Here is a 72,089-nt window from a genome sequence, read left to right as displayed (position 1 = left end):
AACAAAATGACAGGTATTTCTAAATGTAATAAGCTGTAACCTATTAGTATTTGTTGAAGACCAGCATTTCTACCATGTAGTAAGGACAGCTCCACCCCTGCTGCCTAAATCCTACGTTAGCAGAGCTCATCAGTTCAGTTATTTAATACTAGAGCTAAGAAAGACTGATTCATTTAGAACGGGTTAGAAAAAAAGTAGATTGAGGGGGCAAATTATTAGGTGGTGTTAGTAAGATAGTAGTAGAGTAATAAACAGTACTGAGGAGGAAAGTCAAGGAGAGAAGGTGGAAGGAAGGGAAGAAAGGAAGGAAGGAAGGAGAAAAAAAGATGGGGAAAAAGGAAGGGAGAGAGGTATGCTGTGTGGGAGAGACTAGGCCCTACTAAGGATTTATTCAATATTCACTGTTGAAGGAGTAGGGCCTGAAAATAGGGGGTGAATCACATATCCAGTAACTTTCTTTTTTTGAGACAGGGTCTCTGTCACCAGGCTAGAGTGCAGTGGCACCATCTCGGCTCACTGCAACCTCCACCTCTCAGGTTCAAGCAATTCCCCTGCCTCAGCCTCCCAAGTAGATGGGACTACAGATGCCCACCACCATGCCCGGCTAATTTTTTGTATTTTAGTAGACATGGGGTTTCACCATGTTGGCCAGGATGGTCTCGATCTCTTGACCTTGTGATCCGCCCACCTCAGCCTCCCAAAGTGCTGGGATTACAGGCGTGAACCACTGTGCCTGGCCATATCCGGTAAGTTTCTAATTATGGCATTGATTCATTGCATTCCAAGTACCACAGCATGATTCTCATGTGTGTTCTGTTCATTGCTATAAACTCAAGGCCTAGAACAGAGTAAATACTTTGTAAATATTTGTTGAACAAACAATTGTATTACTTTCACAAAGACGGGTCACATTATCTCTGTTTTCCATGTTTTAAAACAGATGCGGAACTCTCTTCATCCGTCATGGTAACATGTGACTGAAGGCCCACAGCAAGGGTACAGCTGACCTGGCTTTTCAGGAATCTTGTACTGGGAAGGGTAGCTGAAAGCACCCAGAGCACGGCTCACAGGTCTGCCTACCCTTTGCAATTCAGGAGAAGCAAAGAGTAGACAGTCTTGGAGTGAGAATTTTCAATGTAGCTGTGCAAATTCCTCCACACACTCTTTGTAGAAACCAGGATGATGGTCTCCTTAGTTATGAAGCATGCTGTTGGTCAGACTGTCTCATCTGAAGGCAGAAATGGCCTCATTGACAGTCACCAGAACTATTACTGTGTGAAAAATATCTGTAGCTAGTTCCCTAGATTTCCAGTGGAGGATGGGCAACTACTAATTACCCATTTCCTTTGATGAGAAAATATAAATAATGAGCTCATATAAGAATGGGGCAGATGAGGGAAATACTGGGTTGTGTCTGGCTGGAGCAGAGGCCCTATACATTGGATGCCATGAAACTTGGCATGCTTGGACAGGCAGCGTACACCCATGTGACAAAGAGATGCAGTACTTTTCTTTAGGGTAGGAAGAGATCCTTGCCAGGACAAATAATAATAATGATAGCTAACATTTACCAGGCTTTACTATGTGCCAGGCACTGTTGTAAGCGTGTACAGGTATTAACACATTTAATCTTCACAACAACCTCATGGGGTCTAGTAGAGTTATCACTGTCATTTTATAGGGAAAAAAACTGAGACTGAGAAAGGGTAGACACTTGCTCGAGTCACACACAGAGCTGGTAGCCCTCTCTACTGATGGGGAAGGGAAATGGAACCAATTTATTGAGTACCAGCACCAGAAAAAAAATGGAGGTCTAAAATCCTAGCAGGCATCTGCTTCCATTCCAAAAGGAGTCAGAAGCTCACCCCTGGGAGTGTGACTTTGAGCAGTTTGCCAACTTTATAACCTCCCGTGTTGTCTATCCTCATCATTCTTCTCAATTTCCCTGTAAAAATGCTCTTTACCACATTTTAAGTGAAAAGAACTTGGGTGCTTATTTCTGGGGATAGTGAAGAGAATAGAACTTGGGACCAAGAAATAGGTCAGGGATGATGGCTGCGTCCCTAGGGTCCCACAGGGCACAGGTTTGGGTGTACATGGAGGTCTTGCAGATAAGCAGATAATTCCAGGAAATGCAGACTATTTAAATTGTGGAACAGACCCTAGTCATTACTGAAGGAGGGTGTGGAACATTCTTTTCTGAAGATGTTCAGATTTTGGAAGCTCCTCGGCTACGTTTCCTAGATTTGTGTTTTTATGTTATCACTAAGAAGAAGGTGTGATTTCCTGTCTTGTGACCACAGCACCTCCAGGTCTCTGCCCACCCCTGCGGCCACTCCCAACCTGGGTAGTTTGGCCTAACAGAAGCAGCTGCTTCCCCTCAACTTGCTTCTGAAGTGTTGCTAAGTCTGGGTTTAATGAAAGATAATTTAATTTCTTCTATGATTTTTATGAATAAACATTAGTTGTACAAAGCTATTGTCCGAAAACTGACAGAAAATAATTATAAAGATCAAAACCCTGCATTTTCTTCTGAAAATTATGGGTGAATTAGAGTGAGATAATTATCAAATAAGTCTGGTATATGTAATTAACTTGATGTAACTATGTCTGGTCTGCGCAGGGCTATAAAAACATAATGATCTTTCATTATATTTTAACTAGTCTTATGATGGTTTGAACACAGTGTTGCTTCAAAGCAAGATAATATGTAAGATTACAACCAGTTTGATATTCTATTTCCATTATATTATAATTAATTATATAATTATAATAACATAATTATGTAACATTATAATGTTAATTATATATTGCTGTGTATCTCCAGTCTAAGTCCGTTGGACCTGAGTTCTGCAAGCCAATATTTATGAGCCACCTTCACCACAGCTCACTTTTCTAGGAATCTATGTAATAAGTTCACTTGACAAAAATGTAACAATGAAATGTGTATGAGAACCTATATCAAAGAGAAGTATAAAAATATATATCATAAAATTTGTCCTTCAGAAATTTTACTATTACTATAAGAAGACAATAAAGGCAATAATAAAAATCTCATTTTAATGAACAGGCATGAAAAGTTGAAGGAGTAAACAAATGAAATTAATGGAAATTTTATAGACTATTATGTGATAAAATGCTAAATAAGTCAAACAGACAATAAGTTCATAAAGAAATTCAGGAATTGAGTTGACTTATCCTTAAAACTTTATTATTAAAATTACTTGTTTGACATTAAGGCTAGAACTTACCTAAGGTTTGTACCATTTTCATCTTACCATTTATCGTATTTTACCCTCAAAACAGCCTTTTGATGTAGAATGAGAAAGGACTATTACGTCTCTTTTACCGAGGTAAGAGAAGTTCAATGATTCACCCAAGGTCAAGATGTTATATATTTGGTGGAGTTTTGAGTAACTTCTAATGTTGCTGTCCCTTTACGTTACAGTGAGTGAAGACTGTATTATGACCTAATTAATGAATGACTCGGCCATTCATTCATTAATTCTTGCAACATATATTTTTTGAATGCCTATAGGGTGCCTGGCTCTTTCATAGGCACAAGAACAAAATGGATATATCACTGTCTTCATTGGAATTTACATTCTAGGGGAAGAAAGTAGACAATAAAATAAATACACGAATTATGTAGAAGGTGATGAGAGTTATGGAGAAAAGTAAATCAGTGGAAGAGAAGGGATAAAGAGGGCCATGGGGACTGGGCATATTTACCTTTTCAAATAGGGTAGTCAGGGTCGGTTCCATTGAGAAGTTAACATTTAAGTGAAAACATTAAAGAGGTATAGGGATGAGTCACATGGACATCTGGAGAAAGAGCACTGCAGACCGAGGGATCAGCAAGGGAAAAATCAATGACTCAGGAGCATTCTCCTTCCCAATGTGTTCAAAACACAGTCAGCAACATATGTGCTAAGGTGGAATGAATGAGGGGACGGGTAGTGGGGGCGAAGTCAGAGAACAGAGGGAAGAGGTAGATCTTGTGGGCCACTGTAGACTTTGATGTTTGCTTTAAGTGAAAGTAAAGGACATTGAAGGAGTCACATTGATCTAATTCATGTTTTTAAAGTATCAATCTATAAATTACAGATTAGTCTGTAAGGAGCTGAAAATGGAAGCAGGGAGACTAGTTAGAAGACTACTGCAATAATCTAGACTTGAACCACTGGGCTAACATGGAGTAATGAGAGATGGAGAGATGGCCAGATGGCCAGAATTTTACATATTTTGAAGGTAGAGTTAAAAGGAAGAATGACTCCAAGGATTTCAGCCTGAACAACTGAAAGGAAGGAGCTACTGTAACTGAGATTGGAAAGATTGTTAGTGGGCCAGTTTTTAAATTTTTAATTATTTTGTTTTGGGGTGGAAGTGGTGGTGAAAGATCAGGAGCACAATTTAGGGCATGTAAAATTTAAGATGTTTATTAGATATCCAAGTGGAAATGTGGAGTAGAGTTCAGGGGCAAAATCTGGGCAAGAGACATAAATCTGGACATTAACAGTTTTTAGATAGAATATAAAGCTGTGAGATTGGATGAAATCACCAAGGGAGTGAGTATAGAGAAAAGAAGTGTATCAAAGACTGAACTCTGAGGCCTTCCAACATTAAGAAATTATGAAGATGAGGCTCTTGAGGGTCATCTCCTAGGGTATCCAAATGGCCTGCCATCACCACCACCACCATCATCATCACCTCCATGACCACATGACTGTTATGTGATGTTGATTATGTGAACTGGATTTGTTGTAATTGTGTTTTGCAGAGAAAATTTATACTTGACCTCCTTCATATCTATGAGAGTGGTGAATTTTCTGGGTGGAGAAATTACTTAGCTGACTCTTCCGCATAACAAGGAGGCAACCTCTTGTTCTACAACTATCACATATTGTTTCAGAAAGTCTTTGCTCTGAATTAACATGCCTCAAATACAAAAGATACAGAAGGCAGTTCCAGAGGAAAAGAATATATTCTCATTTCGATTATAGATACGAATAATCTACTACGAGAACAACACACTGCAAAGAATAGTGGGACATAAGAGTTAGGGTATGGCCCTCAACCTTGAAGCACCAGAAGTTAATATATGCATTTACATTAAGGGTTAATATGATTAAGTGACATAGCTGTGACAAGTGAGGATTTAGCAGAGTTTTTTTGAGCAATGATTCATGAATTGGACAGCATTCAGAACCAGGACTGAACCATGAGGCCCTTTGACATTAAGAAATCCTGGGCCAGGAGCAGTGGCTCATGCCTGTAATTGCCGCACTTTGGGAGGCCAAGGCAGGGAGATCACCTGAGATGGGGAGTTCGAGACCAGGCTGACCAACATGGAGAAACCCCGTCTCTACTAAGAATACAAAATTAGCTGGGTGTGGTGGTACCTGCCTGTAATCCCAGCTACTTGGGAAGCTGAGGCAGGAGAATTCCTTGAACCTGGGTGGTGGAGGTTGCAGTGAGCTGAGATCATTCTATTGCACTCCAGCCTGGGCAACAAGAGCAAAACTCCATCCCCCCCCCCAAAAAAGTAGAAATCATGGAGATGAGGATTTCCAGGAGGTTCAGAGAGCTCTATCCAGCAATGTGGAACAACGTGGCAGGCAATATTTATAGCTTGAAAAGGGAAATAATGTACAGAAACAGCATGATTGGTTACAGCTTGGCATTTGCCTTATTTGAGCATGGACTGATTAGTTGGCAGCCTGTAATTGGCTGAAGTTTGGCTACTATGATTTGCTAAGATTCAGCTACTTGCTACACAAGTGTTGGCCTGCATTTTGTTTATATGCTGTTATGTTGCAGTTTGCTACAGAGAAATAAAGTAAGGAGGCAGAAACAAAAGTAAGGAGGTGGCCTTGGCCAAATTTAGTTTAATTTAGCAGTATTGAGAAACAGCTGTGTGTTGGCTTGGAGAGAAGAATAGAATGGGTTCTATGGAAGGGGCATACAGTCCAAGAGCAGAAGGACCCTTGGTGTGGTGGTGGTGGTTGGGGAGCATGGGCTAAACAAGGGGAGAATGTTAGGGGTCTGAGGATCCTGAGTCAACTCTCTACAGGGCTTTGATTAAAACTTCAAAGGATAAGTCTCAGTCCCATTTCTTATGCCTCTTTGAAGAAGCATGAGTTTGGGGAAGGCTAGACACCAAGACTGGGTACCTCCTAATGCTGGAGATTGGTTCTGAGCAGCCCCTCTGACCTTCTGGGTCCTCTCTGAAGCGCTATGAAGGGCACAGAGGGTGACTTCCAGGGGCTGCTTTATTTCTTCCCTTTACCTTGGATTTAACCTCACAAGGAAAATGTGTTGTGAAATTAAAATATATATATATTTTTTATCTCAAAATATTCTGAAAGAACAAAAGTTACTAAACTTAAAAAAAAAAAAGACACATGTTCTATTTTTTCATTCACTCACTAATTCTCATTCACATTACAATCTACACTTACTGAACATCCATGGTATTTAAGGTACCATACTGAAGAAACAAGACAGATGGAGCTCAGTCTCTCCTTTCTCTGAAGGTCCCTGACTTGTGCTCACATCATGTTATGTTGTGGTTGGAACACTTCCTGGTGTTACAGGATTCCTTCAGTGCCACTTCACCAGACAGAAATCTCTGCAGCTGCTGTGACCTCTGCTCAGGGCCTCACTCAGCCCCTGGGGCTCACTCCACCCACTTGGCCCACAGGCTGTGCTCATCTTGTGCCCCTGCCCAGATCCCACATCCAAACAGGGACTCTGCCCTCAACCCTTAGCTGGACCAGGTGTGCCATGTGTGGCTTTCCAATTGGGTGCCAGAGTCTAGATGAGGGGAATGTGGTGGCATCTGAAAACTCAGAGATGCCAGCAACTGCAGAGCCCCAGTGGGTGTCACACCTCTCGCTCAGGGAGTCTGAGGTCTGAGCCTCCAAGAAATGTGGTTTTGGTAGTTTGGCAAGCCAGCCAGGAGGGAATGGCGCCCAACTGCTTTGCTTCTTTATGCCTCAGCTAGGCAAACAGGGATTTGTTACAGCTCTCTCTGATGCCCACAGCTTGGCAGATGGGGGTGTGTTATAGCTCGTTTGTTCCTGCCACCCACTGCTTGGTGAACGGGGACGTGTGGTGCCCAGTGGTTTTTCCACTCCCTAGCTTGGGGAACGGGAATGCCTGTTACAGCTCTTTTTGCACCTACCATTTGGCAGTTCCAGGTTCTTGTCCCACAAACAAGAAGAATGAGGTGTGTGGACACCAGAGAGTGAGCAAGGCAGAGAAGAATTTTATTGAGCAACAGAAAAGCTCTTGACATGAGAGGGCACCTGAAGTGGGTAGCCCTCTGTGTGAGAGGAAACCTGAAAGCAGGTAGCCACCTGTGAGGCTGAGTCTAGGGTTTTTATGGGTTCAGAATGGGGGAGTGCGTGCTGATTGGTCCATGGGCAGGCCTGGAAAAAGACCATTCCACTGGCTAAAAGGCATGGAGGAAGTTCTCACTCTGGTGGTGGATGCCACCCGAAAGTGGCAGCTCAGTTTTCAGGCTTCAGGCTATCTTTAACTTGAATGTTAGATTTCACTGGGAACCTGTCCTTGCCTACCTAAGAATTTGTCTGTCTCCTGTCTCCTTCCTATCACTCATAGGAAAATAAAAATCATTAGGATATGTGTCCCATCACATTCATTTTTCATAACCTCAAAGAGTGGGTTCAGTTTTATACAGCTACTCTCTGCTCCTGTGTGCCTGAAAGGAGAAAGTAATGACCAAACACTTCGTTAAATATGCCAAATTGTTATTTATTTATTTATTTATTTATTTCGAGACAGAGTCTTACTGTGTCACCCAGGCTGGAGTGCAGTGGCGTGATCTCGGCTCACTGCAACCTCCACCCCCTGGGTTCAAGTGATTCTTCTGCCTCAGCTTCCTGAGTAGCTGGGATTATAGGCATCTGCCACTGTGCCAGGCTAATTTTTGTATTTTTAGTAGAGACAGGGTTTCACCATCTTGGCCAGCCTGGTCTTGAACTCCTGACCTTGTGATCCACCCACCTCGGCCTCCCAAAGTGCTGGGATTACAGGCATGAGCCACCATGCCCGGCCCAAATTGTTCTTTTTATTGCAGTCAGTTACAGGGCTTAAATTGTCCATGTGCTCATCCTGAAGGATGATGATCTACAGAAAATCCTAGTGTTAAAGTTATTTAATTTTATTCCAATAACAAGTGATGTGTTCCACTGAGCAGGAAAGGAGCATAAAGCATTTGGTGGAGTAGGTCGTTTTAAGACTCTTCTAGTCAAAGCATCTGATTTCATTATTAGCAGTGTTAGATTTTCTTCCAAAAGCCTTTTTGTGGAAAGATTAAGTTGAACTTCACAACATATCTGAAGTGTCATAATTGCTCTCACAAAACAAAAGATAAACCTATGACTATTTTCATAAATTTTAACATTCACTTCATGTCTTTGCCACCCAACAAAACTAAAAGGAAATGAATGAGCTCCAGAACTTCTGGTATAATTAATCTAAGTTTTTGTTTGTTTGCTTTCTGAATCTTCAGGGAGATAACCCCTACATTATCCCTTTAGGACTAGGCAAATTCAGCAATACTGACTTTGGCAAAAAGCTTATTTTTTCAGAGGTTGTAAATTCTGGAACATTTTCAAAACATTACACTAAATAACCTTTAATTGGTAGCAATCAGGTTTTACTTAAGTTCAGCCATTTGATATTTTATGTCTATGTGAAAAAAAACTGCATAATATGCATTGATGCATCCATCAAAGAGCATTCATTCCAAAAATATGCCATGTTAAACAAAACGGCAGTGTGGGAGAATTTTCAAGTCAACATAATATTTAATGGGTTTTGGGGAAATACTTAATGTAAATAATTTATTACAGAATCTTAAATTTAGATTGGTAAATTAATCATACTGCAATGGGAAGTCTAAGTCTAAAGCTCTTCTTATTAATTTACTTTAAATCAATCAAATAGGTATAAAATTTGTTGCTGGATATTCACAGAGTTTGAAGAGGTTTATAAATTAAACATTAAAATCTTTTTCTTTAGAATAGAATGTCTGTCTAAAGAGTTGCTTTGGTCATTTAATTCAATTTTAAGGCTCCTGTCTTCTCTTCCTATCAAGCTGTGCTTCATAAATAAAGGCTACAGGCAGATCTTAGCTATGGTTGATTGCATCATTCACAAGTATAGACTGACTTGCCTTTCCTAGAGGCCATAGTAATGAGACATGGAATCTAATCCTAACCTTATGACGATTAATTTGTCAAATCAGGACCATCTAATCAGAGTTAGAAAGAAGGAAGAAGGTAGTGTTGATAAATAGCTGATGAAACTGGCTGGGAAGGCTCTTTCCTTCTCCCTGTTTCTGCTGCAAACTAATTCCCAATCCCAGACAGTTTCTCTATGTCTCCATGACCTGCTTTTTTTCTCCTTCCTCTTTCTACCCTAAATTATCACCAGTGAAAAAATTAATATATACTTCTGATCAAATAGTGATTTAAGCTACAAAAATATCATCGAGAGTTGGTTTATCATTGAAAATAAATTTTTAAAATCCTGACACCATGTGCAAACAACCAGGTAGGTCAAAATTCAGTTATATTCAGCTTAGCTTTTTGTTAACTAGTCAAATTTCTTTATTAGTATATAGATTCAATCATAGAAATGGGTAAATTGTTTCTGTCTTTTAAGAACTTAAAATGTAGATATAGTACTGATCTAAAAATAAGTAGAGACCATAGAAAGAACTGAGTATATAGATCTGTGTATATAGATCTATGTATATATATGTATGTATAGTGAGATAAAAAGAAGAAAGAGGAGAGAGAGAGAGAGAAACCCTGGGTTTGGTGAGCAAATGGGGTTCGAAGGTCACAAGGGTGGAGGGCTTTTGCAACCTCTGGAACATTTGCAAATGTAAATCATTTCCAGACCATGCCCACTCTCAAGAACAAAGATTCATTTTGAAGTTTTTAGTTTCAGTTTTTCTCTGCTCTTCTGGTATGTTCTCCTTTATTAGTTTAAGTTATGTGCTCTATTGTTTTTGTGGTGGCTACTTGAGACACATTTTGAAGGACATATTTCGCCTCACACAGTCTAATGTCAATAATTAGACAAGCAGATAATCCTTTCAAACAATGAAGGATTTTAGAATGCCTTAATGCTACTCACCACTCCCTTTGGGATTACATGATTATTGTTATCTAGTAAATACATATTTATGTGTGGACATGCTCTTAAAAAAAAAGAAATTGGGAGAAATCAGTTAATGATTACCCAGATATAAATCTTCATAAACATTGTATAATACTAATGAATAATGGAAGTATATAGATATTTTTACCCCAAAACATAACGATTTTGTAACCATTTCATATCACCAGGGAACATATTTATGACTGAAGTCTTGGTTCATAGGCTCATGTGAACGCTCTTGGAATTCATTACTTTTATCAGTGGGGAGTTGCAAATAAAACAAGCAGGAAAGTCTTGGTGACAGTATTACAAACCTGGAAGGACACATGTTGAATTACAAGCAGATTCACTGAAACGCTCAGCCGTTTTCATGGACCTTGCCTCAGGATCTTAGAATATTTTATGGCATTAACCACAGTACATATCAGGTTCCCGACAATACTCATATTATAAAAATGTGTAATACACCTTTGGCCTTATAAAAACATACAGTATGTCAAAAGCAACTTTAGTCCTGGATTTTCTGAGGGATGTAGGGAATGGGGGTTGTTCAGCGCACCATCTGTTCTATCTTATATGTATGTAGTACTTAATCTCGAGGGCATTTTTATTTATAGAAAAGCAAAGAACAGGTAATAGGAGAGGAAAATTGGTTGGGGAGGGGCCATGGCATACATGAGAGAAAAAAAAAATTGTGAGAGTTGAAGCCCTAGTAAACAGTATTTTATATTCTATTATTGTGTGACTTACTTGTTCTTTGTGATACTACTTATAAAAATAACCATTAGGGATCCAGCCATTCCACTTCTGGCCGTATATCCAAAGGAACTGAAATCAGTATGTCATAGACAAGTCTGAACTACCATGTTCATTGCAGCATTATTCAGAACAGCCGAGATATGAAAACAACGGAAGTGCTCATCAACAGATGAATGGATTAAAAATGTGATATATATATATACACAATGAAATACTATTCAGCCTTTTAAAAAAACTGGAAATTCTGTCATTGGCAACAACATGTATGGGCCTACAGGACATTATGTTGAGTGAAATAAGACAGGTAGAGAGAGACGAATGCCACATGATCTCACTTATATGTGGAACCTAAAAATGTCGATCTCATCATAGTAGAGAGCCCAATGGTGGTTACCAGAGACTGGGGAGGCGGGCGTAGATGGGAAAGGGGAGCACTTGGTCTAAGGGTACAAAGTTTAGTGAGACAAGAGAAATAGGTTTTCATCTATTTCGCAGCATGTGACTATTTCGTCTGTTACACAACATGTGACTATTGTCAATAATAATGCGTTGTATATTTAAAAATTGCCGAAAGAATGCATTTGAAATGTTTTCACCACAAAGAAATGATAAGTATTTGAGGTGATGGATATATTAATTAGCCTGATTTGATCATTCCACAATGTATATCCATATCAAAACATCACATTTTACCCTAAATATATAAAATTATTATTTGTCAATTAAAAATAAAATTCAGGAAAAGTAACCAATATTACTGTAAAGAAAAGAATAGTATTTTAGGATCAAAGCATCTCTTTGGAATTGTATCCGTTTTGGTGCTGTCTCCCTGAGAGGGTCTGCACAGAGGTCTCATTACCATCCACACTATAGAGGAACTAGACTCTAGGGGTATGCGCGATCCCTGAGGGCTACAGGATGAAATTAGACTCCTGGTAAATCTTGAAGGGGCCCAGTAAGCAAACACCTCTTTTACCAATCCAAATTAAAAACTAATTGAAACAAAAGTCACAGCAGATTAACTGACTGATGTTATTACTAATACAAAGTTGGTTGGAGAATGTGACTTTAGATATGTGACTAACAGGTTTTGCTAATTTTTGATCCCAGGATTCGTAAGAATTAAGTACCCAGTCATGGGTGTGCTGGACCACTGCAGGGCTCCTCTGCAGGCTGAGCTACCCCTAGAAGTGACCACACAGGGCACCTGAAAAGTGGTGAAGAGTTCCAAAGGAGAGAGGTAAGCCCAGATGTCTTCCTTCGCTCAGATTTACAGGTCTGAAAACACCTCCATTCAGGTTCCTCCCATGTTGTTTTTAGTCCTGGGGAGAAGAGTGGATGTTTCCTCCTCTCTGTGGAAATACATTCTTGTTTCCTCATTAAAGTTAAACTCATCCCTAGCATCCTGCAATCTTGTTTTGCTACACTTCTTTTCATTTCCTTTGTTCTTTCCACATCTGTTTTTCTCTGTTTGGCGGGTTCATACTGTATTGATCACGGGAAGCCATCACACATTTTTCTCTGCCCTTTGTCTTAATTTATTTCAATCATATATAGTAACCACAGTGATATAATAGTAATATTGAGGCCGGGCGCGGTGGCTCAAGCCTGTAATCCCAGCACTTTGGGAGGCCGAGACGGGCGGATCACGAGGTCAGGAGATCAAGACCATCCTGGCTAACACGGTGAAACCCCGTCTCTACTAAAAAATACAAAAAACTAGCCGGGCGAGGTGGCGGGCGCCTGTAGTCCTAGCTACTCGGAAGGCTGAGGCAGGAGAATGGCGTAAACTCGGGCGGCGGAGCTTGCAGTGAGCTGAGATCCGGCCACTGCACTCCAGCTTGGGCGACAGAGCGAGACTCCGTCTCAAAAAAAAAAAAAAAAAGAAAATAGTAATATTGGTTACAACCACCTACCAGAGCAAAGAAAATATGTAATTTATATATTTTTAGATCTATATGTGAAATGAAACAAATCTTCATTCTCCGTATTCAGGAAAGAAAAAGTAAATTTGCATTTAGGTTGAAACATTGAATGTGTGAATACCTAAGGAACATTACATTTATTAAAAAGATAGAATAAATTCATTTATAAACAGAACCTAGAGCTAGTCAGAGCTAGATAGAAGCAATTGATTTGTAGTCTATTTGCATAATTTTTTCCTTTCTACATGTGATCGAACTCTTTTCTGCGTAAAGCCATTTCTTGACTGCTTTTAGTTCCTTTGTCATAGTCTTACTGTGAATTAAGTGTTATAATTTTACAGCCTTCTGTTTGGTTCTTCTTAAATACTTGAGGGAAAATTTTAGCCTGTTGTTGGCTTTACCCCATTTTTCAGAGAAAAACAAGCTCGAAAACAAAATGCACAGCAGATGTAAAGCACTGTAGAGTTCCCCACTGAACCTTCCACCAGAAATGATGTTTTTAACACTAGGCAGCACCAATTGTTGATGTGGCACCAAGTAACAGAGAGTTCCTTGAAGCCTATACAAACCTGGCAATAGTGGTTTTACAGTTACTTGTAGTTAAAAATTGTTTATACCTAGAAGAGGAAAATGTAATTTTCTGCAAAATGCGTGTTCATGGGTAATGTGAGATGAGAAATACAAATAAAATGAAAATATGGACCTATAACTTGGTGAAATGAAACATCAAATTTGTCACCTGCAGGACAAATAGTTATTTTAAATATACACATTTGGGCTCTTACTAAATGAAAAATGACGAAATAAATATATGCCAACCTTGACATACGTTGGTGAGAGGTAAGCAGTTTTTCAAAAGCAGTTTATAGGCACTATCAAAAATGCCCAATTAATCGTATTCCACCTGCCAGTTCTTTTAAAGCCCTGTCTCCCAACCTCCCTCCTTCCACATTAGGTTTATGGCCTTTCTGAAGAAAACTGATGTACATGGCCTCGCTCGCAGGGTGGTGTCGTCTAAACCCTTTGAAGAGAAAAGTATTCTGTCATTCTACATAACTTAATTTTTGAAAAATCAAGTTCAGGAATTTACCAACTTCTGCACTAGAACATTCTTCAAATCTGGTGTAAATCTTCTCCACTATAACATAAACAACGTCGTAACTTAGTTTTCCCTCAGTTAAGATATAGGACTGACCTGTTTATAGTTCTTTCCATCTTGTAAAGTAAACTTATTAGAGTTTAAGTTTTATGATGGCCCAGACCCTGCTTTGTTTATTGAGTTATCTCAGCAACCTAAAATTGTCTGGTAATTAGAAGGTGAGCAATAAACGTTCAATGAATGAATTGGGTGAATTATCTTTTTCAGAATAACAATATTATTTTAAACCTTCCTCAGAGATTATATTCCACTTCCTTCCCCAAAGAGGCTTCATAGTTTCTTCTGTATCCTGTCCAGTTTGGTCCTACTAGACACAGTATTCTACACCTTAATAGCTGTATTTTCATTGTGTTAATCACCATGATTATCATCATCACAAACATTAAAATAAAACAGTATAAATGGACTCCAGTGGACATTCCACTCCAATGCCCTCTTGGGAGACCTTTGAATGTTTTCATTCAAAGCAGATTATATTTTACTTACAAATTAAATTTGTTCTAGTTTCAAATCTGGAATAAAGGAAATCTAAAAAAGAGATGTGATTTCTTACTCTTGCAAAATATTTAAAGAATTCAAATTGGTTTTGTTTGGCAATTACTAATGATTTGTCAACATCGGAACTTCTATCAAGAGAGATGAAGAATTTATAGAAATTGTGTACTGCAGGCCAGGCGCGGTGGCTCATGCCTGTAATCCCAGCACTTTGGGAAGTGGAGAGAGTGGATCACTTGAGGTCAGGATTTTGAGATCAGCCTGGCCAACATGGTGAAAACCCATCTCTCCTAAAAATACAAAATCAGCTAGACGTGGTGGCATGCACCTGTAATCCCAGTTACTCGGGAGGCTAGGGCAGGAGAATCACTTGAACCTGGGAGGTGGAGGTTGCAGTGAGCCAAGATTGTACCACTGCATTGCAGCCTGGGCGACAAAGTGAGACTCCATCTCAAAAAAAGAAAAAGAGGAAAGGAAGGAAGAAAGGAAGGAAGGAAGGAAGGAAGCAAGGAAGAAGGGAGGGAGGAAGGAAGGAAGGAAGGGAGGAAGGAAGGAAGGAAGGAAGGAAAGAAGGAAGGAAGGAAAGAAATTGTGTATGGCCTTCAAAGTGCAAAAGAAATGCAAATCAAAAACACAATTAAATCCCACTTTATACCCACTAGGATGGCTATAATAAAAAAGACTATCTAAATGTTGTATCTTTAAGTGTTGACAAGGATGTGGAGAAGTTGGAACTTTTATAAGTTGCTAGTAGGACTACAAAATGGCACAGTCACTTTGAAAAAATCTGTGTAGCCTTAACTTATCTTCATGTGGGTGTTATTTTCAAAGCTTTGCCAGGTTCTATCTTTATCAGGCCAAGAGAAAGGATGGCTGATATTCTGTCCCCATCTCTCTTTCCACCTCAGAGAGAATAATTGAGTGATGTCACTCCAGGTAACATTCTTTCCTGATACTCTCTCTGAGAATCTCTCCCATTATGCTGCCTTTTACATGACATGTTACTGTAGGGGAAGGGGGAAGTTTCTCAGAAGGCCTATGTGCAAAGTCCTATCAAATTCTAAGCCTCATCAAGTCAATTAAAGAATTGTTGAGACTCTCACTTTTTCTTACTATCTTTATTCTGTCAAACTCAACATTGTAATAATCAGACTGACAGCCAAGATTGAGGATCAAAACAAATATTTATTATAAATTATAGTCATGGATATAATTTTCTAGAGAGCCTTGGAAACTATCTCTTACGAAGGAAATAAGTAAAAGCAGATTTTTATTTAAAGATAGAAGATATAATCCTCCCCTAGATGTATTCCATAACATCATAATGTAGTAATTAAGCAGTTGGACCAGATGTTTTTCCTTTAGGCTCAAGAAATTATTTATTGTTCCATTCAGTTAATAATATTGTATTGATCTCATATCAGTCATATGTTCAAGGTAGAATTTGGAAACTACAACCTTCCTGTCTTTCCTTTCCTGAGAGATTGCTCAAGGGTGACAGGCTTTGCAAGACACATTTACTAAGATCAAACCAATCTTATTGTTAAGGTCTCTACGAAATATCTTCAGATTGAATTAAGATATCTAGGGAATTAATGGAATGAAATCAAAAGTCCAAAAATATGTTCAACTGATTTTTTTTTTTTTTGAGACAGGGTCCCTCTCTGTCACCCAGGCTGGAGTGCAGTGGCATGATATTGGCTCATTGCAACCTGCACCTCCTGGGCTCAAGCAATCCTCCAACCTCAGACCCCTAAGTGTCTGGGACCTCAGGCATGCATCACCATGCCTGGCTTATTTCTATGTAATTTTTGTAGAGACAGGGTTTCACCATGTTGCCTAGGCTGGTCTTGAACTCCTGGACTCAATTGATCGGCCTGCTTCAGCCTCCCAAAGTGCATGGATTACAGGTGTGAGGCACCATTCCTGGCTTGTAAACTGATTTTTGACAAGGGGGCCAAGACAATGAAATGAGGGAAACAAACAATATTTGAACAAGTAATTGCTGAGACAACTAGATAGTAGCATGTAAAAGAATGAAGTGCAACCACTTCCTTACATCATGCATAAAAACTCACCCAAAATGGATTATAGACCTAAAGATAAGAGATGAAACTATTAAAAATTCTTAGAAGAAAACAAAGGAGCCAATCTTTGTGACCTTGGCTTCTTAGATATGACACTAAAAGTACAAGAGACAAAATAAAAAAAGATAAATTGAACTTCATCAATATTAAAAACTTTTGTGCTTCAAAAGATACCATTAATAAAATGAAAAGACAATCTATAAAATGATAAAATATATTTTCTAATCACATATCTAATAAGGGACTTGTATGTGGAATATATAAAGAACTCTTAAAACTCAAAAACAAGACAAGTAACTCAATTAAAAAGTGGCAAATGTTTTAACAGTAACACAGACCAAAAAGAAAAAAAAAAGTGGCAAAGAATTTGAATAGCGATTTCCCCAAGGAAGTTGTACAAATAGCCAATGAGCATTTGAAAAGATATTCAGCATCATCAGTCATTAAGAAACTGCAAATCAAAAGCACAATGAAATGCCACTTTACACCCACTAGGATGACTATAATAAAAAAGACTATATAAATGTTGTGTCTGTAAGTGTTGACAAGGATGTGGAGAAATTGGAACTTTTATATTTGCTAGTAGGACTACAAAATGGCACAGTCACCTTGAAAACAGTTTGAGAGTTCCTAAAAATGTTAAAATAGAGTCACCATGTGATCCAGCAATTTCACTCCTAGGTATATACCCAAGAGAAATGAAAGTGTGTATGAATGCAAAAACTTGTACACAAGTGTTCATGCCAGCATTATTCATAATAGCCATAAAGGTAAAAACAATACAAATGTGTATCAACTGATAAATGGATAAGCAAAATGAGACATATCCATTCAGTAGAATCTATTCAGCAGTAGAAAGAAATTAAGTTCTGATACACGCTACAACATAGATCAACCTAAAAGCACTATGTAAAGTGAAAGAAGCTATTTACAAAGACAACAAATTGTATGAGTCTCTTTATATAAATAGGCATATATATGTCCAGAAAGGCAAGTCCATAGAGATAGATTAATGGCTGTCTAGGGCTGGAGGTATGGGGGAGAAATTGGAGTGACTGCTAATGGGTATGAAGTTTCATTTTGGGGGGTGATAAAAATGTTCTGAAATTGTTTGTGGTGTTGATTACACAACTATGTGAATAAAAAAAGAACCACTGAATCACATACTTTAAAAGGGTAAACTTTATGGAAATCAAATTGTGTCTCAATGCAGCTGTTATAAAAAAAGATATCTGAGGGATTGGCAGCAATTTAGTAGGTGAGGCATTTAAACTAAAACATGCCAGACTTTTTCTAGTGGGCACTGGGTTAAGACTGAAGGAGTAAATTTCCATGCAGAGGGAATGCAGTGCTGTGATGGGAAGCACAGAATCTGCAGCCAGATTGTCTGGATTTTAATCCTGACATGACCTCTTATTAAGTCATGGGATCTTGGGAAAATTATTCTGTGACCTAGTGTCCTCATTCACAAAGTGGGAATAATAATAATGGTACTATGTTTTAGAGTTGTGGTGATTAAATATAAGCTTTAACAGGGCCTGGTACATAAAAAATCATAGTAAATGCTATTAGGTTGGGGCAAAAGTAGTTGCGGGTTTTTTTTTTTTTTTCTCATTACTTTTACTGCAATTACTTTTGCACCAACCTAAATATGTAAGTATTTGCTATTATTATACAGGCTACCAAATTCAAAGCATAACCTTCTGGAGCTGACTAAATTTCAACTCTGTTTCCAAATGAGTGAGTAATCACATGAAAAACGGAGCCAAAATTTTAATAAGGAAAAATGGATTTCTAAGGAGTAGATTTGAAAGAGATAATAAAATACAGAGGAATAATAAAATATTTGTATTTGTCCTCTCATACAGCTACATTTTAAGAATAGTATCTTGTATCTGTGAAATGTGATTAAATATACCCCAAGAAAAAGGCAAGCAGTCTGCATTCACCTTTTGGGACTTATAATTAGGAAATTCTCTAGCTACTAAATTAACTATTGAGTTACTAAGGTTGTTAGCATTGCGTGAATCCCACTCTTCTGGCCTGAGTTACATTACAATAGTTCAGTTCCTTGTGATGGAAGAATGGACAGAAATATTGAATGAGTATTAGCCAGAGGTAGAGTTATTACCCAGTGATGGGAAGAGTGAGATAGATAGCTGAGAGCCACCTTGAGGATCAGGGCCTCAATTAGAAAAGATCTTGGAGGAAAAATTTCACAGGATGGTTCATGTTCTTGGGTTAGCAAGAGGAGCAGCAGGTCAGGATTCCCAGGTGGGGCCAATTTGTTGACTGGTGATACAGTGGTACTAAACCTATTCCCAGGGAAGGTTCTGTGAGCACTAGGAGGATCCATCTTAAGATGTAGGTCCTTTACATTGGCAAATTTATTTTGAAATATCTCGCTTTACCCCTAAAAAACTTTCAATAGGCACTTCTGACATTCTGATTAGCATTTGTTCTTCAAAACTGAGGACAAAAGTTTCGATTTGAAAAAGTGCATTGGATGTAATGCTTTATGTGGTTACCAAGTTGGCAGGTTAGTTTTCTCATTATTTGTATATCAATGAAAGAGACTGATTCGCCTTCCATATTAAACATAAGGTGTATGACTCACATTTAACAAATCAGAGATGAATGAGGATTAACCTGGTTATTGCTTTTTTTTTTTAGATGAAGGCTTGGTCTGTTGCCCCAGCTGGAGTGCAGCGGTGCAATCTCAGCTCACTGCAACCTCTCCCTCCTGGGTTCAAGTGATTCTCCTGCCTCAGTCTCCCAAGAAGCTGGGATAACAGGTGCATGCCATCACGCCCAGCTAATTTTTGTATTTTTATGGAGACGGGGCTTCACCATGTTGGCCAGGCTGGTCGTGAACTCCTGATCTCAAGTAATCCGCCTGCCTTGGTCTCCCAAAGTGTTGGGATTACTGGCGTGAGCCACTGTGCCCAGCCCTTTTGAGTATTCTGTTGGATTTATAGTCTTGTTAGGGATCATTTTAAGGCCAGTTTCTAATTTGGCCTTGGTCACAATGAATTATTTAGGTGTCTACATTATAACTGAAGCATAAAACTCATGTTGGAATGACCTGTATGCTACTTGGTTGCTCCTCTGTTACCATAAGGAGAAATGAGCAATAAAATAAAGCTTTAAAAGCTATGATAATACAAAAGATGTGGCAAAACATGTAGGTCTATTCTAGAGTAAGATGGTAGAAAGGGTGTTTTAGAAATTATCTGCAATTATATTTTGTTAAAGGGAGCTTAGAAAGAAATTCAGAATCATCTGGGTTTCAACTGACATGGGGAGAGCCTACAGTGTGGGCTCTTGGATGTGCCCCACACTTACCCTTCCAGACCCTGAAAACCTTTTGGACTGCTTGGAAAGTCTAGATTATTTTAAGGTATTACATAAACTGAAACCATTATGTTAATTATCAGATATATTTCTATAGTCATTTTCTGTTTCCAGGTATATAAGAAAAACACACTACCAATAGAGAAGGAGAAAGGTGTAAGTAGATCAAACTAGCAAACACTCTTAACTGTTTTAGTCCGTTCTCACATGCTATGAAAAAATACCCAAAGCTGGGTAATTTTTATTTTCTTTTTCTTTTTGTTTTATATGAACTTCATTTTTCAGTAAACATTAAATAAAATGTAAGTTTTTTTTATTATACTTTAAATTCTGGGATACATGTGCAGAATGTGCAGGTTTGTTACGTAGGTATACATGTGTCATAGTGGTTTGCTGCACCCATCAACCCGTCATCTACATTAGGTATTTCTCCAATGCTATCCCTCCCCTAGCCTTCCACCTCCCTCAAAAGGCCCCAGTGTATGATATTCCCCTCCGTGTCCATGTGTTCCCATTGTTCAACTCCCACTTATGAGTGAGAACATGCGGTATTTGGTTTTCTGATCCTGTGTTAGTTTGCTGAGAATAATGGTTTCCAGCTTTATCTACGTTCCTGCAAAGGACATGAAGTCATACTTTTTTATGGCTGCATAGTATTCCACGGCGTATATGTGCCACATTTTCTTTATCCAGTCTATCATTGATGGGCGTTTGTGTTGGTTCCAAGTCTTTGCTATTGTAAATAGTGCCTCAATAAACATATGTGTGCTTGTGTCTTCATAGTAGAATGATTTATAATCCTTTGGGTATATACCCAGTAATGGGACTGCTGTGTCACATGGTATTTCTGGTTCTAGATCCTTGAGGAATTGCCACACTGTCTTCAACAATGGTTGAACTAATTTACACTCCCACCAACAGTGTAAAAGCATTCCTATTTCTCCACATCCTCTCCAGCATCTGTTGTTTCCTGACTTTTTAATAATCGCCATTCTAACTGGCATGAGATGGTACCTCATGGTGGTTTTGATTTGCATTTCTCTAATGACCAGTGATGATGAACTTTTCTTCATATGTTTTTTGGCCACATAAATGTCTTCTTTTGAGATGTGTCTGTTCATATTCTTCACCCACTTTTTGATGGAGTTGTTTTTTTCTTGTAAATTTGTTTAAGTTCCTTGTAGATTTGCATATTAGCCCTTTGTCAGATGGATAGATTGCAAAAATTTTCTCCCATTCTGTAGGTTGCTTGTTCACTCTGATAATAGTTTCTTTGGCTGTGCATTTTGGCTTCTGTTGCCATTGCTTTTGGTGTTTTAGTCATGAAGTCTTTGCCCATGCCTATGTCCTGGATGGTACTGCCTAGGTTTTCTTCTAGGGTTTTTATGAGTTTAGGTCTTAGGTTTAACTCTTTAATATATCTTGAGTTAATTTTTGTATAAGGTGTAAGGAAGGGGTCCAGTTCTAGTTTTCTGCATATGGCTAGCCAGTTTTCCCAACACCATTTATTAAATAGGGAATCCTTTACGCATTCCTTGTTTTTGTCAGGTTTGTCAAAGATCAGATGGTTGTAGATGTGTGGCATTATTTCTGAGGCCTGTGTTCTGTTCCATTGGTCTATATCTCTGTTTTGGTACCAGTACCATGTTGTTTTGGTTACCGGAGCCTTATAGTGTAGTTTGAAGTGAGGTAGCCTCATGCCTCCAGCTTTGTTCTTTTTCCTTAGGATTGTCTTAGCTATATGGGCTCTCTTTTGGTTCCATATGAAATTTAGAGTAGTTTTTCTAATTCTGTGAAGAAAGTCAATGGTAGCTTGATGGGGATAGCATTGAATCTATAAATAACTTTGGGCAGTATGGCTATTTTCACGATATTGATTCTTCCTATTCATAAGCATGGAATGTTTTTCCATTTGTTTGTGTCCTCTCTTGCTTCCTTGAGCAGTGGTTTGTAGTTCTCCTTGAAGAGGTCCTTCACATCCCTTATAAGTTGAATTCCTAGGTATTTTATTCTCTCGGTAGCAATTGTGAATGGGAGTTCACTCATGATTTGGCTCTCTGTCTATTATTGGTGTATAGGAATGTTTGTGATTTTGGCACATTAATTTTGTATCCTGAGATTTTGTTGACATTGCTTATAGCTTAAGGAGATTTGGGGCTGAAACAATGGGGTTTTCTAAATATACAATCATGTCATCTGCAAACAGGGACAATTTGACTTCCTCTCTGCCCTTGACACGTACGGGTTATGAAGATTACAATTCATGGTGAGATTTACTGGGGACAGAGGGGACACAGCCAAACCATATGAGTTGCTGTGTCACGCCAGAACCCTACTGACTTCGGTAAGAATGGTGCCATGTTCAAGAAGCTGAAGAAGGGACCCAGAGGCAGCAAACGAGACATGGAGTTTATTGAGGGAACTTGCATACAGGGTAGTCCAGTGGCAGTGGGCTGGACAGGAGAACCACTACCATTTGTAGAAAGCACGCTGTTTATATAGAATTTTCACTTGGCACCCTCTCCTTAGGAACCCCTACCTGACAACCTTCATTTAACCCGAAACAAACAGCCTCAATCCCCGGTATGGCCTGCGTTCCATGGGATGGGCTGGGGGTTCATAGGTTCCTCATAAATAATGAATTAATCTCTGGATTGGTCACTTTTGAATTCCTTAGCTCACAACTCCGAACACACCTTGTTTTAGACCACACCTTGTCATTCTCAGGGCATGCTTAAGTTATTGCTGCTGGTAGGTACGTCTGCCATACGTGCCATTAACTTCATGATTTTGGGTAAGTGATTTTATCTCGAGTCTTCTCTTCAAATTAAGGTATGGTGGGGAGGGCTACGAGGTTGCAGAGGTGAAAGAGGTGCGTGGATTAGATTGCTGAGATTCATTCCACCACTAAGATATTAAGGTTCCTTCTGCAACTTCTTTGAAGCTGGATCTATCATTCTTCTTCTGCAATGGGGGTGGAGTGATGCTGTGACCCTTAGGACAGTACATGAAGGCCAGAGGGCCAGTTGATTGTAAGGCCAAGTCTCACTGGGGCTATTATTATGACCTTTGAGTGGTAGAGGTATCTAGACAAACTTTAGAGAGTCATTTAGCTATTAGGCTGCTTTATTAACATTTTGTTTCCAATTTTCCTATGAGAAAAGATAAAAAGAGATCAAATCATGAAATCTTTATAGCATGAAAAGCATTTACTCGGGGTAAATCAAAGCTTACTATCTAGTTCAAAAGAGTGATTTTAAAGTGTTGTTCCTGGACAGCAGTATTAGGATCACCTGATAACTTATTTGAAATGCAAATTCTTACCTTATCAGAAATTCTGGATGAAGCCCAGCAACCTATGTTTTCAGAAGCCTTCCAGGGGATTCTGCTGCATGATTCAGTTTGAGAATCATTGCCCTAAGGTTGCTGCATCGAACAGCTGGGAAGATTTTATTGGTTTGCGTGGAGATGGGAAAGGGTAAGATCTTCTTCCTAAGACAGAACTCAAGGAATTACTAGGTCTGCAGAATACTTCAGGTACAGGCTATGAGCAACGAGGTCTCCCCATCTGAAATCCAAAGCTTCTCATTGGGTTTGACATCTTGACATCTTTCTATTCTTTTTTTTTTTTTTTTTTTTGAGATGGGGTCTCTGTCACCCAGACTGGAGTACAGTGGCTTGATCTCTGCTCCCTAAAACCTCCACCTCTCGGGTTCAAGCAATTCTCCTGCCTCAGCCTCCTGAGTAGCTGGGATTACAGGCGCGCGCCACCATGCCCGGCTAATTTTTTTTTTTTTTAGTAGAGACGGGGTTTCAGCATGTTTTTGGTCAGGCTGGTCTTGAACTCCTGACCTCGTGATACACCTGTGTTGGCCTCCCAAAGTGCTGGGATTACAGGCGTGAGCCAGCGCACCCGGCCAACATCTTTCTATTCTTAAGAAGATAGAGCCAATATCTGACAGTTGGTGTGGTCAGGGTGCAGGCTGAGACCCAGGCTCACAGAGATCCCTGGTTTTTCCCTTTCCCTGGCTCTTTTCTGCATATGAAGCAGATAATTTGAATTGTTAAAAGAGCCTGGATTCAAATCTCACTCTGCCAGGCCCTTATCTATCTGTGATAACTTTGGGAAACTTCATCTTATGGAGCCTTATTTTCTTCATCTTTGGAACTAATACCTTGTGCAGTTTATGTGCTTAAAAAGTGGTTTATGTACCTCACATAAAATACTCGCAAGTACTCAATGAACACTAATTCCTTGCTCCTTGATACCCTGATAGTATAGAATGGGCCTGGCCACAGCCATTCTGACTCGCTGGTGTTCAACTGTACCAGTCGTTAACTATTTTACACATTAGCTCTGCTTGTGAAAATGTAAGAATATTTTCTTTTGTATTTTTTGCAAACACATTTTCTTATAGCAAAAATGTGGGTAGACTTATTAACACAAACCTAGGGTAGGTTTACAGTTTATTCAAACAGATGAAAAAATAATGTGAATATTTAAATTACTGACAAAAAAAGACATTGCAAAATTGGGGCAGGGAGGGGGAAATTGGCCAACTTTGAATTTTGGTAATATGGCCGTATCAAAGTAATATACTCTAGCATGATGTTTTTCTTGACATTGCCACAGGAACACCAACCTGTCAGGAAGTTAAACCAAATGCCAGTGATCATGGTATCATCACTCATCCTGAGAAGCTTGACTGGCCATCACTGGGTCTGGGCGCACTTCCTAAGCAGTGGTTGAGCCTAGAATTAACCCACAGTCCCAACTAGGTGCTAGGGGGCGCTATGCTGCAGCTCTCAGACAGCCAGGTGTCCTCACCTGGATATGCCTTGTGTGGAGCCCATAAAAAAGAATGAAATAATGTATTTTGCAGCAGTTTGGATGGAGCTGGAGGCCATTATACTAGGTGATGTAACTCAGGAATGGAAAACGAAATACTGTATGTTCTCACTTATAAATGAGAACAAAGCTATGGGTACACGAAGGCATACCTTTGAGTGGTATAATAGACTTTGGAGACTCACAAGTGGAGAGCTTATGAGTCTACTAGGGAGACTGAGGCAGGAGAATCTCTTGAAGCCGGGAGGTGGAGGTTGCAGTGAGCCAATATAGCGCCACTGCGCTCCAGCCTGGGCAACAAGAGCAAAACTCCTTCTCAAAAAAAAAAAAAAAAAAAAAAAAAAAAGAATAATTTGTAAAAACAAACACTGTTCAAGGATAACTAACCAGAAAAATGAACACAACTAGACAAAGTACTCAAAAGGGCTTCCTCAAGACAGTGACATTTATTTTGGGCTTTTTAAAAAACAAATTTGGATTAAAGTTGTAAGGAGACCTATTAGACGAAGAGGATAGTTGACTTTTGTGCAGGGGAAGGGAAACAGACTTTGTTTCAAATAGTTGCAGAACCTTTCAAACTATTGGCACCTTTCTTCTTACACTGTAAGACTTTTAAGATGAACAGAAAAATGTATTTAGCAAACAATTTACTACATCTACTCCTGATGTTTTTTCTTCTAATTTAAGAAAATCTCAGCTCTATTTTTATGACACAGAATAGCCCCCAAATGTTCTAATGTTGACTGTCTTCTAAAGTTGTTTTTCCTCTAAATTTTACTTGGTAAATCATTTTAAATTCGTTTGTACAATTTTTGAATTTGTTCTCTTACATGACACTAGATAATTGCAGACCAGGCAAAGTTTGTATACTAACTGACTCCCTGTCTACCATCTGGTGTTTCCCGCCCCCGCCACCATAAGTGGAACAAACTTCCTTCCAAAAAAATTTACTGCAGTCACAAACTGCTGTTTATGGTCATTTTAGAGATAAAATTCCATAACTCAAGTTAGCGTTGACATTTTATAGGTGCTGTCAGGTCACTCTAGGGAATGGAAACGAGCATCTCACTACGTGCTCTGAAGTGAGGACATATTTTCTCTGCTTGTTATGGACGGTGAGAGATGGCTAAATTAAAGCAGAGAAATATTTCAGTGATGCAGAGCAAAGGTGACTTCCTGTTTTGCTTCAGGTTTTGTTTCCTTCTCCTCTCAATGAAGGCTGTGTTTTCTGACATTCGGCAATCCTTTTGCTCAGTGATTTCCCATTGAGAGGGCATAGTGTGAAGGCCTCTGCAGGTCATTCCATTTACAATATAAGCTGAAAGGGGAGGGTGGGGCGGAGGTGGGGGAAGGGGGGCTCATTAGTGGAAGGAGCAGACCAGGAGGGGATCTGTTTTCCATTTTCTCCTCCAGATTGAACTCATCTGGATGGAAAGGGTTTGATTGTTGTTATAATCATCATTATTACCTGCGTGATGTCGTTTTCCTATACTTTTTTTTTTTAAGTGTCGGGCAAAATTGTTGCTGAGAAGAGTTATTAACAGATAATATCTGCCATATTATTCGTGAGCAAAATCAGAAGAAAAAAAAAGTCCAAGTGCATTAGAGCTGTTAGTTTCCGTATTAATGCTTAAGGAGCAAAACTCAGAAGTTCTAATTCCACTGGGGGAAACAAATAGAAGAAAAAAAACCCCTGTTCCTTGCTTCTGGTGGCCTATTTGTAATCATGCGCAGCATTTCTTTCCTTCTTTCTTTTTTGAAAGGCAATCCTCCCCCCGCCCCCCCACCTCCTCCCCCGCAGTTATTGAAAATGGAGAGCTCTGTAGTCACTAGCTCTGGGTTGATAAGGCTCCACCGCTGCTCGCAGGGGTCTGTCTTTTCCGCTACTTGGACAAAGTGACATTGCTTAAGCCTTTCGGCCACCAGGTATGACTCTCTGCAGAGACAGTGATTGCAAGGAAAAGCTGCAGTTTGCTTAAGGGAAATACCTCCAGGAAGGAGGGTCTCGGGTGGGATCCCAAGTGGGGAACTAGGGGGACTTTTTCGTAGGGAGTTGGGGTGGGCTCTTGAGTGAGGGGCTAGGGGCTCGTCTCTGGGGTCAAAGACAGGTTCCCTCGTGTGAGGGCGCGGATCGACTGGGCGCTGTCTTGGGGTCTCGCACTCTCACAGCTTCGCACGGCTTCGCGCCCCACCGCCTGCGACCCCCAGGCCTTCTCTCCCCCGGGCGCCCACTCCTTTCTTGGGAAGAGCAGCCGGTGCTGGAGGGCAGAGACTGCCCCAGGGGCGGAGCTCCCTCTCGGGCCGGAGGTAGGAAAGTGCAGAGCTGCCGGGGCCGAGGCACAGACCTCCAGGCGAGGCTCCTCCCGAGCGTCCCTCTTGCCAGCCAGGGTCGCAGTCGCAGCGGCGGCCGCAGCTCTTAGCCCACAGGATTTGCAAACTCTTACTGCACCCTTCTCTCCCATTAGGAGCTTTTCCTCCCTCTTTCTCCCCAACCCCTCTGTCCTCCTCACTTTGGGGAATTTAATGCTTTCTTTAGCATCTTTTTGTGTGCTTGATCTAGGGGACGTGACACCCCAGAGTTCCAACTATCTCTCAGCTGAATTCTACTTTTGTTTTTATGTCTTCCTCGCCTCCTCTCGTGTCCCTCTTATCTGACTGATCTGCGAAGTCTGATGCTTCTGCCAGAGGGAGAGGAATAAATAGATGCTGCTGCCTCCGAAGGCTTAGAAGTTGGGAAAGAGCAGCCTGGGCGGCAGGGGCGGCGGCTGGAGCTCGGTAAAGCTCGTGGGACCTCATTGGGGGAATTTGATCCAAGGAAGCGGTGATTGCCGGGGGAGGAGAAACTCCCAGATCCTTGTGTCCACTTGCAGCGGGGGAGGCGGAGACGGCGGAGCGGGCCTCTCGGCGTCCACTGCGCGGCTGCACCCTGCCCCATCCTGCCGGGATCATGGTCTGCGGCAGCCCGGGAGGGATGCTGCTGCTGAGGGCCGGGCTGCTTGCCCTGGCTGCTCTCTGCCTACTCCGGGTGCCCGGGGCTCGGGCTGCAGCCTGTGAGCCCGTCCGCATCCCCCTGTGCAAGTCCTTGCCCTGGAACATGACCAAGATGCCCAACCACCTGCACCACAGCACTCAGGCCAACGCCATCCTGGCCATCGAGCAGTTCGAAGGTCTGCTGGGCACCCACTGCAGCCCCGATCTGCTCTTCTTCCTCTGTGCCATGTACGCGCCCATCTGCACCATTGACTTCCAGCACGAGCCCATCAAGCCCTGTAAGTCTGTGTGCGAGCGGGCCCGGCAGGGCTGCGAGCCCATCCTCATCAAGTACCGCCACACGTGGCCGGAGAGCCTGGCCTGCGAGGAGCTGCCGGTGTACGACCGGGGCGTGTGCATCTCTCCCGAGGCCATCGTTACTGCGGACGGAACTGGTGAGTTTTGACACGGCCCACCATTCCCTTACCCTACACCTCCTCACTTCTTGGAGTCCTTGTTACTAGCCTTTACTCTAATTTTTTTCTCTTCGGATCACTTATCTTAATCTCTCCCTTAACTGCTCCTCTATCAAACACCCTTCTTCTTTCTTCTTTCTTTTTACAAAAACAAAAAAAGCCCTCACCTTATCACCTTCCACACTGATGCATTCTTGCACTCTGTTCCAATAGGTGATCTTTTTAAAACAATCCATGCATTCCAAACCCATCACACTTATACTCCACAGGAATCCTTCACTTCAACTCTTTACATGTGGAAGTAGCCACATTTTGTAAAGTGATGCTCTTTTTCTTTTAAAATTTGTTTATAATCATTGGGTTTTCTTTGCTGATTCTCAGGCAATCTCAGTCATCAGGTTTCTGTATCTTTAGTGTCTTAGATGCTTGTTAAGATTGTATGGAGGAAACAGAAAACTGAAGCCCCATTTTCTTCTAATTAAAAATGCCAAGATAATTTCAATAACCTTACTCTAACCGACAGATGTTAGGGGTATGTGTTTGCTCAAGATTCAATTTGAGCAATTACCTTCACCTTAAATTTCCCCCTCCTTTCAATGAGATAAATTGTTCTTCCATTCCAGAATGAAACAACTGTGAAACATTGCTATGCACTGTTAATTAGCTCCTGTGCTTGCCATAGAGCTGGCAGACTGAAATTACTGGGCTCTTTTCACATGCCCACACGCCTTCAAGTCATTTTATAAGTGGCACACAGATGAAAGGAATTATATTTAAGGTGTGTTATCATACACTCACGTAATGTTATTTTAAATCTCACCCCTTATTCCACTCTCATATTTGGGAAAAAAATTGTCTTTAATACCTTATTTCATGCTCCTTTTCCATGTGTGCACCAACCACAGTCATTTCAGTCTTTCTCTACCATAAAACTTTATTGCAGCTCTAAATTTAATGGAGTCAATCACAAGTTGTTTTCTCACTAGTGTTTAGTCTAATTATGACATTTGTAACTTTAAGACTGCAACTAAACCTACTTCATTATGGTCCATTTAATTCTAACTCAGTATTACTTCTACCAACTAACCCAAACCTCAAATTTTTACCCTTCATATATTTTACAAAGAAGGCAATCTTTTTCACTAGCGGTCCTCTTTCATACCCTGCCCCAACAACTCTGTTCTTAGATGTGTTGACTTGGTTACTTGGTTGCCTCCATCTGTTTATTTCTTGGGCATCAACTTCCTTCCTCTTTCAACTTGCACAGTCTAAGCACATGTCCCCAGTCCATTTCCAGGTAGTAATTCTTAGTTATCAGGGTATTGATTTGGAAAAAGTACTTTCTGTGCACATTGACTCATTTAACAAAGTGAGAGAGAAGTAATTGTAAAAATAGCCAAAGGAAAAAAAGCAAACAGAAAAATTTCAAGAACTTTTTAAATGGTGACCTTGCTTAGTTTATCACTTTTTGAATATACCTATTGTCTTCTTGATTTTAATCAAGAACCAAAAGCTGGTTGTGTAAAATCATCACAGAAATGTATTCCTTATTAATCTTTGCTAAAAGAGCATGCTTGAGGCTTCGTACTCATTGAAGTCACAGACTGCAAAGTCTGTAAGTGCCCAGTGCAGTTGCCGCTCTGGTTTGCCAGGCACTTAGAATCAGTTAAATGCAAGTGCTCCTCTCAGGCCAAGGGCTAGGAATGAGGTGGCAGTGGTTCAGGCTGAAATGCATTCCTCCCCGTAAAGCACAAAACTTGCTCTTAAACCTCCCTTAGAGGTGGACCTAGAGTGAGTGAGGTTTGGCAAGGTTAATGGCTCTCAAAAAGCCATAGTCAATATGGATGGGAAGCAGTTTCATTAAGTGTCCCTGAGTTACCCATCATTGTGGAACAAACATAGAAACAGTTGCCTCACTGAAGCACTCAAATAGGACATGCATGGAAACAATTTGTCAGTTCATGGGACCTGATTTCTAAGCTTCTTTAAAATGCCAGAATATTTGCTTTACTGACAGCATCCTTGCTAGAAAAATAGGTGGTAGTTGGAATCATAGTTAGTGATGGCGTTCCTGCTCCTTTCCATAAGCTTCAGTGTGAACCAGAGGCTGTGGTGGCAAGGGGAGCTGAAAGGTGTGGGGAGGTGGGAATTGAGAATGAAGTGGGTAGATTGTAGCCTGAAGGGTCTCCTGGCTTCCAGGGCCAGCTTGTTGAAAATTACATTCCCTATGCTGGGTCAAACTGTCAGACACCTGGAATTACTTAGGAACTACCACATGTGGCCAGTGTAATTTACGATGCAATATCCAATATACTCTTTGATTCAGTGGGAAGTGATAGTTCACAAAGCAAGGTTTTTTTCTTGTTCATTTGGGTATAAACAGAATCCCTGTGTCTTTTGACTAGTATCTGTCCAACTAGATACAAAAATGAGGTCTCCCTGAATAAAATAGGACAATATTTCAAATTCTTTCTATGCCAAGAGGATTTTCAAATCCTACCCATTCATCTGTTCTCTCATAGTATATCATGACTGCACAAACAATAAAGCTTAGGACCTTTTCCAAAGCAGTCTTATTGAAATGGAGTAATGCTTGAAACTACTTTTTTCCTTTCAAAATACTAAGGGTAAACATAGTTTTGAAAAGAACGTGTTCCATCCTGGCCATTATTATTCATCTTACACATTTTATATTTGCTATAGTGTGACTACATGTACAACTGATTATCTGAAAACTCAGCTCAATTTAGTCATTCAGCAAGTTAGTGATGACATTCAGTCAAATCCTTAATATTGTATGGTGAGTAAAGAGGATAGGCTTGGAGTGGGGCAAACCAGGTGTTGAATGACTCTGCCCCCACATCAACTATTGTTTTAGGAAATTTATATGACCTCTGTAATTCAAAGTTTTCTTATCTGTAAAATCAGGACAAAACTATCTACATCCCAAGGGCATGGTAAAGATGAAATTAAAGCTGGTGCAGTGGCTCACTCCTGTAATCTCAGCACTTTGGGAGGCCAAGGCGTGTGGATCACTTGAGGTCAGGAGTAGAGACCAGCCTGGCCAACATGGTGAAACCCTGTCTCTACTGAAAATACAAAAATTAGCCTGGGATGGTGGTACACGCCTATAGTCCCAGCTACTGCAGGAAGCTGAGGCAGGAGACTCACTTGAACTCGGGAGGCGGAGGTTGCAGTGACCTGAGATGGCGCCACTGTACTCCAGATTGAGTGACAGAGCCAGACTCTGTTTCAAAGAAAAGAAAAGAAAAGAAATTAAACAGCATATAAAGCATTGCTTTAGTACCTAGTAAGCACTGAAAAAATTGCTGCTGCTGTTTTACTATTATCACTGTTAAAACAAATTGACTAACATTTTCTATTTTGTTTTTGAAATGGTTATGTTGGTAAATGCAGATGCAGCCTAGAACTTTTATTAGTTCATCTCTGGGGAAGAACAAAACAAAAAAGCTTTACACTGGGACCTAACTGGAAAAAACAAATCTTATTTCTTCTAAAAATATAAAGGTAGTATTTCATTTTACACAAATTGACCTAGACCTCAGGCTCAAGAGCAGATCCCTTTGGGAGCGACAGAAAAAAGAATGAGTCTGATGGATGAGTTAATTACAAATAATTTATCTCAGAAACCCAGGAATCAAGCAGTTAAGAAAATTTATGGTATGATATTTCACAGCTATTTCCACAACACCTACAGTTTGCCGTGCCAAGGGCTTCATAATCATTCCTCAGTCAGTGCTGGCTTCTGTGGCAGTGCTAACTTTTCTCCCCAGCTCTTGCTCAACGCGTTTCTGCAGGCCTTCTCTCTCCTGGCAGAGCCGTGCCAACTTTCATATGCAGGAGCTGCCATTTAATCATTTCTCCACTCCCAGAGAAACAGGCAGTCTTTTCTTTAGCCCTGGTCTACAAATATTTGAGGGGCCAAGTACCAAGAAGGAAGAATTATTTAGTGTGATATGAGGAGGAAAATGGAAAGGAGAAATGGAAATTTTAGATTAGAATGAAAGGGAAAACATGCTTCTCAGGATCCTTCATTGTGTAAAATTCTGAAAGGCACTCTGGATGGATTAGGGAAGGGTATCTCAGTGTTTTACTAATAGTGTTTAATTTATTTAGAGCAACCCCCATTATCAGGAGTAATCTTATGTCATCTCCAAATCTTATTTTAATAATTTACTTTTTATCTCATTCCCACTAAACCTTCAGATAGTTGTTGCTACAAACTGTGAAACTGATTAGGTTATATTTGGCTCTTCTGGTTCTACTTTGAGTCTAGAATGAGGAGACCAAGAGCTAACAGATAGACATAGTTTTGAATAATTAAGAATTGGCTACATCTCCTCAATTTAGGAAAAACCACACTTTTAGAGTTACAGGCCCTTAGTTGGAATTCTAGATTTGCCATTAATTTTGTACATTGAACTAGTCACTTGACATTGACATTGATTGAGGACTGTGAAGAACAAAAGAAATATTAACATGAAATTACTGATAAACGGTAAAGCACAATATAAATGTTTAACAACATCATTGGGGAGAGGACGTGTCATCCTGAGGACAGGAACCATTAGCATCACAATAAAAGCAACCAACACTTATGTTCTAGGTGCTGTCATGAGTGCATTTTGCACATTCACTTAATTCTCATGACCACATGGTAGGGGCTATTATTCCCATTTTGGAGAAAAGGAAACCAAGGCATGTAGAGAAGCGAAGTGACTGTCCGAGTTAGCAGAGCTAGTAAGAAAAAGAGAATTCAAAGCAGAGCCTGTTCTACACTACACTTCCTCCCTTAAGAAATGTAATTCCTAACTTTCTAGAGAATCTGTTATTCTTTGCCTAGCAGGTTGCAGTTAAAGGAACAAAGGTTTTCTCATTGTATTTTGAAGTCAGCTTATATATGGCTTAAGAGAATAAAAGGTGGTTTCTAGAAAATGGATTCAAAGAGATAAGAGATTCTGACTTCACTGCAATTTTGAGATAGTAGAGATTATACATTCCAGATTCTCATGTCCCTACTCTCTCTGTCTTAGCATGCCCCAGAGTGAACTCATCATTTCCCCATCGTCATACACTTGTTTCTTTCTAGCATTTTCTATATTGTTGAAAGGTACCACCATACTTCAGTAGTCCAGGCCTGGGAGGCAGTCTTTTTTTTTTTTTTTTTTTTTTTTTTGAGACAGAATCTCACTCTGTCACCCAGGCTCGAGTGCAGTGGCATGATCTTGGCTCACTGCAACCTCTGCCTCCCAGGTTCAAGCAATTCTCCTGCCTCAGCCTCCTGAATAGCTGGGACTCCAGGGGCATGCCACCACGCCCAGCTAATTTTTGTATTTCTGTTAGAGATGGGTTTTCGCCATGTTGACCAGGCTGGTCTCAAACTCCTGACCTCAGGTGATCTGCCCACCTTGGCCTCACAGTGCTGAGATTACAGGTGTAAACCACTGCACCTGGCTGTGGGAAGCAGTCTTGATTCTACCTTTTTCCTCATTCCCCTCACTCAATAGATATCACATGCTGTTGGGTCTACTCTGACTCAAATTCCCTTCCCTCCCTCTCTAATGCTACTTTCTTAGTTTGGACCTCACCATTTCTCACTGGGATTATGGCCATAGGATAATAATGGTCTCTCTTATCTCCAGTGTTTCCCCTCCATATTCCAATAGATATTTTTTCTGAAATGCAAATCTCTTGCTTAAAATCCTTGGGTGTCTTCCTTTGGCCTGCGTGATTTCACCCTTCTGACTCCTCTAGCTTGTTTCTCTCTGTTTAGACTGGTCTCGTTTCAGCCACGTTTGCAGGCATCTTACCCCAGTACATTTGCAGTGCTATTCTCTATCTGGAAAGCTCTCCCTACATTTCCTAACTCCTTAGGACTCCTCTGGAAACCTCTGTGACCTCCACTAGAAATCCTGGGGCATAAAACTTACTAATAATATCTATTTTCATTTAAGGTAATTTGTTGTTAGAATTCCTGAGTTTAACTTTCTGATAATATTTTTTTGATCAATTATTAGAAACTTTTTGTTTTCTGTCTTTCAGTTCTAACAATTGACTTCTAAGCATTTGTAAAAGTGTAGAAACATTTTCCTTTGAAGAATGAAAGATGTAAAACAGTCTCCTTGGCTTAGCTATTTTGAAGTGATTCCCTTTTACCAAGCAAAGTTTCATTTTTCACTCTTATTTCTACCTTTGAATAATAAACATTTCAAATGTGGGCCAACATAATTTCTTCCTTTATAAAGACATTATTTTTGTATGCATTTTATCATATGATTATTCAGAAATAGAAAAACCACTAGCACGTTACTGTAATACTTGGGTACATTTATCATGAATGAATGTTTGAATATAATGAAAGTATTAGTAATTAATAGTTTATGCCCAAGTTGAGGCAAATGTTTTAGAATTAGTGTTTGTTACCTGCTTATCTGTTTGTTTGCTGACTGCTATCTTTTCTTGGATGTTGCTTTTTAAATACTTGCAGATGATTACTAAACCTGGGAAAGTAATTCATTAATTGTAATTGTGGGAGTTATTGTCCTAAAATAGTATTAACCCCTTGTTTAATTTATTCCTGATAGGACTTATAAACAAAAAGGACAAAGGAAGAATACTATTTTCTCTGAGAATAAATAGAGGCATTAAACTAGTTTAGCATAAAGTGTTACTACAAATGTAAAACTCATAAAAGTACTGAATTGGAGTGTCGATAAAGATATATTGCTAGGTCCAGCATCTCTCAGCATGGAGCTCTGCTGATACACTAAGTATTATTCATTAGAGGCTGCTTTCTTAATTAGAACACAGAAAACCTTTATCATTACCATTTTCTGGGATTACGGCATCATAGAAAGAATCAATAGCAATTTCTAATTGTTGTCGCATCTATAAATTGCACTGGCTTGAATAGTCCCTAAATAGTAGTTTTCTTTTCGACTGAAGAACTATTTAGCCTGCAGTTAAATGACATGAGAATGATTTCTGAGTGTTCGTTTAGGAACTAAGGATTTAAATATATACCAGTTCAGTGTGATATGTCTATTTATTGAAGATGTGTTTGGTTCTTTTTGTCATCAAGTCATAAGTGTTGGATGAGTGCCTAATATTTGCATAGGTTTGATTGTGATAGGATGCTTATCATTTATAAATTTTGTGAAATTCAAATAAATTATTCTAAAATTTTATGCACAGTTGATGAGTATTCAGAAGAGTATTTCCTTATAACCACATGAAAAAATAGATCTCACCCATACCCAAAGCCCACAAACGATAAGAATGCCAACCTCATGACATTAATAAGAGTCTACTTCCTTCAGACAATTGGATTCTTACCCAAATCAAACTTGGGGCTGAGTTAGATTTTTATCTTTAGGAATTCTTGAAATAAAACAAATATGTTATGGTTCTTTGTCCTGTCACTTCCTTTCAGATTTTCCTATGGATTCTAGTAACGGAAACTGTAGAGGGGCAAGCAGTGGTGAGTATATCATTATCTTCCTGGTTTTCATTTGTGGTCAGATTAGTCATTGATATAATCTAGATACTCAAGTCATTCTTGGGGAAGCTTGTGCCCTATATTTTACAAGTAAACTTTTTGTAAATATACACTTTTTAAAATTTCCTTATTTATATTAATTTTATTTTTAAAATTAGCATGTAGTAAAATTGACCTTTTCTACTGTTTCATTTTCTGTTTGTGCCCTCTCCTTTTTATTGACATTCCCTTCTTTCTTTTGAATTGAGTCTCTCTCTCTCTCTTACACACACACACACACACACACACACGCATGTATGACAGATACATATATATCCTCATGAGATAATTTTGTATTTTTTCTTTCAACCCTTACTTATCTTTTAAACAACTTGAGAACAGTGGCCTACTGTATTTATATGGATGTTTTAATTTCTATTATTCTTCCTTCTTTTCCAACATTCCATGCTTCCTTCATTCTTTCTCTTCTGTTCTTCAGACAGAACTTTTGTCTGAAGAACTTTTCTTAAGTATTTTTTGTACTTGTTTTAAAGCAGTTCTGCTGGCAAGAACTTCTTTTTTCCTTTACCTGTAAATATCCTCATTTCACCTTCATTCCTAAAGGATATTTTCACTGCATACAGAATTCTAGGTTTACAGTACATTTAGCGCATAAAAAATATTCCACTTCCTTCTGTCTTCAATGTTTTTCATGGAAAATTGGCCATCTTGCAAATAATTATTTCCCTGTAAGTAATACATCAGTTTTCTTTGGTTGCATTTGATATTTTTTTCTGTGTCTTTAGTTTTTAGCACTTTAATTATTACATGTCTGAGCATTGATTCCTTGAGTTTACCCTATTTAGGGTTAACTGAGCTTCTTGAATCTATAAACTTATAATGTTAGCCAAATTTGAGAAGTGCTTAGGAATTATTTCTTCAAATACTTGCTTTTTACACAATAGTCTCTCCTATGATGATATGAATGTTAGATCTTCTGATATTGTTCCACAGACTCTAGAGGCTCTGTTAACTTTTTCTTCTAATCTTTTTTCTCTCTTGTTTAGGTTAGGTAATTTCTATTGGCCTAGCTACAAGTTCATTGACTCTTTCGTTGGTTATGTTCAATCTCCTACTGTCTGAAGCACATCCAGTTAGTTTTTTATTTGTTAGTAGCTTTTTCAAAGTTAAAAGTTCCATTTGATTCTTCATTATGCTTTGTATTTCTTTGGTAAGATTTTCTATCTTTCCATTTATTTCAAGGGTATTCGCCCTTAATTTGTCAGGGATTTTAATGATAGCTACTGTAAAGTCATCTGTGTCAACTAATTGTCTTGTCCCACTCAAGTCAACTTTTTTTTTCCCCCCTAATTCTTCATGTGTAGAATAATTTTGGATTGAATCCTGGACATTTTGAGTATCATGCAATAGAGCTTTGGGTCTTGTTTACTTAAAGTTATATGGAAAAATGTTGATTTTGTTGCTTTTTTCAATTTTAGCAACAGGTAACCTAGTTATGATTAGGCTGCAAATTCTGACTAGTCTTCTGTGGATTATGATTTCAATGTCAGTTCCATTTCCAAAGCCTTTGAAGTACCTTCCATATCTATCCCATGTGTACACCACTCAGTGGCCAGTATGAAGTCAGAGCAATACTTTATCCCACAGTGCAGTTTTTGAATTCTGTGATATACTGTTTTATGTCAGAGTCACACATGCCCAGGGGTGAGTTCAGTAGTTCATAAACAGCTTTACAAAATCCTTTCCCAGGCTCCTTTCTCTCTCTGATCTCCTTGGCACTTTTCAGTTCCTTGGAATTCCCCTGTTTTGGTCCTTTGGCTAGAAAGCTGGAGCTTTATCCCACTCTGTGATTTGCTTCTTGTGACTGCTCCTTCGTATGGGGCCAAGTGGTGGGAGGACAGAGAGAGAGAGAGAGAGAGAGAGAGAGAAAGAGAGAAAGTAATGGGGCTTTGCCCCAGTCTTTTGGAACTACAAGTCCTCCAATCAGATAGTAAGGTTCTCTCCTTCATCAGAGTTTTGGGCTCCTGAGGGTCTCCCTTGTTGCAATTGTTGCTGTTACCACAGTCCCAGGATGCCTTGAGGAATGGAATGCAAGAGGCCAATATGTTAGAGATCCTTTCCACTTCTTGAGCTAGAACTAGAGGGCTTCTCCTGGAGTGTACTCTGTCTGCACAATGCTCACCTCTAGGATACAGGCTGTGTTGACACCAGACTGGTGGATACTGGAGGGAAAAAATGATGAGCCCACTATTAGTTTTATGGTGTTATTTTCCCCCCAGTCTTCCTATTATGCTTGTATTTCCTTTTAGAGTTCTTATGTTGCTGCTTCATGCACTCTGTTCAGGTTTCAGATCTGCTTTCAGTGGGAGAAACAAGATGGAATCTACTTATTCCATCTTACCATAAAATAAACCATTAAAGTATAATGTGCATGCAGAAAAGTGCACAAATCATAAATGTGCATTTTCACAAAGTAAAATATCTCTGCAACCAAGATATATAACATTACCAGCACTCCAGAAGCCTCCAAGTCACTACCCCCACCCTTCTTTTCCAAGGTAAATACTACCAGGAATTCTAGTACTATAGATTCATTTTGCCTGATCTTGAACTTTATATAAATGGAATTCTACACTATGTATTTTTGTATATGCATGTGACTTCCTTTGCTTTTCATTAGGCTGTGTATAGCAGTAGTTTTTCACTTTAGTTGCTATATTGAATTCTATCATTGAATGTGGTACACTTTATTCATTCTAATGTTCCTGGATATTTGAGTTGTTTTCAGTTTTTGTTACTATGACTAATGCTGCATTTGGTTCTACAATATGATAGCTGCAATGAGTACCATATATTCCATTCCACTTTCCTCTAGTATTTCCCACTGATTTTGGTCAGTAAGTCCGGCCTTATAAGGTGTCTTATCTGTGGAAATGAAACATTTAGTTTATTAAGTTGTAAATATGTTTGAAATATCAACTTTCATTACATTGGGACAGTTTGTTGACTTCCACTGAATCTTACCAGGGTGGCGTGTTTGATCTGAGGGAATGTCTATCAAAAGTGTCCCAACAAATAATTATCCCATTAAAAACATAAGTAAATTAAAATTATTTTAGAATTGTTTTGTTGCTTTATGTAATTGGTAATGTTTTTCACTATCATCAAATCAGTTGGAAATCATTGGTGTCCAGTAATGTTGCTATTTGAAGGGTCACTCCTTCTATTGTGTTTTCTCAACCCAAACTGAAAAGCTCATTTGTATAAAAATGCAATTGGTGAGTCAAAATTTCTGGTCAAAGACGTGTATATGTTTCCAATTTGTTCCAAAGTTATGGTTAGAGTAATATAGCACTTCAATGTGTGAAAGAAAGGAAATACGTCAACAACACTATCAACAATATACAAAAAAACAGTTCAACATGTAAAACTACCTAGAACCAATGTGGTCTTCTCAGAGTCACTGTTTACTGTTCCTCTTTCAAAAATATTTTCCAGTTCTCTGTATAATGAGAGTGATGAAAACAAATAGGCAAAACCAAAGCTCATTCTGTTTGTGAAAAAAACACTAACATATTCACATGTTCTGAAAAGAAAATATAATTTGTTCACACTAAAAAATGTATGCTTTGGAGAAATAAAACAGCTGAGGTTGATCATGATAAAACAGGAAATGAGGAAGGCAGGAAAACACTGTAACCCACATAAGGACCTCTTTCCAAAGTGTCAAGCTGTTTCTGTCTGGAATTTGGAAAAGAAATTCTTTCACTCTAGTTAATTTATTCTTTGCCTCAAAGCTTAACAATTTTTTCTTTTTCTTTTTTTTGAGATAATGACTCTGAACACCATCCAATTGTAGTTTTACTGTTGCAAATCCACTATTGTAATAAGGAATAGATGCTCTTTATTTCCATAGCATGGAATATGGAGGAAAACAATTTTTGTTCTATTTCACCTAGTCACTTGATTTATCAAATCAGCACATGGAAAATTAAGGCAGATATTCAAGTGGTCCAATGTAAAGGGTTTTTTTAAAAAAAATTAAAATAATTCCAAAAAGTAATTCTTCCGATTTTCTGCTTTGTGATGTGACCAATTTATGAACGTTTACGTTTGAAAAACACAAATTTCTCCAGAGTGGAGATAGAGTTGGTAAATTCTGACACTAAATATACAAGTGTGACCAAATTATATCTTGGGGCCTGTTTCCTAATATAAAATCAGATTGTATTGATCTCTGAGTTCCCTTCTGATTTATCTTAAATTAGGGAAAAATTAGTGTAAGTCAGATGCTCTCCCAGAGTTTTCACTAACCTCTTCTTGGCCGTGTTCCAAAGGTGCTCTGGAGAAGCTCCTCTGCGTAGCTGCCTGGTGGCCACTGAGCAACTGGAGATTCCTGGTGACTGCAGCTGCCAGGCCTGCCCAGCCACTCCCTCTTTTGCTGACATGATTTATGCTTAGCTTGGGTGGTATAGACCCATTCCCTCTCTTTCTTTCTCTTAAACTTCTTTCCTCCCTTTTGGCTTACTATCAATTTTGGGAAGGAATTCAGTTTTTTTCTTTGGTACAAATGTTTACTGACTGTAGAGCCAACTTCTACACCTTATTGGAAAAAAAAATATGATAGACAAATAGTAATTTTGTGATTATACAGTAGCTTAAAACTATAGGATTTTTTCCCCATTACTTTTGCAACAACTGATACTTTTGACCAGTTCTCTTTCCTAAGTATTCCTCTCCTTGAGCTATTATCCCAATTGTCCTAGTTCTCCGCCTGTCCCTCAGCTGTAGACAGTCACTGAGGCTCTGTGCTTGGCTTCTGTTCTTCTCTCCTCATAGGGATTCCTCTATTGGAGTTCATCAAGCTACATAGGCTGAATTGTCACTTTTATGACTCCAGTTGTGATTACTCTCTAGAACCACATTTCCCTCCAGTAACACTTCTACCTGGGTACTCTTTGGGTACTTCAAAAATAATGTATTTAATTACTGAAGTAATTTTTTTTTTTTTTTTTTTTTTTGAGATGGAGTCTCGCTCTGTTGTTCAGGCTGGAGTGCAATAACATGATCTCAGCTCACTGCAACCTCTGCCTCCTGGGTTCAAGCAATTCTCCTGTCTTAGCCTCCCGAGTAGCTGTGATTATAGGCACCTGCCACCACACCTGGCTAATTTTTGTATTTTTAGTGGAGACAGGGTTTCGCCATGTTGGCCAGGCTGGTCTCTAACTCCTGATCTCAGGTGACCCACCTGCCTCAGCCTCCCACAGTGCTCCCAGGGATTACAGACAGGAGCCACTGCGCCTAGCCCTGAAGTAATCTTTTAATTAAAACTTTCTCTTTTGTAACTTCCTCATTTAAGTATGTGACATCATTGCTTTTCTAAGTCCCTAGTAGTGAAACTTTATTTGGTTTTAGTTCATCGATCTCACCATTCATTAGAAATGTAATGACCAGTCCAGCTGAAAAGCTTCTGCACATCAAACAGAACAATCAACAAAGTGAAGAGACAATCCATAGAATGAGGGAAAATATTTGCAAACTATCTGGCAAGAGCTTAATAACCAGAATATATAAGCAACTCAGACAATTCAATAGCAAAAACAAAACAAAAAACAACAAATAATCTAAAAATGGGCAAAAGATCTGAGTAGACATTTCTCAAAAGAAGACATACGAATGACCAACAGGTATATGAAAAAATGTTCAACATCACTAATTAGATAAATGCAAATCAAAACCACAATGAGATATCTCACCCCAGTTTGAATGGCTTTTGTCAAAAAGATGGAATAATGGATGCTAGCGAGGATGTGGAAAAAGGGGAACTCTAGTACACTGTTGGTGGGAATGTAAATTAGTACAGCCACTATGGAAAACAATAGGGAGTTTTTCAAAATCTAAAAATAGAACTACCATATGATCTAGCAGTTTCATTACTGGGTATATATCCAAAAGAAAGGGAATTAATACATTGAAGAATATCTGTACTCCAATGTTTACTGCCACGCTATTCACAATAGCCAAAATGTGGGATCAACCTAAGTGCTTATTAGTGGATGAATGAATAAAGAAAATGCGATATATATATACACAATGACATATTATTCAGGTATAAAAAAAGTGAAATCCTGTCATTCGAAGGAAAATGGAACTGGAGGTCATTATGTTAAGTGAAATAAGCCAAGCCCAGAAAGACAAATATCACACATTCTCACTCATATGTGGGAGCTAAAAAAGAAAAGTGAATCTCACGGAGCTAGAGAGTAGATTTGTGGTTACCAGAGGCTGGGAAGGGTAACGTGGAGGAGGGAATGAAGAGAGGATGATTAATGAGGACAAATATACAGTTAGTTAGGAGGAAGACCTAGTGTTTGATAGATCAGTGTGGAGACTATAGTTAACAATAATCTATTTGTACATTTCAATATGTACAATAATTCACATGTTCATAACATAAAAAGGAATGTTTAATGTGGTGGATATTACCCTAACTTGATCTTTGCACATTATGTGAATGTACGAAAATATCAATGTACCTTGAAAATATGTCCATCTATTATGTTGTAATAAAAAATGTAAGGGACACTTACTTGTATCAGGCACAATATGTGCCAAGGACATGGAATGAAAGAGCAAATAGGTGACTGGCACACCCTTTTCTTTCACCTCTTTTCAATGTACTTGGCATTGAGTGGACACATGATCTTCTAAAGGCTGTGAAGCCCCCTTTTCTTTTTGTTAATTGACTTCCTTAGAGTCTATCACAAAACAACACTTCAGAAGTCATGAGGGAAAACAAGCATAATTGTATTGACTCTTTCTATATTTTGGATATTCTGAATAACTCTTGGATCCAGAAAACTTGTGAAAGGCAGTTTATTTGAAATTTTCCAAAGACAAAAAAGAATAAACTGAATTTCCTTTTCTTATTAATACAGTGTTAGTTCTGTTAGTCTTAAGCAATTTCTTTTACAAACTGAAATTACTATGAATTGAGTCCTTCATTACAATATTTGAGGTTTGTTTTTACAGCTAAGTTGAGCAAATGTTACTTTTACTTTTTAGAGCCTTATTATATCACCTAGGTTCACCAGTCAACTCCATCACATTTTCCATATACTGGTGTAATCCAAAATAAAATTTAATATGATATTCTTTGCCCTGTGTATAGGTTTAGGAAATAAATATTGTTTTAAATACGTAATGAATGGTTGCTAAGTCAAGACACCTTTTTTTTAATAAAAAAATGAAAGAAATGTCTTATTTGTATGTTAATAGGACTTTATTAAGGAATAATTACAGTAAAATACTACAAATCTTCAGTGTATGCTGCATTTAAATTTTGACAAATGTATATACTTATGTAATCATCATCCAGATCAAGATAAAGAACATTTCTTTAAATTGCCTGGTGTCCAATCATCCATTCTGTCCTGAGGCAAGCACAGTTCTGATTTTCATTGCCATAGATGGGTGTCGTTATTCAGCTTCATGTGAATGGAAGCTTACTGTACACACTTGGGACTGGCCGCTTTGGCATACCATGGCATTTCTGAGACTTTGAGTTCTGTGCGTTATTTTATTTTATTTCTAATTGTGTAAAAGTACACCCTTGTATGAGCATAATACCCATATGACTTCTAAATTCAAACCTCCTTAATATGGTTCCTAGTTTAATATAGTTGATTTCTGAATCTGCAGGAGTTGTGTTGTTGTTGTTGTTGTTGATTTTTTTCCCTTTCATCATTGACATCAGGACTCTAGGGTTCTGGTGTTTTGTTTGTTTGTTAATGTCCTAGGAACAATGAGACCCAGTCGATTTTCCATTAAGTGTCCATTTGATGACTTGCAATTTTGAGAAGAAGGAATGTGTTTCATGGGGTGGAATCTAGGGATGTTTTACCATTGCCTTGTTTCTAGAAGGATAGTGGAATTGACCTTCTGAATGGCCAACTGGTATATTGCCCATCTTCTGTTTAAGGGCTATCTGAACAAGTTCCACAATGGCATCCATTCCTGCTGCTGTTTTGATAGCTGCCATGATAAGGCAGATGATCCATCTAGTGCATTGATTTCTTCACTTTACTAACCTGCTTGTCTGTTCTACCCCAGCCACTCACTTCCATGAGCAGTTCTGGGCCTTGCAGTGCTGCTAGCAGCGGTGCTAGCATTGTAATATTAATTCTAATGCTGCAGAGGTGCTAGCATTGTAATATTAATTCTAAGAATCCCACTCTTTGCCTGCTGTCTCTTTTCATTCCAGATGATTTGTTGCAGTATCATCACTGCTGCCTTTTTCCCCCCCTCCACCATGTTGAGATTACCTATCCATCAGCTGCCACTTACTATCTGCTAAGCCTCTGGCCTTCTTGTCTATGTCAGATGTCATGGTCTACTGCAATACTGATACCCTTGAAAATACCCTCAACTTCTTTGCTTTCTCTTCCTCTTCCATACTCATCTGGCAAATCCCAGCTCCAGTTATTTGAGAAAATTACTCAACTGAGGTGATTGGTTTCACTTTAAGTTCAAGATAGAAAATTCAAATAGACAATCAAGATTGCCACGCATTCTTACCCACTATAAAAGTTTGCCTTTCTACTTGATGAAATAACTGCTTTATACTTTCTATACTTACATGCCCACATCCTGCTGTTCCTAGCCCGTCATTCCCCATAGCTGATGACTTCGCTTCATTCTTCAATGAGAAGGTAAAAGCCATTGGAAAGAACTCCCTCATTATTCCACCAACCAATTTATAAACTTGTCAATATCAGTACCTTTCTCTCCTTTTCCTTCTTGTGTAATGGATAAAGTCTTCTGGCTTTCAAAATCCTATTCTCTCTTTTGCTCAGGGTTCAGTCATCACCTTGCCAGTTGAATTTAGTGGAACCTTTTCTCTCTGAACTCATTTTAGCTCTGAGGGTCATTTGACACAGAGGACTACCCTGCTTTTATTTTGGAAGACCCTTTTTCAATTCTACACTCTCCTATATTTCCGTCCACATCACTGGACGCTCCTTCTCAGTCTCCCTTATGGACTTCATGTTCTCTATCTTATATATAAAGATGTAATTCCTGCCCAGAGAACTACAATGCACCTTTCAGGTTTTAAGCTTTAAATATCATTTTCTAACAGTATATTGGAGACCAGACTAGTTTAGGTCATTAAGTTATATGTTCCTGTTACACATACACATTGTGTTTTAGTTTCATATCATGTATCACATATGAAAAATTATTTTGTGTATAATTTCTTTGTTCAATGTCTTTATCCTCTTCTGGATTGTCTGTAGTGTCCATCATGTCTCCTATGTGCCTATTATAGAGCCTGGAATGTAGCAGATGCCCAAAATTTGCAGAATGAATGAATTCATATGTAAGTGACTGAAAGGGTTCAACAAATGTTAGTTCTCTTTCCCTTTCTCATCTCATATTTACAGAAGCATGGATATACCAGAGTTGTGGAGTCAGAGGATACTACTATCATTTCTATAGAAGACAGACAAATTCATGGTATTATGGATGTTGCCAGATGTTAAAAATTATGGAACTGTTAAAAATTTTGGAACTGCTCATAGACACCTTGTACAGGCAGTTGGAAATATAGATCTAGAACTCAGCAAAAAAGTCATAGCTAAGGACCTGGATCTTCAAATTATAAAATTTTATGTTTTATATCTTTTAAAATGTGTTGTGTTTTGCCCCTATGTGTTTTAAAATGGAGGAAAAGAGGACAACTGAGTTTCAGGGGTCAAATGCCAGGATATGAGACATAGAGTGCATCTGGTAAAAATTAAAATGATTTAAAGTCTGATCTGATTAGAAAGGGTCAGTCTTGAAAAAGTTATAAAGGAAATTGTAACACAAATACGATTGTATTTTCTTCTCTCCTTCCCCATACTTTTTGACAATAAATCCTGAGCACAGATCTAAGGGTTTTTTCCCTAGAAAAAACAGAAAAATATCCACTCAAACATAGTAGTCCTCCAAAGTCATGGTACGTGAAAGGTTATGACAGTTTGGGGATCTGATGAAGTTAATTATAGTCTTACAGCTCTGGATAAGACCCAGAAGCATTCAATTTCAAACAAAGGTCAGGGATAGTTAGAAAGTTTTATCACACTTAAGCTTGAACTCAAACAAGGTTGCATTGAACAGTGACGGTCCAGTGAGTATTATATTTCATAGCTGTATCAGGTACTTAGACTTCTTTAGCTCTTCTAAGATCATATCAAAAATACTAGTATCCTTATGTTTTTTTAAAAAATAAATGAGCATATTTGTATAAGCAAAACGGAATAAAGAAGGCTAAGATTCTTGTCTCCTCTGAACTGTTTTGATTTTTATAAGAAGCCACAGTGAGGCCGCGAGGCTGTTCACTGCTTGGACACCGTGTGTATCATGGGGCATTTCCCTTGCATTGCAGACCAAGTTCTGCAAAGTACTGGGAATGTTAACTTTGCAAACTCAGATTTCTATGAGAGCGATGAACTTACGTTTCTACTAGGTAATAAACAGTCTCCAGGTTCATTAGCAGATATGTAGGAGATCATTAATATTAGGAGAGTCACTAGAAACATGAAGCAAGAGGAGTGGAGGGAATGTGAGGAAGAACTAAGCTGAAAACAGTTTTCTGTCCTTTCCATGGCTGCTCCTAAGATGTAGCACTGCACTCTGTCCCACAATTGAAGGTATTGTATTAATTCCAGGCTTTGAGGTAAATGAATTGCTAATGTTAAAACTGCCTGTGTTTGAAGATCTCTTTGTCACTTCTTAGCCTGTTTTGTCAAAATCAACTCCTTTAACTTTTAAAAAATTTCTTTCCTTAGATAAAGCACCAAGGCAGATTCTAATTCATTTATAAGCTTTTCTTCTCAACAGTGAAATACAGAAAAATCAGTATCTAACGGTTTTTGTGCAAAGCTCAGTAAATAATAGATTTCATTTTTTCATTCTAAAAGCCAAAACTTAAAAAGCTTGTGCCATTAGGTTTTGCCAAAGATTACTAGCAATTAAACTAGAAATGATGGTAACGCTACAGGCCCCCCAAAAACAGTATCAAGAAATCAACTATTGATAATTAAAATAAACGGTTACATCTGATTTACAGTAGCAGGTGCAAGAAAGGTGACAGCTAATGGATGCAACATACCTCTATGATTCTTCACAATTTCACAGCTCTTGGGCTTGTGGGGATGTATATGTTGATGTGTGTAAACATAATTTAGATGAGGATTATGTTTCAGATCTATTGATCTAAGGTACACTTTTCATGAATAACCTAAGATATGAATGTTTGGGTTGAACAAGCATAAATGAGAGGAGGTTCTTTCATATTTGAGCTTTGTGGATGTAAACTCAGCTTCTCCTTATTACTGTTATTTTTTCAAGCTACTTGAACTAGACAGATAATTTGCTTATGTCAAGAGCTAGGGATTGGGACATATTATCCCATCTAAATATTTAAAATATATATTTATTATGGCATTGTCACCTTGGAGACCAGCAGAAATAAGAAGCATATTGCAGATGAGCAAAATTTAGTCCTGAGAATATTTGCTTAGCTCATTAGCTATTAGGTAATAGTCTAGCTATGTATATGTAATTGTATGCATAGCTTTGTAAATGCCTACTTGAAATATTACTAAATCATTTTATAATACAATTTTTAAAAATCCCTGCCTGGAAAGTTTTATGGAATCCATTTGTTTATGCTCCAAGCAAAGATATGTAAGTAACAGCATCAAATTAGACTCAATTCAGTCACAGTTGCTATAGTTTTTGCCAATAATTTTTATTTTAACCTATGCAAATTTCTGAAGAATTACAAATGTGTAATTTATTGACATGCATTATTTTTGGTGGATATTTATTTTTAATAGAAACATCACAAGTCTATATATAATATGGATGAAGATAATTTATAAACTAATACCATAGAATTTATGTCTTCAGAAATATTCTCATCTAAAGAATATCTCTTTAAAAATACATATAACATTTTAGTACAGAATAAAATACTGTACAGAAAGCCAAAAACTGGGTAACTTTTTGTTCTCTTCTAAATGAGAATACAATGATTTTGCTAATAAAGTTATTTTTGGAATAGTTTTTGTCAGAATAGCAACAAGCACTAATGTTACTCATTGTTTATTGGCTGAGATGTTCACAGAAATTGTGTGCTAAAAATTATCAGGAGAACAAGGGAAGGAGCTGTGTGCGGTATTGAGGAATTCTCATTTCTGTCATGGGCAAGAGCAACAGTTGCTGTTGCTACCTCTCCCCAGTAAAGATACTTATTTCTCTGGCAGGAAAGGTGATACTCTTTTCGGGACTGCTACTTTAAAGTGTATTATCAACAAGTTCAACTGGAAATAAAATTAATTTTCTTTAGAAAATACCAGTGGTCAACAGAAGCTCCTACCTTTTATTGTTCCCCATGTTAACATAAAACAACTTTTTTTTTTTGAGACAGGGTCTCATTCTGTCATCCAGTCTGGAGTGCAATGGCGTGATCTTGGCTCACTGCACTCTGACTTCCAGGGCTCAAGTGATCCTCCCAGCTCAGTCTCCTGAATAGCTGAAACTACAGGCACGCACCACCACACCCGCTGATTTTTGCATTTTTTTTGTAGAGATGGGGTTTTGCCACTTTGTCCAGACTGGTCTTGAACTCCTGGGCTCAAGCGATTTTTCTCTCCCCCAGCTACCGCCCCACCCTGCTGGTCTCCCAAAGTGAGTGCTGGGATTACAGGAGTGAGCCCTCGTGCCCAGCCATAAAATGCCTTTTAAGCGAAACTTTTTTTTGTTGATGTCCTTTCTGGAATTTATGTGTTCTTATTTCCTTTCTGTGTCAAAAGAGAAGCACATACCATTTAATTTTTAATAAAGCTTTCTCAGGGGCATTATTTAAAGAAATCTTCATATTTAATTAAATATTTTAAGATAATTGTGTATTATTTTCTACTTTTATATTGACATTAATTCCTGACAATTTGCCATGGTTATGACATATATTTCTTAGCTAAGTAATCTTAACTGTGTTGCTCTTCTATAAAAGGCGTAACAATCTACTCTCCAAGATGTCAAATGAATCCACCCTATAGATGAAACATTTTGAGATAATTAGAATTGTTATTATTATGATGGCCAAAACCACAACTACTTTTGTACCACCCTAATATATACATAAAATATGCATTCTGGTCACTACTCACCAAATATTTTTAAAATATGAAATTTCTCTTCTCAAAATACATGCATAGTTTCCTCCAACAAGCCCCAAAATACCATTGAGTTGAATGGTAGCTATTTTACCTATAGAAGAGGCTCACTGACCCTCTTAAGAACTTCACCAAGTTCACTGGGTTGTAATAACACTTGCTTATCTCTTTGAATTGCTTTCAGATCTAGGAACTAATAGTAGGAGGAGTGCTGTGTTGCCTGTTAAAAATATACGAACATTAGGTGGTAGTCCACAGGGTAAACCAGCTACCTGAGCATAGGCAGAAAATTGCCTGCCAGTTGGCATTCATAATATTAACATTTCCATAAGCACGAAGCATACCTCTTTCAGGATTAAGGAGTCATGCTCTTCTCATGCATGGGGGTGAATAGCATTTCCTCAGGATTTGGGTGGTTTGTTGAGAATGGAAACTCATTCTCATGAGCATACTGACATTGAATAAGAGGACGTGTAGATAGAATAAACATGAATGTAGTTTCAGGAGAAAAAGGCCAGACACACAGAACTGACAAGAACTTTGTCACCACCAAATTGAGATCTAGTCTCAGCAAAAAATGTGAGTAAACAAAAGAAAGCTAATATTGGAAATGTGCTTATAACTAAAATGTGTTTTTCAGAGCGCTGTAAATGTAAGCCTATTAGAGCTACACAGAAGACTTATTTCCGGAACAATTACAACTATGGTAAGGAAAACTTCATGGTTGATGTATAAACTGCTGTGTTAAGAAAGGTGTGTGGGTGCATCCATGAGTATGTGCACACGTAAATGAGTGGAGCCATTTAAGAGTAAGGCTTAAAAACAGAAGGACAACTTTTAGGAGTGTAGTCCCTCCCTCTGCCCCAACCAATTAAAATGTCTCACATGGGCAAAATGTTTAACACTTGGTTGATGCTGAAGCATATCAGGCAGTATTGTCATCCTACAGCCATACACTTAAGTACACAGAGATCAAGATAGACGGGACTCTTCCCTACCTGGAGGCTGAAGGAGGATTTGAGCTCAAGTTGGGTTGCATAGGCCATCAGTTGTGCTTCACTGGGTGAACAGCAGAGCACTTTGATGTAGAAGGAACTGTTAAAAGACTCAAACTTGATTTCTTCAGTCAGCATATCCCATGAAAAACACTGACAAATTTGGAAAGTAACACTTGTAGAAGTTGTTGGTATTCAGCTAAGGAAATGTGTTGTTATCTAGCTTGACTTAAAATCCGACATTCTAATAAACTAAATATTAATTGAAGAGCCACCAATCCAAATGTAGCTGACAAACGTAACTGAAGGATTAAAAAGCCTGCCATTTTTGTGCCAGGGACTGTGCTAAGTGATTTCCATACATTATCTTTAATTTTCTCAGCTGCCCCATGAGCTATATTACCGTCCCGATTTTATCAATGATTATTAAACCTAAGTTGTCCCTTCTTTGATTGTTCACAATGTACTTTTGGATGCTGGTGTATATTTTAGAGTCATAAATTTATTTATACAGTCATTATATTTAGAAAGAGCTATTAACAGAGCTTTCCGGTTGATACATAAGGGACTGATATTTACTGTATTCCATAGGCATTTTGATTTTTTCTAATATCTATGGTATTAATAAAAGGTATGTTACTATCTCTGCATAAGACTATTGATGTTGAATCAATGAGTAAACATGGAGATTAAACAGAATTTTACAATGGACCTTATTAAAATAAGGGTTTTATTATTGCATTTATATACACTATTTTTAAGTACATAGGATATATAGAGCAGATTTATTTTTTCTATACTTTTGGGAATTGAAAGGAGAGAAATGAATAACACTGTAAGAGTTCCCTTCAATATCTTTCAAAATGCAGTGTATTAAAAAATATAAAGTTGAAAATTTTTGGTTTAGTTAAATCTCTTTAAAACAAATCTACCTTGTTTCCCAAGTTTTTCTTCAATGGAATTAATTTTTATGTTTTGTTTGCTACTACTCTTAAGAGGAATGTAGCTTTTCTTAGTCAATGATGAATGCTCTTTCTAAGTTTGTAAGGTTATGTTTATGTAAGAAGTCAAATGCCTGGCTGCTTATCTAAGAACCTGCTTCTTTACAGATTGATGTGAAGAACCCTAGGGAAAAGGGAGGCCTTAATTTCTAGGAGATTAGCTTGTTAAGATTGAAAAACGCTATATGAACTTTTATATACTGTAACACTAAGAATAAAAACATATACATTTTATATCAGGGAAATGTAATTATTTATATTTATTTTGTGTATCCTATTATCAAGTTTTATTTTATCTAGCTTCTTTAGTGCTGCAATGGTTGTTGCTGTTATTTTTGTTAAAAGTGGAATGACAAGTCATGGAAAATGAAGATCGTAGAGAAGGTAGCTGAATGAATATCATAAAATAAAATGGGATATGGATTATAATTAATGGAAAGGAGCAGATAATTTCTTTTTTGTAGCCAAGTAATAGCTAAGTTGATCATAGTTTCAGGATTGTCATTTGTCTGGGCTTTACTTACAGTTTCTTTGGGAAAGGGAGGTACTCAAATGATTAAACAGAAGGAAGAACTCTGAAAAGGAAGTATATTTTACTTCCAAAATATTTTTGTCTTCTGCATGCGTCCATGGAGAAAGCAAGTCAAGGTGGGAGCAGTTGGAAATTCAGACAAAACCTCTATTTCATTTAGATTAATTCTGGGAAAAACTCCTTAAGTGTTAACAAAATTACTTGAGTGAAAAAGTAGGTCTTGTAGAAAGATATTTATTTTGGAATGGGTACATGTACTAAAAATTTCTAATGAAAATAGTAGACACTGGGTAAATAAATCATTAGTTTGAGAACATTTGCACAGTTCACTAATCTCTAATAGCTGATGGATGCTATGAAGCACGTTCACTTAAGCCAGGACACACAAAAATGCCTGCTAGCTGGGGTTGTGAATGTCTCATCTGATTCTCCCAAATGGCATTTCAAAAAGGGCAGTCTTATCTTTTGTTAAATACAGAATAGGGAGAACATGAATAGAAAGGGGCTCCACTTGCCAGTCAAACCAAGTGAGGACAGTTGGGTAGTTACAGTTTGTTTGCTACACGTTCTCATATTTGAGGCAACCAATTCTCTGAAGACTGAAATGTGCAGCTTTTAGAATTCATTAGTAATTTAATTTCTGTCGTGTGTGTTGTACTGGTAGAATAAGTTTGTGTGATGAAATTGGAGCATTAATGGGGGGAATGGTTGATCAGCTGGTTTTATATTTTTCACAGATTACCTTCTTCTAATCCTTTATAGTCCAAAACCTCTAAAATATGTGGGAAGGTACTCAGATTAAAGTGGTTTGCAATTATGTGCCTAAGAAGTTTTTGAAACATTGACTCATTTGGATAAACCGTGTTTTCCTCTATATAATGTCCATGGATAGTGAACTGGAGCAATAAGGGCACTGGGAGAAATGCCATTGGCTTTTCACTAATTGACATTTTTACTTCTTTCTTCATGTTTTAAAACTTCTCTTTTTAAAAGCTCATTTACTAGAAGCAGGAATCTCAACAACTTGACTCTTTTAAAAGGGAGAGATACAGAAAAGAAGCAGATCTGTACTTTCTAGATTCTGAGTCATATACTTTAACTTTGCAACTGAAGGCAATTTGTTGTTACATTGATAAGTAAAACAACTCTTGTGAGATAAATTGGGTGCCAATATATCCATCAAGAGAGGTAGAATAGTGCTATTGACATTTGAGAATATATTCCATAGCACGTGAGGGAAAGGAATGTTGGAGTGTCTGACTTCAAAGCAGATGGAGGAAATAAGATCTAGTGGTGACAATTTTCATTCAAGAAGTAAATATAGCCCGCTTAGAGGAGAATATAAAAGATAATCTGTACTGAGCACAAAGGAAAAAAGGACCTAATATCTGAACAAAGAAGAAAATGTAGCCCACCTAAAGGAGAATATAAAAGATAATCTGTACTGACCACAAAGAAAGAAAGGAGCTAATATCTGAGCAGCGAGCTGAGATGAGGAAGGTGAAAAGATTGGAGAACCAGTTTGGGAACACTATTGAGCAGGACAATTTTATAACACTAAAGAGGCCACCACTTGAGAAAACCTGTTAATAAACCTGATAAAAGAATGTCAACAAGGAATAAAGCGTATTTAAGTACTAGGTCTTTTCATACAGTAAAATTAACCTAGTTTAAATTCCTGTTGGCAGGAATTGGAACAGCACATGCATATATACACATCCAAAATGGAATTTTAGAGAAAAATTATATCAGATTATTGACTCAATTTTTGATTCTCTAAATGAATTTCTCAAAAGCACATGCACACACATGCATAAATACATGTGAATATATACATAGCCACAAATTGGAAAGGGAGAAGGGCTGGGCATTAGGAGGTCAGGTGTGTTGTTTTATGTCACACACTACAGTCTAAGGCAAAAATATCTGGCTGACTTTTCTGTTCCATTCATTGAATATCAAGTGGATAAGAATTAACCAAAGAGAAGCCTACTTTGGCTTTTTTTGAATGTGGCACCTATTATGTGTCATATTATTATCAGTTTTTCTTGTCTTTTATCCCAGTCATTCGGGCTAAAGTGAAAGAGATAAAGACTAAGTGCCATGATGTGACTGCAGTAGTGGAAGTGAAGGAGATTCTAAAGTCTTCTCTGGTAAACATTCCACGGGATACTGTTAACCTCTATACCAGCTCTGGCTGCCTCTGCCCTCCACTTAATGTTAATGAGGAATATATCATCATGGGCTATGAAGATGAGGAACGTTCCAGGTAATTCACTCTTTAAGGATACAGAATAACTACTTTGCTCATCCCACCCTCATTGCATTTCTCTCTAGAGATCTTACCCTCGCATTTTTACACTGGGATCTGTCTACCTTCTTGGGGATTACAGATAAGTTTTACTTGGGTTTCTTGATTTCATATATGGAATGGGTGTATGTGTGTAGTTTATAGGTTTACATTTTTCTTGGGAGAGGGACCATGACTTCCTTTGTTTCTTAAAGGGGTCTGTGACTCACAAATTGTTAATAATTACTGTTCTAAATCTTAGCTGTCCTATTCAAGAATAAACATATAAGTCTTTCTTGGCACTGTTTTCTTGTACTTTTCAGTAACAGGTTTTAATTTTTCAAAAATGGTTGCTTCTTTTAAAAATCAGATTACTCTTGGTGGAAGGCTCTATAGCTGAGAAATGGAAGGATCGACTTGGTAAAAAAGTTAAGGTAAGCCTGTATTTTATATTTGAAGTAATACAAATACAAACAAAAGTAGAAAACCAGCCATCTGTCATTGAAGTGAAATAGCTGCCTTCAACCATAGGAGAAATATTAAAATTTAGTATGCATATATTTATATACTCCAAAAGCTGAATTTGTCTTTCATGTCTATTTTATTTAAGGAATGAATTCCCTGTATGTGTATCAGAGATCTAACTACAGTTGCCCTAATGTCTCTTCACAAGGAGTCTAGCTGTAGTTCAGTCCTGGTCAGGTGGTTCCATGGTGTCAGGCTCCTTTCAGCTTATGGCTCTACCATTTTTAAAGGCATCGCTTTCATACTCATGTTCACCCGGAGGTCACAAGATGGCTGCTCTGCCTCTAATCTCATGTCTACATTTCAGGCAGGAAAAAGAGGAGGTAAAAGGGATTTCCAAGAGCCTCATCAAGCAACTTTTACTTAGCTGCAAAACAGGCTAGGAAATGTAGTCCTTTTTAAACCTGGGAATATTGCTGCTTTGAACACACTGCAGTTTGTGAGAAGGGGAGAATAAATGATGGGAAGGAAAATAAACAATGATGTCCAATGAATAAACACCAATTCCTATGTACAAAGTGTAGCTACATTCATCTCTGTATAAAAGATCTGAACAAATTAGGTCCTTAGAGCAGTAATGTAGCCTTATTTTTAAGCCAATAACTCTTAGATTGTGGAGTTGATACATTTTTTAAAATCACATAGTACATTACTGTATTATAGAAGGTTTTGTTTCTTCTTACTGCACTAAGCAAATCTGTTTTAAAGAAAAGAATAGGGTGGGGGAATGCATAGGGGGACAAAAAAATCTCAAAGGCTGTGTGGGTGGGTGGGGGGAGTGGGAACTGTAGCACACGTAATACATCCTCTTCCTTCTGCAAGTCTGAAGGCTTGGGAAACATTTACATGGTAAGTTAAACACCCCTGGGCGGTTTATCTTCTACATCTGGCACTTGACACGGCAGACACGTTTGGGTTTAAGTGACCTACGAAAATGCAGAGGGCATTATTCTGTAAGGAGAAGCTACCCTCCAGTAAGTTCTTCCCCCCTTCAGTAGATTTGTCAAAAGTGAGATGCATTTCAAGTTCAGACTTGTGGGCATTCTCTCTGCATCTCTCTTCAATTAGTTTGGTGTTTATTAAAGAAAAAAGTGGCTCTTGTTCAGTATGTTGGAATCTCTTACTGTCTTTTTAATTTGGTTTTCTGCTTGCTAATGCAGAACAGGAATTTGTCCTAAATTCCTGTACCAGTTGGAAGAGCTTTCAATATCCCCGCTGCAAAGCATGTAACAAGGCTTACTGCTCCTCTTTTGGTACCAAAACAATATCATTGGGTTGTTGACAGGATACATGGCTTGTTTGTCCTGTTTCCCATTGCTTTCTGCAATATTTTCCATTGTTTTCTGCAGGGGACTTGCAGAGTTATTATTGTAAAGTCATTTATATTCTTAGTCTGGATTTAAATATTCTAAAGGAAAGAAACCAATGATTTGAACAATTTTAAATTCATATGCAGATATTGAGGGCTAAAGAGTTTGGGTAGAAAATCTCCTTTGGCCAGAATTATTGAGATTCCTATTTTAGTTTTCCAGTTGATTTGAAGATGTGTAAAAAGAGCTTTATGGAGGGTGTTATTTTCTCAATCAAATCTGCTCTTTGCTGAGTTTTGCTCTCAGTGGATAAATCAAGAATAAGGTTTATGAGAAACCTTATTATTATGTTTTTTTCATGCAAATGGTTGTTTACCTAAGTCTCTTATAGCAGACTATTCAAGATGTTTGGACTTCCTTGGGAAGGTGAGAATCAGGCTGTTTTTAAAAAATGAAGACAAGATTGTGGAGTAAAGTATACTAAAATGAAGAATTACTTTCAATAATGGAAAAACAATAACAAATTTACTATGTGCTAAGCACTTTGTATTTTTATCAATCTTCAGATGTATCTTCTACTTATAAGTAGATTCTATTATCAGTTCCAATATATACATGATGAAAATAAGGTCTAGTAAGTTCAAGAACTTCACACAGTAAGTGGTGGAGTTAGAATTTGAACTTGGGCCATCTGACCCAAGGATCTGATGGTCCTTGCTGTTTAAAGTGTAGTCCCAGGACCAGCAACATAGGTATCACCTGGGAGCTTGTTAGCAATGAAAATCTTGGGCCCTGTCTCAGACCTACTGAATGAAATTGCAATTTTAACAAATTCCCCATATGATATCTGTGTCTGAAGTTTGGGAAGTACAGCTATAGTTTGTATTCCCCACCTATCCTCATGTAATATAACTTCCATTTTACTTAAATTATATAAAAACATTATTGACATTAATATGAAATGTTACTAAACTTGATTGTGTTTATTAAAAACATTGTTAATGCCTGCTTTGTAACACTTAGAATGAGGGCAAGACCTTGTCTGTTTTATTCGTTGTACTTGGTGGATATTACTTAGAAAAATATTTTTGAGACCTCCCCATCCCTCAAAAAAATTTCCATTGTTTTTCAGTGCTCAAGTCACATAGATTTTAAAAGGCTATGTTCTTACATGTATTAAGAGAGGATGTTGAAAAATAGCCTTCCCTTCAAATTCTGTGTGTAAATCTTCCATTTGTTGAGTACCTGTGAAGCATCAGCCTCCTGACTGTTACCTCAGGAAATACCCAGAGATATAGGGAGATATTTCTGTCATCATTTACAGACATGGACATTTTACGTTTAAGGTTTGATAAGAAAGCATTACTAAATATATTATAGATGGGCAACTTTGCGCTCGTTAAAATAAGAGAATAATGTTCATATTGCATCAGTTTTCTTGTTACCCTGGGAGATAGATTTATACTTTTGGAAAAGTAGCAAAATGTTTCAGAGATCTGACCTTCAGTCTGACCCAGTTGTTAGAATCGTGGCAATGATGACCCTGGTGATATGTGCTTGTGACTATTTTCTATTTTACATTTCACAGCGCTGGGATATGAAGCTTCGTCATCTTGGACTCAGTAAAAGTGATTCTAGCAATAGTGATTCCACTCAGAGTCAGAAGTCTGGCAGGAACTCGAACCCCCGGCAAGCACGCAACTAAATCCCGAAATACAAAAAGTAACATCAGTGGACTTCCTATTAAGACTTACTTGCATTGCTGGACTAGCAAAGGAAAATTGCACTATTGCACATCATATTCTATTGTTTACTACAAAAATCATGTGATAACTGATTATTACTTCTATTTCTCTTTTGGTTTCTGCTTTTCCCTTCCCCCAACCCCTTTGTAATGGTTTGGGGGCAGACTCTTAAATATATTGTGAGTTTTCTATTTCACTAATCATAAGAAAAACTGTTCTTTTGCAATAATAATAAATGAAACATGCTGATACCAGAGGCTCTTTGCTGGAGTCCCCAGATGTTAATTTACTTTCTGCACCCCACTTGGGAATGCAATATTGGATGCAAAGAGAGGTTTCTGGTATACACAGAAAGCTAGATATGCCGTAAAACATACTCTGCCGATCTAATTACAGCCTTATTTTTGTATGCCTTTTGGCCATTCTCCTTCTGCTTAGACTTCCAAATGTTTATAAAGGTAAAATGGCAGTTTGAAATCAAATGTGACACAGGCAAAGCAATCAAGCACCAGGAAGCGTTTATGAGGAAACAACACACAAGATGAATTATTTTTGAGATTGGCAGGAAGCAAAATAAATAGGAGCTTAAGAAAGAACGTTTTGCCTGATTGAGAAGCACAACTGAAACCAGTAGCCGCTGGGGTGTTAATGGTAGCATTCTTCTTTTGGCAATACATTTGACTTGTTCATGAATATATTAATCAGCATTAGGGAAACGAATTATAACTAGACATCTGCTGTTATCACCATAGTTTTGTTTAATTTGCTTCCTTTTAAATAAACCCATTGGTGAAAGTCTTTATTTTTTTCTTGTCTTTTAAAAGAAATCAGAATTGCCGTATTGACCGGGAAAAGATTACATACGCATATGCACCAGGGTGTTAGTTTTTAAAAGTACATAGCTCTATAAAATGCTGTAGATTTAGATGATGAAATGTGCAGGGTTTGGTTTTGTTTTTTTCTGGTGTGTGTGTGTCTGTATTTGTGTACATGTGTGTCCGTGCACTCACACCCAAGGTGGATTAAAATACAGGCCTGCAAACTGGCCTGCACGTTATCATTTGGATTTATGCTGCTTAATGCTCAGTGAAGAATGTCTAGTAAAATGAATTATGGTTGTCAGGAGAGAGGTTATTTGACTTTTGAACCAATTGCACATTTCCCATTACCCAAGCTGCAGTGAGATCCCAGGGGCCGTGGTGACCAAATGATGCTTTTATACATGGTCCCTAGCTTACAATGATTCAATTTACAATGCTTCAATTTAACAATTTTTTGACTTACAGTGGGTTTATCAGGATGTAACCCAATTTCAACTTACGATATTTTCAATTTAGAATGGGTTTATCCAGATGTAACCCCATCGTAAATGGAGGAGCATCTGTACTTCCTTCCTCCAGCAGAGTTCCTTAGAGCCTGGGCCAATTACTTGAAAGTCTCATTCTCTGCCATTTACATGTGTGTTATTAGTAGAACCAAATTTCTTTTTTTTTTTTTTTTTTTTTTGAGACGGAGTCTCGCTCTGTCGCCCAGGCTGGAGTGCAGTGGCCGGATCTCAGCTCACTGCAAGCTCCGCCTCCCGGGTTCCCGCCATTCTCCTGCCTCAGCCTCCTGAGTAGCTGGGACTACAGGCGCCCACCACCTCGCCCGGCTAGTTTTTTGTATTTTTTAGTAGAGACGGGGTTTCACCGGGTTAGCCAGGATGGCCTCGATCTCCTGACCTTGTGATCCGCCCGTCTCGGCCTCCCAAAGTGCTGGGATTACAGGCTTGAGCCACCGCGCCCGGCCTCAGTAGAACCAAATTTCTAAGCTGTGGTGTGCTGAAATTAAAATGCTTATGAGGCAAAAATAGTGCTATGTTTCCTTCGACAAGGATAATCGAGCAAGGATGAAATTCATTAGTGAACAAAAGTTTCCTAAAATGGTAAATAATCATCTATCCAAATGTTCTCTTTTAAAAGTGTGAGCTGGGTGTGGTGGGTGCACCTGTAATCCCCCCACTTGGGAGGCTGAGGAAGGAAGATGGAGAGAGCCCATGAAGTTGAAGCTGCAGTAAGCAACGATTGTGGCCACTGCACTCCAGCGTAGGTGATAGAGCATGACCCTGTCTCTGTAACAACAAAAATGTGAAAGTTGATTCTACAAATGAGTCATTCGTGTCATACCCAACTAAAATGGAGTCGGGAGGCCGTGGGGAAAGGCACCCAGGTCCTGTTCAGGGAACTGATTTTTCAGTACAACAGAAAATCCACGAAGACTTCACTCGAACCTTAAGATAAAGTTACCTAGTAGCTGCTGCCACTCACCAATCAGAACTTGCTAAATCCTACAAGACACTCCTGGCTCCAGTGAACTTTCATTCAAAACCATTTAGATCACCTTCCTCTCTTCCCCAATAAAACCCCAGCCTTTCTCTTCGTTCTTTGAACACACCTAGAGGCTACACTGGTTTGTGTGCCCAGAATTACAATCGTAATTCTTATATTCCCAAATAAACCCTTTACTTGGAGATTGATCTCTCTACATTTAAAGGTGACAGAATAAGGGAACATTCCTGCCTTCTGATTGACTCTCTTACGCCAACAATTTCCCCAGCCCCAGAAGAAAACATTCCCACCTTTGCCTATAGGACTGCATAGTTTTTTGAGCTTCCAAAAGACCACTTCCAAAGGGCTTGCCATCTGCTCGTTGTTGCTGTATTCTCAGATGGCAAGGACATCTCTTTTGAGGTGCTGATGTCATAGCCTTAAAAGGTGAGTTGGGTGTCACTGGGGAGTAATGAAGCACCAATGTGGAGGGACTGCCCCTGAGAATCTCTCTTCCTGGTATGTAAACCTCAACTTGAGCCTGAGGACAGAAGGGGTAGAAAGCAGTGCTGTTGCCTCAGCCTGTTTTCCTCAGGCCTTCTCACGTTAACTCTGAAAAGAAGGACAAGAATTGACTACAGGAGAGGTTTAAAGAAACTGTTATCTCAAATCCACAACGTCAACTCTCTCAAAGCACAGTAAGCAATGTTAAGTAAGGAACTCTTTTGATGTATAAAAGCTGCAGATGTTTCCAGTGTCTGCAGTTTTTTTGTGGGGGTGAGGGTTGGGTAGAGGGGGTATGATCAGTTTCTGTGTAGGAATTTGACACACTTTATGCTTAATATAAACAAAAGATGGCCAGATTCTTAGATTTAGCAGTTTTGTTTTTTTTCTTAAACCACCTTCCATTTGGTGCCATTTTACAACCTACTGTTTTACCACTACCATCTATAGTGGTAATGTTTGATTTTGCTCATCTGTATGAGGCTTCTGTCAGCTGTTTAAACATTTCTAATGGTATAAAGTCCATGAATAAAGTACATTTGGTTTTTCAGTTTGATAGCTACAATATCTTCATTAATAAACTGTGCAGACCTCTTTTGGGAGGATGGCATGATTTATCATGATGGTCATGTTTCTCATCAGACTGCAAAACCATTTCTACTCTAGTTGCCATAGTACAAAGACATCTTGTTAATGCCTCTCTACAGGGTTTTCGTGCAGATACTAACTTTTAAAGCCACTAAAAATTTAATATACATGCATCCTTGTCAGGAACCTTGAGATTGATAAAATTTATATTTCTTTAGAAAATTGTATTCACCTTTGGGATTTTAATTTTCTTAGCCAAATGAAAGTCAGATGCATGCTGAATAAAGTAGCAAATATTTAAATAGCAGCAAACATGGATTCTCTTTTCATGGATACGTATTTTACTGTGTCACATACAATGTAATCTGATTCAGTGCCATATGTTGCACCCAGTGTTCAGGGGTGGGGTGAGACAAACTGTCTTTCCACATCTGTCATACATTAAGAAGGCAAATACAAAAGTTATAATCACTGTGCGCAAATCGCACTCCCTATTACCTTCTGCAAAAAATTATTTGCTATTACATTTCAACAAGTAAAATGACTAAAAGTATTTCAAGATTGATATTTAGCATGGAGTTTTAACATATTTTAATACACAAAAATTCAAGAAGGTGGTAAAAATAAAGCAGAGACTTCTAATATGGTGTTACTGAAATCTAGCCTATAAAATTTAAAAGTGTGGTTCCCAGATGTATTAATATTAACAAAAACAGTATAGTCAAACCTTTCATAATTATCTGTTTGGGGTAATAACATCTAACAGTGGCGATAACTCTATACGAAACACTTGTGCATATGTTACCTCACTTAATCCTTGAAAGTTGTTGAAGTAGATGTTTTATTCCCATATAAGAGATTTTTTTTTAAAAATGAGGATTTAGAACTTCAGAGTTCTGTAAGTAGCAGAGCTGGGCTTTAGATCCTCATAATCTTATTTCCCAAATTATGTGTTTTCCACCATTGCAATTTCTGATAAAAAGGTAAATGCATCCTAGCATTGTAAAAAAAAGAAAAAGCATAGTGTCAGGCATATGGTGGTAGCTAATATTTCTTAAACTGAGGTCTACCAACTATGTCAGAAAACCTTTATAAGAGTCCCAACTCTAATGCAAGATACTGTCACTTCACCTCTTCAGGTTTCCTCCCTTATTAAATCAGAATTTCAGTAGAATTATTTCCATACAGGATGGGTAGGTGAATTAAGTAATTTTGGGGGCATTAATTGTTTAAAAATATGTGACTCTCAGTTTAAAAAGCATTCTTCAAAGTTTTCCCTTGAATTTGGAAAAAAGTAAACAGTTAATCTTATTTAACAACACCTGGAAGAAAGTTGAAATTAAAAGTTGATAATTATTACAAATAAAACCAGAATGACTACTTCCATTGGGAACTCTCATTTCTCCTTTTTAGATTATGCCCCCTATTTTTCCCACCACCAGAGTCCTCCATAATCTAGAAAAACTATTCTACCTGACTAATTCCCCCTGCTTTTCATTCATAAGTATTTTCACTATGACAGGAATTCAACATGTTAACGCAAGACAACTAAACATGTTTTTCTTTGGATGAAATGCAAACATTTGTCATGTTTTTACTTAGGTGGTTGTTGAGAACTTGAGTTGTCCCATGAAGAAGGAAAGGTTGTGCTCAGGGAAGTTTGTCCAAAAAAAAAAAAAAAAAAAGATTTCTGGACTGTTGAGGAAACTGACACAGAAATGAAAGAAAATGCAGAAAAGAATTTCCTACTAACCACAGGGATGTGGAGGGGAATGATCCCACTCATTACACAGTGGTACTGCGGCCACTCTGGCAAACAGCCACCACCTCCCTCCCCACACACTTAGCATCATGATGTGGGATTAATGTTATGATTGCAGGGTTGGACTTAGGATGGTCTGGGACCTCAGCAAGGGTGGGTCGGGTGATGTCTGAAATACAGATTAGCTCTGAGATGTTAAGAAGTCAACGAAACAGGGAACAAAGGATTTCTTGTTTATACTGGGTGGTAAATCCAATAAATAAAGCAAATCCAGTTCACTCTAATGTCTTTATTTCTACATTGTTTTGGTGATTCTGAGGGAATCATGGCTTCCCAGAGATGGTATCCCTGTCCTAGCACTGAAAAGCAGAATTTGAGTTGAACTCTGGGAAAACTTGGCAAAAGGAAAGATCAGTATGAACGGAATTCCTGTTGGAAAACTTTCTCTAGGACCTAAAACTCAAGTAATAAGTCAAAGCTTTAAAAGATGCATGACGCTCCAGGTGAAGTCTTCTGCTAAAAAAACAACAAACATGTTTAAATTTGCCTTTTTCTTTCCTTCTCATTAATTACTGGAATTGCCATGAGTCCCTTGCTCTGTGAAGGTTTTTCTTTCTTTGAAAAGTCAAGATATGGTGTTTTGTAAGTGATCTAACCAGCCAGCTCTTTCTAATAAAACGTGGCCTAAGAGAAGAAAAACAAAACAAACCAAAAACAAAAAAAAAAAAACAAAAAATAACCCTGAAAATATTATACCCACAAATACTGAATTGTCCTGTCTGCTTACATTCATCTCTTTCCCTCCTGGCCATTCTCACCTATTCTGCTTTTCCTCATATTGTTTGGCTAATTAAATCAAACACATACCCACAGGAATATTTTCAGAATTGCTAGAAGATCAGGCATGATGCAAATAGAACTATCTGATATTCTTTAAATTCATTGATCAATATCCATGAAGCTCATTTCGATTTCTTTCAGGTCATCAGCTCAGGCCGTCTTGTCCTGAGGTTTTCTTGCCTACACGATACCTGGAACCACAGCTGCCCACCCTCCTTCTTCCTTAGGGACAACGTTTGGAGACATTCAATCATTCAAAATGGCCCCCTCACCTTACCTCGAGAAGAGCTTTGGAGTTAGGGCACTAGGTTTCAAATTCTCACTTTGCAACTCATTGGCTGTTTAGCCTTACTTCCTCAAGATTAGGAGAGATGAGCTGGACTGATTCTCTTGGGCAGTGCCTGGAGCATGATAGGTGCTTAACAGGAATCAGAGTCATTCCACCTTTTACTCCTGGATCCTCTCTATGAAGTACACACTTCTCTAGCAGGGTTCTAGTGAGTGCTCACTAAGCCCAGAAGAAAAATGGCTTTCAAGAGATCACACTTCCTGCCTGTTCTCTCTTCTCCATCTTTAAGATGCCGGACTCAAAAATTCTCAAGTTTTCCTCAGATTGAAGATTCAAGTTCTTTTCCTTTCCCTCCAGTGAGGCAGGTTTGCTTAAAATGCAGCATGATCAAGAGACTGGACAAAAGATTCTGGAAAAACCATATAAGTACTCAAATCTACAAATATATCACTAATACAAATTTATGTTTCATTCCAAATATTATGATTTATTTTGGCAATCAAAGAGCCAAAAGACTTCTGCAACCATGTTTTTTTAATAATAATTATTTTTTAAGGCTAGTCAAGCAATGGGGGTGAAGAAGGAAGAAAAAAGTCTGTAACTGGTTGTGATCAATGATCTGAAAACACCAAGGCACTAGGACCAGCCTCCAGCCATTTTTAAATATAGAGAATGGTCAACCTATAGGAATTTTAATGTCTTCATGCTGGTTATTTCTATGGAGATGTTAACTTCCAGATTAATTCATTTATTCCTTGAACTTTCAAGTGGAATCACGTTTTTATACTTTACTATTCATTGTAAGTAATAGGTTACTTTATATAAAAGAGCAAAGCAAAGAAAAAAATTTTCTCTGAATGTTATTTATAAAAGTTTGGCTCCCCATAAAGGTTATTATTCATAGTTTAGGTCAGCAAGGAGAGACCCCTTGGAAAGATATGTGTTCTCAATAAAAGCTGAATTTTTGTCAGAGGATCTTCTTGGTGTTTTTCATTTCCTAGGGAGTTCCAGAAGTACTAAAATTATATCGAGACAAAGTGTTTATGTTTCAAAAGTGCAGGCTCTGCATTCCAGGCTACACACTGAGGGTTCTCCAAACAGAGGCAGCTTTTACTGAAACTGGAAAGTAAGGACAACTCATAAAGGCCTTGGACTAGTCCATATTAGAAAAACAGACGATAACCAAAAACCCAGCTTCAAAAGGAAGAAACTAATCCAGGGATTGACCAACTTTTCTCTAAACGGTCCCATAGTAAATATTTAAGATTTTCCAGGCCATTTAGTTTCTGTTGCAGCTACTCAGCTCTGCCACTGAGGCTCAAAAACAGACATAGACCATATTATATATGTGAATGGGCATGGCTATGTTCCAATAAAACTTTATTCATAAAAGCAGGCAGAGGGCTGAATTTGGCTGTTGGGTTGTGGTTTGCCTACTCTTGTGTGTGCCTGATAAAATGCTTCCTAACTAGCTTGAATTATTTTATCATTCTTGGAACTTAATGAAATTGGTGGTTTGGTAGCAATAGAAACTTAACTACTAACAAAGGTTACCTGAAATCTTACTATTAAAGATTCAGTCTTTTGGATCAATCATTGTTGTCTTCATGAATCCACTTAAAATGCAAGAGCATATGAAATATATCAGTCCCTATTCCTTAGTAACAATTAGCTTATTAAGTAACTGGGGCTGAAAGGGGCTCTAGAAGCTGCCCGAGAGAACAGAGTGCCCAGAGCAGGGAAATGGGGACTGAAAGGGGAGAAAGACGCATACGAGAGAGACTTTAGCCTTCCCCTGACCCTCCCAACTGAAACAATTATTCATAGGACCCAATGGGCTCCCAGTAATGTTATTTTGTTTCTGCAAAGGCTCATTCTTTAGGAACAAAGTCCTGCGTGAATGAGCGCTCACATCCAGGCAGAGAGTACCCACTTGGTTCTCGCACACCCATTCAATAAACACCGATTTTGCTGCAAGACTCAGTGCTAGGAATTGAAAGTAAGAAATAAAACAAGATAATCCAGCAGGGAAAAATCCGCTTGTAATACAGGATGGTGGAATCTACAAAAGAAAGAAGAACAAAGGGCCATTATTTTTTAAAAAATTCCTCAAACTGCTGGTCTCATTTCTGTCTTGCCCACCCTCCCATTCATTCTAGTATGATGTATTGAAATGTAGTCCTAGCGCTAATTATCGCATTTTTAAGGCTGGCGTGCCAGAGACAGTGAAAAATTATAAATATGGTTGGTAGATGTCATTTTTTGAAAACCTATTTACCCTTCGCTGTTTTCTTAAAAATTTTCATTTTAGTTGCTAAAACTAAAAAAGGTCTTAGGAAGTGTTGCTGTAGCACTAAAACCCTCTTGTATGTTTAACCTAGTCACCATAAGCTTGATTTATAACTGCTTTCTTTGCTTGATGAATCCCACATGCCTCATAATTTAAACATCTTAATGTGCCTCTCACTGAAGTGGCTTTTTATTTGAATGCAAATTGATTCTGAAACTGCTTCCAATCAGAAGTTTGTGTTTGATATACTGTAGGTTGGAGTTAAATATTACCATACTAAGGTCAATATGCAAAGAATAGGATCGAGAGTCAGTTGCTACCATAATTAACCTAGCTTAGGTTCATTTAGCCATAAACTATACACTCTGACTGTTTAACCTGTCCCAAATAAATGAACGGTATAGATCCTGAGCCACTCAATAAATGAAATGCGATTTTTCATATAAATACAAAAGAAACTTGAGTTCATTTACAAATTTGTTCATTTCTAAAGCTTTTTTTCTTTTTCTTTTTCTTTTTTTTTTTTTTTTTTTTGAGGATTTTAAGGGGTTTTCAGTGGAAGGCAAACAGGATTTTTGCAGCATTCGCGACCTGATACCTGACTAAGTCTTATCTAGTCCAAGTAAAAACAAATACAAACCATGTAAGATAGTGGCTTATTCATTCCACCCTGCCTCCTTTTTTTTTTTTTTTTTGAGGTAGAGTCTTGCTCTGTTGCCCAGGCTGGAGTTCTGTAGCCTGGTCTCAGCTCACTGCAACCTCTACCTCCCAGGTTCAAGTGATTCTCCTGCCTCAGCTTCCTGAGTAGCTGGGACTACAGGTGCGTGCCACCATGCCTGGCTAATTTTTGTATTTTTAGTAGAGGCGGGGTTCTGCTATGTTTGCCAGACTGATCTTGAACTCCTGGCCTCAAGTGGTCCGCCCACATTGGCCCCCCAACTATCCCATTTTTTTAAAGCGCACTGGAAGATATTTAATAATCTCCATTTGTAGATAGTTCTAGAATTTAATAATTTCTACTATTGGCCATTTACAGTGCAGATTTTAGCACAAGATGTCAAATTATGTGAAATATTTAGCTACAATTATAGATGTTATAATTTTCCCCAAGTATTTGTTCAGCCCTTTAACTTAAAAAGCCAAGTTTGAAAGTACTTCACATTTAGATTGAATGTCATCCTAGCAAGCCTTAGTAAAATATCATCCCGGTTTTCTCCTTCAGGTTCGGGAAGAAAGGAATTAGCTTCAAATGACACCTCTATCTGTCTGTGTGCAGGTGTTAGCTCTCCTTGGGAGGTTAGACAAACTACAGACCCCTTGCCTGATCCGTTTTTCAGAGCCACAGCCCAGAAAGTGGGGAAACATCTTGCAGTGATGAGAAAAGGCTGACTAAAAAAAATCAGATAAGAGGGAACAGGTGCACTCATGTATCCGGAGAGGGTAGGCCTGAGCCCAGGAAGCGTCTTGGGCTCCGGGGGCGGATGCTGGCACCCTAGCCCCAGTCTAGCGTCACCACGGCCAGAAGCCAGGTTGAAGCAGAGCTCTTCCTCTAAACACCGCGCATGGTGATTTTGACCAGGTAACTAGGCTGAACCCTCATGACAAACTGCTTATTTGTCTCTGAAATTAGGTTGTGGCTTTAAAATTTCCTGAGGCTTGGAGTAGGTCAGGTATAACAATAGTTTCCCCTGCACCAGAAATTGTGTCACCCTGTCAGCTTCTTAACATAGAAAGGGAAAGACAAAAAGCTGCTTTGAATGACAGGACAACTTTAAAATGTTAGTTAATTGCATTTATCTAGCACAATTAATCTCAAAGGACACGTTGTTATTCATTCAATGACAAGTCTTAACTGAATGCTACTGTGTCAAATGCCAGCTATGGTGGTGGGTGGACTGGCAGTATCTACCCTGCTGCAATGTACACAAAGGCAGAGCCAAACAGCACACAGGTGACAAATACAAGAGGCAGATGGCACACAGGTGACAAACTGTGAGAAGTGCTAAGAAAGATAAATATTAGGTTGGTGCAACAGCAATTGTGGTTTTTGCCATTATTTTTAATAAGATGCAATAAAGAATATCAGAGATAGAGGTGGGAGGAGGAGAAAACCTGCTTAATAAGGGTAGTTGCAGAGTAAGAATCATTGTAAAGTTCATGAGGCAAAGCTTAAGGGTCCTTCACTTGTACCGGTCTCTTGTAAGGCCCTGAGTATTTCCATGATCATGTGTTTTTGCAAAGTGTGCACATTTAAGGCCTTTATACATTATTTTCCTATAAAAATGTTTCTACCAAGTTGTATAGGCTTCAGGGTTCACAAAATCTGGATTCACACTTAGTAGCTGGGGAAGACTTCCAGGAGGAGGGAGATTTCAGCGGATTTTCACAGGATAAGAAGGAGCCTGCCATGCTTGATGTGGGGGCAGCAGTTCAGGTGGGTTGAAGGACCATTTGAAAATTCTGCAGCTGGAAATTGCCTTGCCAATCAGAGGATTGAGCATGGAGTAGTTGGGGAATGGAGAGAGAGAGAGGAGGTAAAGTTGTAGAAATTAGCGGGAACAAAAGTGGAGGGCCATGTAGCCATATTAGGGAGTTGGGTTGTAGCAAAGTGATATATAAAACCATTGGAGTGTTCTAAGCAAGAGAATGACATGCTCAGATTTATGTTATTAAAAGATTACTCAGGCTCCATAGGAAGAATTGATCTGGGGTTAAGGCATGATTAGAGAAAGGAGGCTCTTGCAGTGAAGGTGAGAGAAGATGGTGGTTTGGATCAGGCTAGTGGCAGCGTGTTATAGAGCCAAGTGGACAGATTTAAGATACCTATTAGACTTTGAAATCATTGGACTAGCTGATGAGTTGGATGTAGGGAACTGGGAAAAGATTCAAAGATGACTTGAGCAACTTTTCAGACTTGAGCCACTGGGTTGATGGTAGTGCTACTATCATCTAGGGGGAGGAAAGCCTAGAAAAAGGGAAAAGTTGGGTCAGGAGTGGATAAGGAATTCCAGTTCAGTTGTGATACGTTTGAGATACTTGTTAGTTACTCAGCAGGAAAATGTTGAGTAGATATGAGTCTGTAACTTAGGGGAGAGCTATATGTAAAAATTTGAGAGTCACCAACATGTATTTGGTAAATGTAACATTTTAAAACTATATAAAGTTCCTATTTCTGTTCTTATTACTGGTCTCCCATTCCGTAAGTTAATTGAGACAAGGCAAAGCCTTTAAATTGGATTAAGTAGAAGTGCTAAATTGAAAAGTTACTTTCATGTGGAACTATAGGATTCTTAGTAAAAATATGTTGAGGGCTGGGTAGAAGTGTCTCCAGGGGGTTGCAATCACCATAAAAAGTTCTATTAGGAATATTTAGGAGGGCATTTAATAATATAATGGATATGGCTTTATATATGTGTAAATATGTCAGTGTTGACCTCTGCTTGAAGGTGATATAAAAGCAAGATTATGGATTTAGCCATGATTCTGCATCACTTAATCCTGCTCAAGTGTGCTGGAATGAGTTAGGTATGTGAAATATGTATACCATCTTAATAAATCAGACTTTAACTTTGTTATCTGAGTTAGTTTACATTTCTCAGTGGCCTGGGAGAAATAATTAAATGACCACCACTGAATCATTCTAACTGATGAAGACACCAGACTTTTAAAGCATATATGAAATATGGCCAACATTATGTTTGCCTGTGGATTCAGACCTTGACTTTAAGAGGTTTCAGTTAGGAGATGTTTTCCCAGAGTTAAAAATATATTTTTGCAAATAAGCAAGTAAGAGAAGTCTTGGCTAATCTGGTGTTTTCATTTCTTTCAAGTATACCAAATTTCTAAGTGTCAGCTATAATTAAGCATGATCTGGGGATATGGGAACCTAACAAATGCTTATGTGTGTATGGTGTAAGCATTAGAGACCATTTTGAAAAGCTGTGAAATAGAGATAACATACCATAAGAAAGAAGTCATTTGTTATGCTAATATTCCAAAAAAATTCTTGCCTTTTCCTAGGGAATATACCGATCACTATACATAATGAGTAGAGAAAAACACAGTAAAAATTGTATTATTGTAAAACAAAGTTTTCATTAGGCTTTTAGAGAATACATGGTATTTAAATAATTTGGAATTAAGAAGGAGATCATGAGGCTGCAAAGCTTCTTAGGAGATGTCATCTGTCACTTTGCAACATGAAGAAGGCCAGTCATCTCAACATTCAACTCTATATGAAGTTTTCCATGAGTGGATGTTGTATAAATGAGTTTCCATCTTATTTCAGAACTCATTTCTTCTAATTCTCTGTTTTCTTTATGAGAGCTGCTAATCTAAAAGTTTGGGGATCTCGTCTTTGCGTGGGACTTCTGTCCTCTACCCCCTCATATGCAAAATTCCTGAAATGTTTATTTTGAAGGCTGGTAGCATTTGACTAGAAGTCTAATCCAGAAAAAAAGGAAAAAAAAGGTAGGAGTGAGAAATGTACAGAAAATAATAAAAATATAAGCCCAACAGGCAAGCCAACTTAAGAAATTTAGGGGTGAAAATAACAATTTTGGGTTGCTTAGCACTAGAATGCTAAACCCTAAAGAAGTACGAATTAATGGTAAGATAAAAACATTTTAAAGAAAGGTTGGAAAAGGGGCAAGGATGATGATGAAACTGCCTTTGCAAAAATTATAACTGAGAAAATTACGACAGTGAAAGAGATCTGACCTAACCAACTCCATTTTGCTTCTAACCTCCAAGCTGTCCTTGTTCACTCCTGGGCCTAGGCCAAACTAACTTTAGGAGGAACTTAGTTTATAGTTTAACTTTGAAACAAAGATTATAACAGCCCTTTTCCAAAACAACCCCCCTTTCTGCCTGGGGACTAGATTGCCTTGGAAGGACTAACAAATTAGCCACAAGATTAGAAATTATGGTTTAGGAGTCATGCAGCTAGAGGCTGCAAGCGTCTAAACTTCCCCAAATTGCTCCTGAGGATAATATCACTATTGTAAATATTAAGATCAGTGCTTGAGATATTTTGGAGACCCTGTACTTGATGGATCAACTGACACCACTTAGAGGGATAAACTGGCTCATCTGACCTTATGGTCCCCACCCAGGAATTGACGCATCACAAGAGGACAGCTTCAACTCCCTATGATTTCATCTCTGACCTGACCAATCAGCACTTCGCACTTTCCAACCCCCTACCCACCAAATTATTCTTTAAAACCCCAATCCCCAATATTTCGGGGAGATTGATTTGAGTAATAATAAAACTCCATCTCCCATACAGCCAGCTCTGCATGATTTAAACTCTTTCTCTATTGCAATTCCCCTGGCTTTTTTTTTTTTTTTTTGGAGACAGTCTCGCTCTGTCCGCAGGCTGGAGTGCAGTGGCACGATCTCAGCTCACTGCAACCTCTGCCTTCCAGGTTCAAGCGATTCTCCTGCCTCCTGAGTAGCTGGGATTACAGGCGTACACCACCACGCCCAGATAATTTTTGTATTTTTAGTATAGATAGGGTTTCACTATGTTGACCAGGATGGTCTCTATCTCTTGACCTTGTGATCCTCCCACCTTGGACTCCCAAAGTGCTGGGATTACAGGTGGGAGCCACCGTGCCCAGCTGCAATTCCCCTGTTTTAATAAATTGGCTCTGTCTAGGCAGCAGGCAAGGTGAACCTGTTAAAATGATTCAGGAAACCTTGCCAATAGTGCTACAATAGAAAAATAAAGCAATTTTCAAATTCTGCCTGTTTATAGAATTTTAGGCATGAAAATTGAATAGGTCAGGTAGATAGCCACCTCAAGCTATTTCCTTGTGAGGTTACATCCTTTATCATCTCTGCCTCCAACTCAGAATTTCTGTAGCCATCAGCCAAAGATGATGTCCAAAATCTAACCTAAGTTATTAAAAAGTAAGTGTTAGACCTGGTATGGTGGCTCATGCCTGTAATCTCAGCATTTTTGGAGGCGGAGATGAGAGGATTACTTGAGGCCAGGGGTTCAAGAACAGCCTGGGCAACATAGTGAGATCCCATTTCTACAAAAATCAAATCAAAACAAAACAAAACAAACAGGCATGATGGTGCATA

General features: G+C 38.4%; 1 protein-coding gene across 1 annotated transcript; it reads left to right on the top strand.

The window, feature by feature from the left end:
- The first annotated feature begins 26,630 nt into the window (after positions 1 to 26,630).
- FRZB (frizzled related protein) lies at positions 26,631 to 58,215 on the top strand. The gene is made up of 7 exons (XM_017946699.2): positions 26,631 to 26,754; positions 27,497 to 28,253; positions 35,728 to 35,775; positions 49,660 to 49,725; positions 53,612 to 53,816; positions 54,208 to 54,271; positions 57,261 to 58,215. The coding sequence occupies exons 2-7, from the start codon at positions 27,776 to 27,778 to the stop codon at positions 57,375 to 57,377; spliced, it is 978 nt and encodes a 325-aa protein (XP_017802188.2). The 5' UTR covers positions 26,631 to 26,754; positions 27,497 to 27,775; the 3' UTR covers positions 57,378 to 58,215.
- Positions 58,216 to 72,089: the final 13,874 nt, after the last annotated feature.

This window comes from Papio anubis, chromosome 10 (genome assembly GCF_008728515.1).
Source record: "Papio anubis isolate 15944 chromosome 10, Panubis1.0, whole genome shotgun sequence".
NCBI classification, from domain to species: domain Eukaryota; kingdom Metazoa; phylum Chordata; class Mammalia; order Primates; family Cercopithecidae; genus Papio; species Papio anubis.
This window is presented reverse-complemented; position numbering and strand designations above follow the sequence as displayed.

Excerpts from the sequence above, each read along its gene's own strand:
- FRZB (XM_017946699.2), top strand. The coding sequence starts at position 27,776 with ATGGTCTGCGGCAGCCCGGGAGGGATGCTGCTGCTGAGGGCCGGGCTG. Across the intron at positions 28,254-35,727 it reads CGTTACTGCGGACGGAACTG|ATTTTCCTATGGATTCTAGT; the intron begins GTGAGTTTTGAC and ends ACTTCCTTTCAG. Across the intron at positions 35,776-49,659 it reads CTGTAGAGGGGCAAGCAGTG|AGCGCTGTAAATGTAAGCCT; the intron begins GTGAGTATATCA and ends TGTGTTTTTCAG.